Genomic DNA, 72,089 nt, shown 5'->3' with positions numbered 1-72,089 from the left:
GTAACAGATTCAAAGATAATAGGAACTGCAGATGCTGGAGAAGCCAAGATAACAAGGTGTGGAGCTGGATGAATGCAGCAGGCCAAGCAGCATCAGAGGAGCAAGAAAGCTGACGTTTCGGACCATTTTCTGATGAAGGGTCCAGGCCCGCAACGTCAGCTTCCCTGCTCCTAAGATGCTGCTGGGCCTGCTGTGTTCATCTAGCTCTATACTTTGTTATCACAGATTCAAGGATAATGGGAAAAGGCTGGAAAGTGGAGTTGAGGATTATCGGATCAGCCATGATTTCATTGAATAGCCAAGACATGGAGGTGATGGTGTTGTACTGGGGTGGACAAAGTCAGAAGTCACATGACACCAGGTTATTGTTCAACAGGTTTATTTGAAATCACAAGCTTTCGGGACACTGCTCCTTCATCAGCTGAAGTGGAGGGAAGCACATGGATGCAATATATATATAGATGGATAGATAATGGCAAAATAATCCCAGGTAATTTAGAGTGTCAACACTTAAGTACAAATAGCGTGAGTAGAGTGTTGACAGGCTGAATAACTACACTTTGCTGGTGATCAAAAGTATCAAACAATGTGAGTAAAGTGTCAACAGTTGAATAGCGTGGGATGGCATATGAACCGATTTATTAAGGCAGAGTCACAACTCTGATGGTCTGGCCCATAACACTACTAACGATCGATTTCACATGTTTTACTTTGGGAAAGTGAAGTTCTTCAGTGAAGAGAGTAACTAACAATGGGGTAGCTCTCCTTAGAAAGAGAGGTGAATGGGAGAATTAATTGAGATGTTCAAAATTCTGAGGGGTTTTGGTGGAGGTAATGAGGAGAAGCTGTTTCCACTGGGAAAAGAGTCAGTAACCAGTGTCAGATTTCAGATAACTGACCAAAGAACCAGAGGGGTGGTGAGCTAAGGATAATTTTTTGAATGTAGCAAGTTGTTATATTCCAGAACGCACACCCTGAAAAGGTACTGGAGACAGATTTGTCAAAAGACTTCCATATGAATTAAAATCAGGAGTAGGCTAAGCTTGCTCGCCATTGAGCAAAATCAGGCTAAACTGACCGCTTGCCTGTCTGCCATAATCTTTGACTCCATGGTCAATCAAACTGGAACTGGCAAAGGAACAGATGTATCAGGGCCATAGGGTAGGAGCAAGGAAATTGACCTTCTTTCAAACAGCATAGAAATGACAGGTCAAATGGCTGACCTCTTTAGTATATAATTCTACGAACCATCAACCTTGTTAATCAACATCCAAAACCAAAGGGGTTGTGGCACTCCTTTCCAAGACACTCTGTAACCATGGAAAGCAAACTTCATACAACTTGCAAAGAATTCAATTTGAGTTTCTAAATCAAAAAGTGAAGCAATTTTAAACTCACCGATTACATTCCTTCAATGTGTTCTATAATACCCACGAAATCGTACGGATGCCTTTGTGAATACAGAAGAGTCCCTTAATGAGATGTTTCATGATAAGAGGGTTCATTTTGAATTGACATAGCTCCAGGCAATAAATTATTACATTCTTCAACTGTTTATACAAGAATCAAACTATACTCTGTATAGAACAGAGTTGGTTTGTATTAGGGTGATGTTCTGTGAGAAATAATAAGGTTTGATTAACTTCTGTTTTATGAATCAAGAAACATGCTTTAGTTGAAAATAATACTTTCAGTTCTTCACAAAACTTTGCACTCGCAATATAACTTTCTATGCCCCGAGGTCTCAACATGAGTCTCTCAGAATCATTCTGATGTGGCTGTCAGCGGAAATCTCCAAGGAAGGAACAAACAGCTGGCTTTCTTGACCAGTGGCAGGGTGCTAACCACCTGGAGACTGGAGAGAGTGGCAAAGCCCTTGGGTAGTTGACATGGCAGGAAGGGGGTAGGGTGGCAAGTTTGGCAAGAGGAATGCCAAGAGAAGAGGAAATAACCATCTGCAAAGGGAAATGGATAGGTTAATTGAGTGGGCAAACATTGGCATCTTTTGTAAATAGTTTAAATCTGATTTTGTGATCCTCTGTCCACCCCCCTCATGATTTTGAAAACTGCAACAGATCTCTCTGGCCTTCTTCTCTTCAAGGAGATCAGTCCCAACTTTTTCAATCTATCCTCATAACTGAACGTTTCTCATCGCTGGAACAAGACTTGCAAGTCACTTTTGCACTGTCTCCAATGCGTTCACATCCTTCCTGTGATGTGCCACCTGCAACCGCACGTAACTTCAATTGAGGTCTAACAAATGTCTTACACAAGTCCAGCCTTACTTCTTTGCTGTTGTACTCTATACCTCTATGAATAGAGGCCAAGTTGTTGTAGGTCCATTAACTGCTGTCCAATAGTCAGAAACCAGGGCAGGGGTGTATATCTTACCCACTATCCCTCATGCCCAGGTCCAGTCCTTCAATTTTGAATTGACTCCCACCCCCGCAACCTAAACTGACACAGGCTGGAGCAGAAATTACTGCAGCCCAGGCAGGGTGAGGCTTAGCTTTAAATGGACATTAATTGACCACTTAAAGGCTTCATCTGGTGATGGGCAGGGACATTGAACCTGGGCCTTTGAGTCCACACGTAATCCAGGTGGAGTGTGAAGCTGGTGGGGTTCTGGCCCAAACCCATCCTGTCTAATTCAAATCCTTCTCCATGTTCAGGCCCACCAAATCCAGGCACCGGTCCTTTCAAATAGACACTGTTTCTACCATGCCTTCTATAACCCCAGGGTGAGTTGAAGTGAAGTTTGCTTTTACAATGTAATTATTGTTTGTAATGTAGGAAATGCCACATTGCATACAGCAAGCTCTGGACAACAGCACTGAGAAAATGACAAGACTTTTTTTATCATCAGAATTAGAATTAAGTTTATTTTGTCACATGTACTCAAGTATAGGAGTACAGTGAAAAATATACAAAGTTGCATTCCTGGTGCTATCTTAGGTACAAAATAGAAAAATAAAGAAATAGGTTAAAAGCTCAACATTGCAGTTCTTAAGAAATAAGTTAAAACTTTAATATTCAAGTCCTTCCATAGCTGTGTGCCTGCCAGTCACTCCACACTGGGTTTTCCCCACGATGGTGCGCTCTTCCCCGCGCTGGGCTGTGTCCCTCACTGCCCACTGCCGTCCAGACTCACCAACCACCCCACTGCCTACTGTCAAAGTTCCACCGGCCCATACTTGCCATGCTTCAGTCTCCAATGCCATTGTCACTTCCATGACTTAGCTCCCTCCAGAAGGTAAATTTTAGAAAAACTTCAAAAAGACAGAGATGAGCAAAAAATAACAAAAGAAAAGCCGACAGAATGGACGAGCCCTGGACTCAGGAGCCTGGATGTTGCCTGCTCCAACACTACCATCTGCAATTGGAATGAGGAGCATAAACTAAGGCAGTTACCAAGGTCCTCTTCTTTGGGGAGGTGATGGCCTATTGGTATATTCGCTGGACTATAGACCCAGAGACCCAGATAGTGTTCTAGGGACCCTGGATTCAAATCCCACCATGGCTGATGGTGGAATTTGAATTCAATAAAATAATTGGAATTAAGAATCTAATGATGACCATGAATCCATTGTCAATTGTTGCTGAGTAAGGTGAGGGCCCATGGTGTTCAAGGTGAGCTACTGGCATGGATTGAGGATTAGCTGTCTGACAGAAGGCAGAGAGTTGGGATAAAAGGCTCTTTTTCGGAATGGCAACCGGTGACAAGTGGTGTCCACAGGGTTCAGTGTTGGGGCTGCAGCTGTTCACTTTATATATTATATCTGGATGAAGGGACTGGGGCATTCTGGTGAAGTTTGCCGATGAAACGAAGTTAAGTGGACAGGCAGGTAATACTGAGGAGGTGGGGAGGCTGCAGAAAGATTTGGACAGTTTAGGAGAGTGACCCAGGAAATGGCTGATGAAATTCAATGTGAGTAAATACGAGGTCTTGCATTTTGGAAAAAAGAATACAGGCATGGACTATTTTCTAAATGGTGAGAAAATTCATAAAGCTGAAGTACAAAGGGATCTGGGAATGTTGGTCCAGGATTCTCTAAAGATTAACTTGCACGTTGAGTCCGTGATTAAGAAAGCAAATGTAATGTTGCCGTTTATCTCAAGAGGGTTGGAATATAAAAGCAGTGATGTGCTTCTGAGACTTTATAAAGCTCTAGTTACGTCCCATTTAGAATACTGTGTCCAATTTTGGGCCCCACACCTCAGGAAGGACATACTGGCACTGGAGCGTGTCCAGCGGAGATTCACACGGATGATCCCTGGAATGCCAGGCCTAGCATATGATGAACGGCTGAGGATCCTGGGATTGTATTCATTAGAGTTTAGAAGGTTAAGGGGAGATCTAATAGAAACTTACAAGATAATGCATGGCTTAGAAAGGGTGGACACTGGGAAGTTGTTTTCATTAGGTAGGTAGACTAGGACCCGTGGGCACAGCCTTAGAATTAGAGGGGGACAATTTAGAACAGAAAATGAGAGAGTGGTGGGCCTGTGGAATTCATTGCCATGGAGTGCAGTGGAGGCCGGGACGTTAAATGTGTTCAAGGCAGAGATTGATAATTTCTTGATCTTGCAAGGAATTAAGGGTTACAGGGAGAGTGCGGGTAAGTGGAGTTGAAATGCCCATCAGCCATGAATAAATGGCGGAGTGGACATGATGGACCGAATGGCCTTATTTCCACTCCAATGTCTTATGGTCTTAAATGCCCATCTGGCTGACTAATGTCCTTTACGGAAAGAAACTGCCATCCTTACCTGGTCTGACCTGCATGTGACTCCAGACCCACAGCAATGTGGTTGATTCTGCCCCCTGGGGCAGGGGGTAGCCAGTGACACCCTCATCCCGTGAACGAATAAAAAATAAATTATAGATTCCATTTTTACATCCATTGAAGATGGCAAACAGGATTTCATCTGAAACACAGACTGTCCAACAGGGCAGCACTCCCTCAGTGGTACACTGGCCTGGATTTTCTGCTCCTGTCTCTGACGTGGAGATTGAACCTGGTGCCTCTCAGACTCAGGCACACAATTGTCACCCAGTGAGCCACATCTGTCACTTCATTCGCAAACGTAGAAAGCCACTCAGCTTGTGAATGCACTAAACCATTCCTCCCTTTTTAGAATTCTGTTCCATGCTGGATAGGCAGGCTCTGTGGGTGAATAATGAAGCATTATGCTGTGCGAAGGCATCGATAGTATCAGTTATCCCAGGCCCATGCTCAGTAACAGTTGCCAATAGTTGGGGAAGAGAGTGAACTATTCAAACTGGAGATGCACAGAAAATCCAGATTCCACGGAGTTTATTCCTTGTCTTATTGATGATACAGGTTGATCACTGACAGTACAATTATCATTTGTCCAGTGAGTGCTCAGCATATTTTCATTTCAATGTCAATGGTAGAAAGAAGATCCTGTGTATTAATCAGGATCAAACAAACTGACTAATTTACCACAGAATGTGAGGGCCTCTTTTAAAATGACAAAGTAGATTATCATTTATTTTGGCTGTGAGGTTTCCCTAGGAACAATTATGGGCACATATTTTTTCTGAAACTTGCTAAGCGTGTGACAGATAGCACCAATCATTCATATTTGGTCCAATGGCCAAAACCTGAACAGAATGTATTCAAAGTAGTATCCCATTGATCAACTTTGCTCAGTGAGACCGTGCTCTCTGTAAGATACTGTATAACAAATAGAAACAAGCTCTCCACATTAACCTGCTCCAGCAAGATGATGGCAGAGCAGGACACTCCACCCGGCGCTCCTCTGCTCTGCCTGCTCTTCTTCTTTCTGTTTGTTTTTCTCTCTTTTTAGCAGTCCTGGAGCAGCGCGAGGGGAAATGAGTACCAGAGTAGTGTGCAGGGAAGCAGTCCCTGAGCAGTGCAAGAGCAAATGAGTCCTGAAGCAGCATAAAGGATAAAAAGTCCTTGAGCAGCGTGAGGGGAAATGAGCCTCTGAACAGCGCAAGAGGAAGTGAGTCCTGGAGCAGTGTGAGGGGAAGCGAGTCCCAGTGTAACACGAAGGAAAATGAGTCCTGGAGCAGCGTAAGGGGAACCAAGTCCCAGAGCTGTGCAACTTTCCATGTTGTAGCTGTGTGCCGGTGTGGAGCAGACTGGAGGCTTGGAGCAGAGTGAGACAGTTGTTGAACTGGAGTCTGGCACGAGCGGTCAGACCATGTGCTTAAGCTGCTGCTATTTAATATTCTTTACAAGTCTGCAATATCAATCCTTTAACTATGTTATAACGATCTTATTTCTAACCTATTTTGTAGACACATTTTTAAATAATGCTACTACTTTTCCTTTTATTCCTCTTTTATATCCAAAGATTTCTACCTGGGATGGCGCCACTAGAAGGCAACCACTGTTAAAACTTTTCATTGTACACCTGTACTTCTATACTGGAGTACATGTGACAATAAAGGATATTCTATTCTATTCCTTAAGGATCTTATATGTTTATAAGGTCCCCTCTCATTCTTCTAAACTCCAGTGAATACAGGCCTAATCTACTCAACCTCTCCTCATAAGACCATCCCTCCTAGTAAAGTCTAGGGAATTGTAATACTCAGGAGGCCTGACTGGAAAGGGACATCATTTGTTGTTGAACACTAAAAGAGAGCTGCAACTCATGGCATATATAGGCTAGTCCCAGCCTTTCTCTGGGTGACAACACTATGTGATGCTGGAGAAACACAGCAGGCGATATCACAGGAGCAGGAGAGTTTATATTTTGGGTCGGGACCCTTCATCAGGACTTGGAGTGGGAAGGGATCTGGGAAATAAATAGCAGAAGGAGGGGTGGGGCTGGGGGAAAGTAGATGGGATGGCAACAAGTGTATGCAGGTAGGGGTAGTGTGGATTGGTCAGTGGGAAGGGTGGGGCAGATAGGTAAGAAGATAGACAGGTTGTGTCAGGTCAAGGAGGTGGGGATGAGAGGGAAGGTTGTACATGACACGAGGCCAGGGATGGGGAGATTTTAAAACTGGTAAATTCCATGTTCAGGCCATTGGGCTGTAGGCTCCCAAGGCAGAATATGAGGTGTTGTTCCTCCAGTTTGCGTGTGGCATCATTGTGACCCTGGAGGAGGCCCAGGATGAACATGTCACCCAGGAAATGGGACGGGCTGTTAAAATGGTTAGCGACCAGAAAGTGCTGTTGATTTTAGCACAGAGAGTGCAGATGTTCCATGAATCAGTCCTTGAGTCTGTGCTTGGTCTCACCGATGTACATGAGGCCACATCGGGAGAAATGGATACAGTAGACCAGGTTGGAGGATGTACAGGTGAACCCCTGTCAGATTTGGAAAGTTTGCTTTGGGCCTCAGATGGAAGTGAGGGGGGAGATATATGGCCAGGTGCAGCACTTCCTGCAGTTGCAGGGAACGGTACCGGGGATGGTGGGGTTAGTGGGGGATATGGACTGGATGAGGGAGTTGCAGAGTGAGTGGTCCCTACGAAAGACAAATAGGGGTGGGGAGGGAAACATACCTTTGGTTGTGGGTTTGGACTGTAGGTGATGGAAGTTACAGAGAATGATATGCTGGGTTTGGAGGTTGGTGGAGTGGTATGTGAGGAGCAGGGGGAATCTGTCTTTATTTTTGTTGGCGAGAAGGGGTTTTGAGGGCAGAGATGCAGGAAATGCAAGAGATGAGGTTGAGGGCATTTTTGATCAATGGATGGGGGAAGCTACAGTCCTTGAGATAGGAGAACATCTGGGATGTGTGGAAGTAGAATGCTCCATCATGTATGCAGATGCAGTGGAGGTGGAGGAATTGGGAGTAGGGGATTGCATTCTTGCAGGAAAGTGAGTAAGAGGAGGTCTAGTCCAGGTAGCTGTGGCAGTCGGTGGGTTTGAACTAGATATCAGTGCTGAGCTGGTTACTGGATATGGAGACGCAGAGGCCCAGAAAGGGACGGAGGATCGGAGATGGTCTAGCTGAATATGAGGTTGGGGTGAAAGGTGTTAGTAAAATTGATGTGGTAACAAGGTGTAGAACTGGATGAACACAGCAGGCCAGGGAGCATCAAAGGAGCAGGAAAGCCGACGTTTTGGGTCTGGACCCTTCTTCAGGAAATATCTCTGAGTAAAGCTGATGAACTGTTCAATCTCCTCATGGGAGCATGAGGCAGTGCCAATATAGTAATCAGTGCAATGGAGGAAGAGGTGAGTGATTGTGCCGGTGTAACAGTGGAAAAGGGACTATTCCACGTATCCTACAAAGAGGCGGATATAGCTCAGAAGCATGCCGGTGCCCTTAGCCACCCCTTTAGTTTGTAGGAAGTGGGAGGAGTTAAAGGAAAAGTTGTTGAGGATAAGGAGAAGTTCTGTTAAGCTGATGAGGGTGTCAGTCGAGGAGGACTGGTTGGGCCTGCGGGAGAGGAAGAAGCGGAGGGCTTTTAGGCCATCTGCGATGGGGGGGATGTGTGTACAGGGACTGGATGTCTATGGTGAAGATGAGGTTTTGGGGGCCAGGGAATTTTAAGTCTTGGAGGAGGTGGAGAGCATAGGTAGTGTCCCGAAAATAGGTGGAGAGTTCCTGGACCGGAGGGGAAAGGACAGATTCAAAGTAAGTGGAGATGAGTTTGGTGGGGCAGGAGCAGCAGAGATAATGGGTCTCCCCATCCCCGACCCCATCCCATGACCAACCCTCCTTCTCATCCCGCCTCCTTAACCTGACACTACTTGTCCATCTTCTTCCCCACCTATCTGCCCCACCCTTCCCACTGACCAATCCCCTCTACCCCTACCTGCGTCCAGCTGTCACCATCCCATCTTTCTTCCCCCAGCCGCACCTGTCCTCCCTCTATTTATTTCCCAGCTCCCTACCCCACCTCCAGACCTGATGAAGGGTCCAGGCCTGAAACGTCGACTCTCCTGCTCCTCTGATGCTGCCTGGCCTGCTGTGTTCCTCCAGCTCCACACTGTGTTGACTCTGACTCCAGCATCTGAAGTTCTTGCTATCTCCAACATCTCTGGGTATGCTTTTTATTTATAAAGGTAAGTATTTTCTTTCTCTGCTAACAATGCACAGGGTATATTTACAATTCACCAAAAAGTCATTTGAAATATTCTACCAAGTGATCATTTGTGAGAGTTCAAAGGAAGAATTTGTGGGACTGGAAATGTTAATGTTTCTCTTTCCCCAGCACTGGCACTATTTAGCTTTAACTCCGGGACAGTTCACTGGCGTCAAATCACTGGCAGGTGGGTCTAACTTTTTGCTGTTGGTTTAACAATAAAACAACAAAATGGAATAATGACCCAAACCCCTTAAACAAAGACAATGTCAGCAATAATAGAAATACTAGAAAGTGAAGGACAGCCCCATCTGGATCTAAGTTTTTTTTAAGTCCAGAAGTGTTATCACACACATCTAAATATTTATTTTCCCCATCAACAAATCACCATCTTTTTATTTTGTCTATTGCCCATCACCAGTAAATTACCCATGGTTCCAATTGAATAACTTATATACGAACCATCAAAGTTAAGGATGAGGTCAAAAGAGTGTGAGGGGCCTGCATCTGCTTTGTTCCTATTTTTAAATCAACCTGTTCAGAGATGTCATCCCATCCAGAGAACCAGCAGGACTTGAACTCAGGCATCCTAGCTCAGAGGTAGTGACACTACTACTGCACCACCTGAACCCCACTGGGTCTGCTTTATTTGTCTTTCATTTCTATCCATAAGTGCTATCACACAACTGAAATTATTTTCCCCCAGCACAATGGATTCCTATCCTAACTAACCATCTCTAGTAAATCATCTGTGCAGCCAGTTGTGTATTTACATACAAAGCCTATAATGGGCAATGAGGGAGAGAAAGGGAGAATGGGAAGGGGCAGGGTCTGCTTCATTTTTTTTAATAGATGGAAGTGTCATCACATACAACTGAATATTTTTCCTCCATCACCAAATCACCAGGACATTTTTTTAATTTTAAGTACTAACCACCTCTAGTAAATTATCTGTGTAGCCAATTTTAAATTTACAAACAAAGTCCAATACCAGTAATGTAAACTATCAAAAGCTGGTTGGGAGGGATGGACTAGGTAGAGGATGAAAGAATGGCTCTAAATAAAACTGGAGTTGCAGGAGGAAATAAATATCCCCATGGTGGCCATCTCTCTCTACGGGCGTTGAGAACAGTGATGCACACTGATGCTTCCTCTCCAAAGACACCCAGGCTTGAATGTGAGCACAGAAGATAGGCAGATATTCAGCCAATACGATGGTCTGCTTCATAAAGGATTCAGGTGATAAGTTCAACTGGGACATTCCCATTTAGGTCTGTGTTTTTCTTTTTTTTAATTCCACAGATGTTATCACACATAACTGAATGTTTTTTTTAATATTGTATCTAGAAGTGTTAGTACTTCTGAGTGCAACTCGGACAGCCGTTACCTGTTACCAAAGGATCTCTTACCTGATGACACCCACAGTGAGATTCACCATGAGCCTTAAAGTGAGAACCATATGAACTTTCCCTGGACTGCCTCCAATACCAGTATATCTTAAACAAAAGGCCCAAAACTACTCCCAGTATTCTACCTGTGGTTTGATGAGTTTCTTGTACAGTTTTAGCAAGATCTCCCTATCTTATACACCACCATACTTCATCAGAGGCTGCACTGAGGATGTTACCCAGCACGGTAACGAAACATCTGCGGAACAACAAACCAGCTCGGCGAGCCAACCAACCTCAACACCCAAAACCCTGGCTACAGATCTACGCCAAAACCTTATACAAAATCCCCTTTGAAATAAAAACTAATGGTCCATTTCCCCTCCCTATTACGTGATGAATTTGGATGTTAGTTTTTTTGTGATCTATGCATGCGGTCACCCAAATCCCTCTGTGCCACAGCTTTCTGCAATCTTTGCCCATGTAAATAATATTCCATCTTCTGTTCATCCTGGGGTCTGTTCCAGTTCAGCCACATGGGAATGCACCATGGAAACAAGGCTACCTGAGCTGAGCAAATAGCACCAATCACATTCACCACCTTATTCCCACATCCCTCCATCCTCTTTAGCCAATGTTTATATGCTTTAATAAGCCTTCATTTACAGTGCTATACTCTACAAGCATTGACCCACAAACTATACTTCATCAAAAATTCCATTTGTAGAGAGTTAGTGGGGCTCTGGCGAGCTGTAACTGCTGTTATCCCGGGGCTAATACAGGTAACCTGGTCATTGTTCTATTCCTGTTTATGTGATCTCACTGTCAGCAACATAGCTCCCTGGGTTCTACTCTACAACAGTAACTACACGTAATTGATTCTAGCATTTGCCCAAAGTTGTTTCTTAGATTAAATTGCCTGTAATTTCTTGCTTTATGCTAAATCCTTTCCAGAATTTTGGAGGGTTGATGTCTCTGCAGCCATTTACTTTAAGGATGCGGGCTATCAGGTCCCAGGGAAATGTCAGCTTTTAATCTTATTAACTTTCCTGGTGCTTTTTCTTCAGTAATCATGACTGTTTTAAATTATTTCCTCTCTTGATTTTCTACTATTCCCAGGATGCTTTCTGGGTCTTCCACTGTGAGGATAAGTACAAAATATTTGTCCAAAATTTGTATCATCCTGCTGTGTTTCTCCCTGTCTCTTTCAATGGAAAGTACCATCAGACAGATTGTAAAACCAGTCACTGAGTTGATCCTTTCCATCTTAATGAATGGACTTTCTTGAAATATCTGTTCTCTTTCTCTCTGTCTTTCTTTGTTTCTGCCACCCTCCCACTCTGTATCCATTCTCAACATCACGCTGATTGTGATTTAAGTTTGAGCTCCTCGCACGTCTCACACATTCACTAAAAACTGGTCTCACCGTTCCACTCCATCAAGGCCAAATTTTGCCATGAGTCAGCTCCACAATTGCCAATTAGAGAGGATCAGACAATTTCAGGAGGAGGGAGCAATTATGTTCTTGGCCCCATTCCTGTGTTAATACAGCTCCAGGTAGATTACATAATAACAGACTGTGTAAGAGGTCAGAAAAATACACAGCAGTAGTCAGTATGGAGATAAATCCATAGGCAATAATTCGGCAGGTACAGTATATGTGAATATACTGCAGAAAGTGAACGCAGAGAACAGTGAACATTGGTAAGAAGAACCAGAAAAGACAATATAAAGAATGTAATTCTAAAGTGGATGCAGGCAGAGGAGCCTGAGCATAATTTTCCATAAATCATTGCAGGTGTAAAGGCAGATTAGTATTTGAAGATGGGATTCTGAGTCTTTCTCCCTCTCAGTCTCACTCTCTCTCTTCCTCGGTCTCACACTGTCTCAGTCTCATTCTTTTTCTCTCTCAGTCTCACTTCCCATCTCCCTCAGTCTCTCACACTCTCTCTCCCTCTCAGTCTCAGTCTCACTCTCCCTCTCTGTCTCTTATGGGGAGATGTTGGCCTACTGGTGTTATCAGTGGACTGTTAACCCAGCTTTAAATATTACCTCGGCAGATGGTGGAATTTGAATTCAGTCAAAGTGTCTAATGCTGACCATGGATCCATTGTCAACTGGGAAGGAAGCTGCTGTCCTTACCTGGTCTGGCCTACGTGTGACTCCAGACCCACAGCAATGCGGTTGACTATTAACAGCTGTCTAGGCAATTAGGGATGGTCACTAAATGGTCTACCTAGCCTGTGATGTCCTCATCCTGTGAATGTATTTTTAAAAATTTTCTCACATTTTCTCATTCTCTCACATTCAGTCTCACTCTCTCAGTCTGCCTAGGTGTCTCTCTCCCTCTCATTCACACTTTCCTCCTTGCCTGCACACACTGTTATTGGTTCCATCACTGTCTCAGTTTCCCTCTTCCCTGCCTTGCTCAGTCTCTTTATTATCTCCTGTTTCTCTTTCTCTTGTTCTCTTTCCCTCTGTCTCAATTACCCTCTTCTTGTCTCACTCCCTTCCTCACCTCCTTTGTTTAGAATCTCTTTTCCTTTGCTTCTCACTCTGCTTTTGTTACTTTCCATCAAACTCCTGACTCCTGCCTTGTAGATGGTGGGCAGGCTTTGAGGAGTCAACAGCAAGTGTTGATGGTTAGATTCTCTAATGTGAAAAACAGTCATTGCCTGGCATGGATGTTACTTGCAAATTCTCAGCTCAAGCCTGGATATTGTCCAGATCTTGCTCGCTCCCTCTATCTGTTTTTTGTCTATCTTTCCGTCTCTTCCCCTCTCTCCTCTGTCCAGATCTTGCTGCATTTGGACATGAGCTGTTTCTCTCAATCCCTTGCCTCTGTCTCACTCATTCTATTCCTTTCTCCTGGTCATATGCTCTTTCCCCTCTTACTCTCGCCTTCCCCAGTCTCTCTGACTCCTTATTTCCCACTCTGTCTCCTTTCTTTCTCTCTCTGTCTCCCATTCTCTCTCCCCCTTCTCTCTCTCTAACCCTCTCTTTTCCAGACTGTCCCTCTTTCCCTGTCTCTTTCTTTCTTTCTAACCTTCACTCTCTGTATCTTTCTATCTTCCCTGTCCCTCTCCCTACTCCTCCAGTCTCTCTTTCTCTTCCTTATTCTCCACTCTTGCTGTCTCACGCTATACCTCTGTCTCTCTCCATCTCATTCTCCCTCTGTCGGCTGTCTCATCCACTCTATCTCCCAGATTGTCTCTCTCACTCTCTCCCTGATTCTCTTCCTCTCCCATTCTCTCTCCTCATCTCCCAGTCTCTCTTTCCAAATGTCTCTCTCTCCCCCTGTCTTAGACTCTCTCTCGCCCTCTCCCTCTTTCCCATCCTTTGATTTGGTACAAGTCTGGCTACTTTGCTAACCTAGGTTTTGCTCTTTGTACAATTCTGAACCTCTCAGCTCCCCAGTTCGTCTTACAACTTGTGGCTCCTTGTTCAAGGGGTCAGTAGGGTGGTGGTGGTTGGGAAGGGTGGTTGGTTGGGGTGGGGAGGACAAATGGAGTGGAGATCCCAAACCCAAAGGGGTAGTAAAAGTGAAAGGGCTGAACTCAAACGGTGTTTCATGTTGATGGGATTTTCCATGAGGAGTGAAGGTCTGAGTGAGGGAGGAGTGAAGGAAGGAGGGTCTGAGTGAGGGAGGAGAGTGGAGAGAAGTGAGGGTCTGAAACTTAGTGGCTCCCACTGAACATAGTTTGAGAAATGCAAACAGAAATGGAGAGAAACAAAGGAGACAATATTAGAGAGAAATAAAAACAGAGAAATAGGGAGAAAGCGCTAGACGTAGACGCTCAAATTAGAGAGAGAGAAAGAGACAGCGGCAGAATAGAGAGAGATAGACACATGAAGATAGAGGAGGCAATACAGATAACAGAGGGAAGGGCAGAAAAAGAGACAGAGAGGTGAAGAGCAAATTATTACAGAGGGGGACGGCGGGAGCAAGAAATCGTGAGGCTGTGGAAGAAGGTAAGGAGAGAGAGAATGTGAGGAGGGAGTGGCAGAAAGTGCAGTCTGAAATCAGACACAGCGAGGGAAGCAGGGAAAGAGGGAGGAGAGACAGAGAGGAAGAGAAAGAAAGATAGAGGAAAAAAGATAGATTTAGGGAGGGACGGAGGAAAGAGAGAAAGAGCAAGGGATGAAAAAGACAAATAGAGGGAGGAGAGAGAGAGATAGAGGGAGCGGGGGGAAGCAGAGATACAGGGAAGGTGTGAGTGTGTGAGAGAGAGAGGGCGGGTGTGTGAGCGGACATTCTTGAGCGGGGTTGCCGGCTGCCCGCCGGGAGGCTGGGTGTATATAACGCGGGAGGGCAGGCTGCTCAGGGAGATGTAGGAGCTGGGGGATACCAAGTGTTGTCCTGGAACAGGGAGCCAGCTCTCGGGACGGGCTCCCGGGGCTGTCGGCAGAGCCTGAGCGAAGGACGGAGATGAGCTTGTGGCTGGCCGCCGGGGTGCTCCTGGCCCTGGGCTGGCGGCCCCAGGCAGCCGGTACGTACCGGGAGCAGGAGGGAGGGCTGGCCGGGCTGGAGAGCGGGCACGGCTCAGTACGCAGCGCCCTCACTCCAACCCTGGCTCCTGCACTCTCACTCAGCTATCCGCACTCTCCCATCTCTTTACCACCCCCACCCCGCCTTTCCAACTTCTCCCCACCACTCTCCCTCTCTCCTCCAATACTCCTCCCCACTCTCATCCCCACCACTCTCCCTCTCTCCCCAAATACTCCTCCCCCCTCTCATCCCCCAACTCTCCCTCTCTCCCCCAATACTCCTCCCCCCATCCCCCAACTCTCCCTCTCTGCCCCCCCGACTCCCCCCTCTCTTCCCTGTCCCCCCGACTCCCCCCTCTCTTCCCTGCCCCCCCCACTCCCCCCTCTCTTCCCTGCCCCCCCCCCACTCCCCCCTCTCTTCCCTGCCCCCCCCACTCCCCCCTCTCTTCCCTGCCCCCCCCCACTCCCCCCTCTCTTCCCTGCCCCCCCCCACTCCCCCCTCTCTTCCCTGCCCCCTCCCCCCTCTCTTCCCTGCCCCCCCCCTCTCTTCCCTGCCCCCCCCCACTCCCCCCTCTCTTTTCTTCCCCCCACCCCCTCATTCTCCCAATGTGCTGCTCTCTCAAGTTACCCCGACTGGGCGAACAATTTATTTCCACCGATGTGAGTCCACAACTAGGGAACATTCATCCTGAGAGATCCCAGCCATAGTTCAATCAGTGAAGCAGATGTGACTGCCCAGTGTGAGCATGGAGACTCGGAACTCACCAAAGCAGGGAAAGAGTGACCCCAGGCTGACCAGTGTCATGGACAGAGTGACCCCCAACTGGCCTAGGCCATGGAGAGAGTCACCACACCAGGGGATCAAACTCTCCCATCTCCAGCAGGGATACAGGAATCTGGTTGGGAGTGATGTCCGATTGCAGAGTGACCCTGGAGTTGTGAAGTTATTGACAGCTGTGGATAGCACTGCTGTGTCTACCTCAGTGTACAAAATCTAACCTGCAGATTACTCCATTTGTAAATAACTAAATGTGAATTTCACAGTCTGAGTAACGTAAGGATTGTGTCTTTAGATGAAGGGGTTTTGTCTTTTTTTTATATCAAGTGTAGTGAAGCGGGATTGAATTTTGTCATTGGAATTGTTTGCTGTCATACTGTGGGGCAGTGTTAAGCATGCTGCTGACAGTAATTTTAGATTCCTGTCCCTGTCTGTTTCAGGGTTGGCGGATGTGCCGGGGGTGAGGAGGCACTGTGAGTCTGGTGCCTGTAACCCTCACCTGGGAAACCTGGCAGCAGCCAGACAGCTCCAAACCAGCACGACCTGTGGATTAAACGGCACTCAGTTCTTCTGCTCGCATTCGGGAAGGGGCTGCATGGAGGCACCAATGTGTGGGAAATGCGGTGGGTTCCATGGCCGGCATTCCCACCCAGCAATGGCGATGACCGATTCCTCCTTCCACCTCCCACAAACCTGGTGGCAATCCAGCCCAGGGAGCTACAGAGAGACCATCCAGCTGGATCTGGACACCTCCTTCTACTTCACCCACCTCATCATGATCTTTAAAACTCCCAGGCCTGCTGCCATGGTTCTGGAACGTTCCCAAGACTTTGGCACCACCTGGAAACCCTACAAGTATTTTGCCACGAACTGCAGTGAGATGTTCGGGCTGCCCGATGACCTGAACCACATTGGGGCAATCTGTACATCCAGATATTCGAATCCATTCCCTTGTAGCCGAGGAGAGGTAACTATCTTTACTTGTGTTGACTGGAATGGTGCTCTCGTGGGCTGTGAATGGCTAGGGGCCTAACTCCTTGTATGAGACGTCCATATTTGAGATAGAAACAGCTTGCATTTGCATAGGACATTCACAGCCTGGGGCCATCCCAAACTGTTTGTCTCTGTCCATTAGGTAATTTCAGGGTATAGTTACAATTCAGGTGGGCAGAGATGTTGGGCCTTATTTATTCAGTACCTGTCACCACAAACAGCAGTGAAGGAAGTGACCTGTTTCTTTTTTCACCTGTTCGTTGTTGCAGTTGTTGTTCTTGTTATTTTCTTGAGACATTAGAAATTGGCCAGAACCCCCCCCACCAAATCTCCACCAAAGCTTCTACACCAGAAATTGTGTCTCACTAACTTGACTGAGACTTTTGAAGAAGTAACAAGGAGGACTGAGGGCAGAGGAACTATGAATCTACAAACCTTGAAAGTGGAGTTGCAGGTAAACAAAACAGTGAAGAAGGCATTTGGCATGCTTGCCTTTATTGGTCAGTGCACTGAGCATAGAGGGTGGGAGGTCATGTTGCGGCTCTACAGGACATTGGTTAGGCCACTTTTGGAATGCTGCATTAATTTCTGGTCTCCCTGCTATAGGAAGGATGTAGTTAAACTTGAAAGGACTCAGAAAAATATACAAGGATGAAGACTTTGAGCTATGTGGTGAGGCTGAATAGGCTGGAGCTGTTTTTTCTAGAGCGTGGAGGCTTAGGGGTGGTCACCTCACAGCGGTTTATAAAATCATGAGGGGCATGGATAGGGTGAATAGAAAAGGTCTTTTCCCCAGGCTGGGGGAGCCCAAACTTTAGAGGACGTATGCTTAAGGTCAGAGGAGAAAGATTTAAAAGGATCTTGAGGGGCAGCCTTTTGACACAGAGGGCGGTGCGTGTATGGAATGAGGAGGTGGTGGAGGCTGGTACGTTTAAAAGGCATCTGGATGGGTATATGAATAGGAAGGGTTTAGAGAGATATGGGCCAAATGCTGGCAAAAAGGATCAGATTAATTAAAGATATCAGGCTGTCATGGACAGGTTGGACCGAAGAGCTGTACAGCATGGAAAGCGATCCTATGACTGTATGATAATAAAGTGTGAAGCTGGATGAACACAGCAGGCCAAGCAGCATCTCAGGAGCACAAAAGCTGATGTTTCGGGCCTAGACCCTTCATCAGAGAGGGGGATGGGGAGAGGGAACTGGAATAAATAGGGAGAGAGGGGGAGGCGGACCGAAGATGGAGAGAAAAGAAGATAGGTGGAAAGGAGAGTATAGGTGGGGAGGTAGGGGGGGGATAGGTCAGTCCAGGGAAGACGGACAGGTCAAGGAGGTGGGATGAGGTTAGTAGGTAGGAGATGGAGGTGCGGCTTGGGGTGGGAGGAAGGGATGGGTGAGAGGAAGAACAGGTTAGGGAGGCAGAGACAGGCTGGACTGGTTTTGGGATGCAGTGGGTGGAGGGGACGAACTGGGCTGGTTTTGGAATGTGGTGGGGGAAGAGGAGACTTTGAAGCTGGTGAAGTCCACATTGATACCATTGGGCTGCAGGGTTCCCAAGTGGAATATGAGTTGCTGTTCCTGCAATCTTTGGGTGGCATCATTGTGGCACTGCAGGAGGCCCATGATGGACATGTCATCTAAGGAATGGGAGGGGGAGTGGAAATGGTTTGCGACTGGGAGGTGCAGTTGTTTGTTGCGAACCGAGCGGAGGTGTTCTACAAAGCGGTCCCCAAGCCTCTGCTTGGTTTCCCCAATGTAGAGGAAGCCACACCGAGTACAATGGATGCAGTACACCACATTGGCAGATGTGCAGGTGAACCTCTGCTTAATATGGAAAGTCATCTTGGGGCCTGGGATAGGGGTGAGGGAGGAGGTGTGGGAGCAAGTGTAGCATTTCCTGCGGTTGCAGGGGAAGGTGCCGGGTGTGGTGGGGTTGGAGGGCAGTGTTGAGCGAACAAGGGAGTCACGGAGAGAGTGGCCTCTCCGGAAAGCAGACAGGGGTGGGGATGGAAAAATGTCTTGGGTGGTGGGGTCGGATTGTAGATGGTGGAAGTGTCGGAGGATGATGTGTTGTATCCGGAGGTTGGTGGGGTGGTGTGTGAGAACGAGGGGGATCCTATTTGGGTGGTTGTGGCGGGGGCGGGGTGTGAGGGATGTGTTGCAAACAGAGACATGCCAGGGAATTCCTGTTAGCCTGGCATTCCAACTGGAACTCCATAAACAAACCTACTGAACTGGAACCGATGTACAAACTGCCGAGAAACAGAACCGGAAGTGATGCCGATCATCGTAGCAAACTGAGGCATATGAACAACAAGCCGGACAGAACACCAACGCTTCACTGGAGCCACGCTGACGGTGTTACCTAACAGGGTGATGAAACGTCTGCAATCAAACACATCCGCTCAGCGAGCAAGTCTGCAACCTCATCCACATCCCGAGCTACAAATCTTCACAACTTAGAGATAAACATACTGGAAGAAAATAAATGGGGTTTAGCATCTTAGTAAGTGGATAAATTACCAGCTGCAGGCAAAATGTATCTCAGGCTGTTAAGAGAAGCAAGGGAAGGAATAGCAAAGGCTGTGATCATCAATCTCTGACCCTCTGTGGCTCCTGGCTCAGTGTTGGACAATCGACGAATAGTTGGGGGAGTGTCTTATTGTTCCAAATGGGACAAACAGTGACACTCATCATTTAGAAGTGGGTGATTAGTAATTAGGTTTTATTGTCATGTGTACTTGAGTGCAGGGATACATGAATGCAGTAAAAAATGTAGAAAGTTGCCATTCCTGGCACTATCTCAACTACAAGGTACTTAGGTACAAGTAGAAAAGTAAAGGAATAAGTTAATGTACAACATTACAGTTCTTCTTCAATTTATAACATGCAAATACTGAAACCAGTCTGGGGCCACCAGGGAGAGAAAGTGCCTTTCACGGTCTGCTAGTGTTTAGATTTTTAGAAGTTGCGGTCAAAATGTTATATTTAGATTTCCTCTTTGGTCTTGCCTTCCATAAGACCAAAGGATGGATGGGAAAGGACTCCCCCTTCCAACACTGGAAATCCCATCCTCATTGCTCACCGCTGCATGATCTCCAATTTGAAATAGAGCTTTCCCACATAACATAAATTCTATCCTTGTTGGAAACTGGGACCGTGGCAATTAGTGATAATAGGAACTGCAGATGCTGGAGAATCCGAGATAACAAGGTGTAGAGCTGGATGAACACAGCAGGCCAAGCAGCATTCTGATGAGGGGTCTAGGCCCGAAACGTCAGCCTTGCTGCTCCTATGATGCTGCTTAGCCTGCTGTGTTCATCCAGCTGTACACCTTGCTACCATAGCAATTAGTCCCTAGAACGTGCCAGCTAAAATGTTTTAATGGGTTAATTGAGGACAGTCAGTTTTGTAATGGGATTCCACAAAGATCAGTACTGGGTCCCTTGCTCATTGTAGTATGTACCAATGATTTAGACTCAAATGCAGAAATGTAAGAAGTTTGTAGGTGACCCAAAAAATTGGCAGGAAGCTACAGACTGCAGGAAGATATCAATGGACAGACCAGTCAGTTAGAAAAATACAAATGCAATCCATTCTGGAGAGCTGTGAAGCAAGGTGTAGGAATTCACAATAAATGAGAAGGTGTTAAAAGGTGTGAAGGAACTATTTCAATGTTAGTATGCAAGTTCACAGATCCCTGAGGGCAGCGAGACAGGTCAATAAGGTGATTAAGAAGAATGCTTTCTTATGCCAGCCAAAGAAGTGAGGTTGTGCTGCAACTATGTAGAACATGGGTTAGCCCACAGCTAGAATACAGTGCACACTATAGAGGTCTGGTCCCCACATTGCATGAGGGGTATGATTGCACTAGAGAGTGGGGATGGCTGAGGATGTTGCCAGGAATAGGAATTATACGCAACGGAGAAAGAATGGATAGGTTGAACTTAATTTCTGTGAAACAGAGGATCTGAGGGGAGATTTAATTGAGGTGTCCAGCTAAAGTGGATAGAACTGAGCTATTTCCCTGAGCCAAAAAATTGATAACCTGCCCCCATCAAATCTCCAGACAGCACATTCCAAACCCTAACCACTCACCGTGTGGGAAAGCTTTTATTCCCTCCCATTACCCTTGCTCCATTTACACAGCAACAGCATTATTGAATTTTTTTGAGGAATTAGTATAGATTCGACAAGAGTGATGCAGCAGATGTAATTGTTCTGGATTTTCAAAAGACCTTTGTTCCATAATAGACAAGTAAGGTCAGAGATTGTGAAGTCAGGGGACAGTGTGACACCGAGTTTAGTTCGGGATTATGGTCGGCATGAAGTGTCTGTTTCTGTGCATTATGGCTGTGTGGCAGGATGGATATTAGGGAATGGGCTAAAGGGGTTTACTTAGAGTGGCAGAAGATAGGAAGTGGCAATACACAGAGGCCACTGCTGGGATTTCACTTTTCAGAGTCAAGAACAAAATTCCTAAATTTTCAGGTGACAAAATAATATTCCTGGCTCTAATCTGGATTGGTCCCTAGAATCGGAGGATTTTCCTGCCTGGAGTGGCTGAAGGAATTGTTCCAATATTCCCTGCAGTTGAATGAGAACATGCCAGCTAGGTGACCAAGTCAACAACCTTACCTACAACCTGAGCAGTAGATCTTTGCCAAAACTTTGATTCCCTGCAGTTTACCGGAATGAGAGGGCACAGAGTAGATGTTGGGCATTGATTCCCACCTGGTGGGGCATTCTAGGTTTGGGGCAGATGGGGCACAGTTTTGGGAGAAGTTTGATAATCCCGTATGCTTCGTCCACCTATCCTACCATTGAAAATAATTACACAGTCACCATCGGCACAGTCTGCTCTTGCTCCTGCAATTAGAGTTGTTCTGAATGAGGGGTGAAAAGTATCTGTGTGAATCAGGGTTACCTGTGTGTGGGAGGTATCTCTGCAATGGTAGTTTTTGTTCTTTGCGATTCATTAATGTGACATAGGCATTGTTGGCTCGGCAATTTATTGCCTGTCCCTAGTTGCCCTTGAGAAGGTACTGACGAGCTGCCTTCTTGAACTGCTACAGTCCATGTGCTGTAAGTAGACCCATGATACCCTGAAGGAGGGAATTCCAGGATTTTGACCCAGTGACAGTGAATGTACGATGATGAATTTCCAACGCAGGATGGTGAGCAGTTTGGAAGGGAACATGCCGCTGGTGGTGTTCCCAAGTATCTGCTGCTCCTGTCCTTCGAGATGGAAGTAGTTGTGGGTTTGGAAGTCTAAGGAGCTTGGGTGAATTTCTCAATGCATCTTATAGATGATCTTATAGATGGTACAGTTGCTACTGAGTGTTGGTGGTGGAGGGAATGGATGTTTGTGGATGTACGGACTGCTTTGTCTTGGGTTGTGTCAAGCTTCTTGAATGTTGCTGGAGCTGCACCCATCCAGGCAAGTGGGGAGTATTCCATCACACTTCTAACTTGTGCCCTGTAGTTGGCAGGAAGACAGCCTGCGGGTTAGAAGGTGAGTTACTCACTGCAGTATTCCTAGCTTCTGACCTGCTCTTGTGGCCACTATTTATGTGGTGAGTCCAGTTGAGTTTCTGGTCAATGGTAACTCCCATAATGTTGACAGTTGGGGAGTTCAGTGATTGAATATCAAGGGGTAGTTAGATTGTCTCTCATTGGTGATGGCCATTGCCTCATATTTGTGTGGTGTGAATGTCACTTGCCACTTGTCAGCGCAAGCCTGGATATTGTTCAGATCTTGTTGGACGTGGACTGTGTCAGTACCTGAGGAGTCACAACTGGTTCTGAACATGGTGCAGTCATCAGCGAACATCCCCACTTCTGCCCTTTTGGTGGAGAGAAGGTCATTGATGAAGCAGCTGAAGATGGTTTGGCCTAGGACACTACCCTGAGGAGCTCCTGCAGAGATGTCCTGGAGTTGAGACCACTGGCGTTCAACAAGCACATCTAACTACATGCAGCAGTTATGACTCCAACCAGCTGAGAGTTTGCTCCCTGATACCCATTGATTCCAGTTTTACTAGGGCTCCTTGATGCTACTGTTGGCCAAGTGCAGCCTTAATATCAAGGGCTGTCACTCTGATTTCACCTCTAGAATGCACTTATGTTCATGTTTGAACCAAGGCTGTAATGAGGTCAGGAGCTGAGTGGCCCTGGCAGAACCCAAACTGGGCGTCACCGAGCAGGTTATTTCTGAGTAGGTGCTGCTTGATAGCTCTGTTACTGACACCTTCCATCACTTTACTGATGACCGAGAAGAGACTGATAGGGCGGTAATTGGTCGAGTTGGATTTGTTCTGCTTTTTGTGCATAGGACATAGCTGGGTAATTATCCACATTGTCAGGTGTCAGTGTTGTAACCATTTTGGAACAGCTTGTCTAGGGGAGCGACAAGTTCTGGAGCACAAGTCTTCGGTACTACTGCCAGAATGTTGTCAGGGCCCATAGCCTTTTCAGCATCCGGTGTCTTCAAACTTTTCTTGATATCACGTGGAGTGAATTGAATTGGCTGAAGACTGGTATCTGTGATGCTGCTGACCACTGGAGGAGATGGGGATAGGTCATCCAACCACACCTTTGGCTGAAGATTGCTGTGAATGCTTCAGCCTTATCTTTTGCTCTGATGTGCTGGGCTCTTCCATCATTGAGGATGGGGATATTTATGGAGCCTCCTCCCCCATGAGTTGTTTAATTGCCACCACTATTCATGAACTCCAAGCTTCGATCTGATCAGTTGGCTGTGAAATCACTTATCTCTGTCTATCACTTACTGCTTATGCTACTTGGCATGCAGGTATTCCTGTTTGATAGCTTCACCACGTTTGGGAAACTTGGTCTGCACGGATGAGTTGGACTGAAGAGCCTGTTTTCAAGCTGTATGACTCTATGACACCTTATTTTTAGATATGCCTGGTTGTCCATGTTTAACCTGAAGCCGTGAGACTTCATGGGGACTGGAGTCAATGTTGAGGACTCCCAGGTCAGCTCCATCCCAAACATATGTCTGTGAATGGGCGTACGGATCAATGGGTGGGCAGGTATCTATTATCCATAAATCAAGATAATTTACTATGCCAAAAAAATCTGCCTTGGAACATCAGGTATGTGTGCCGTGTCCAATGTTCTCTCTGTCCATGCTGTAATGTTAGCTTGTTCCATGCAGTAACCCTGACTTCCTGAAAACTTATCAATCTCAAGCTTTTAGCACATAGCATGGAGGGTTCTGAAGCTAGCTGATATGACTGGTCATTAGTCTGCACACATGCCTGAAACAACACACGTGTGTGTGATTCAAGTTAAAAGATCAAGTGCAAATTCCCAAGCACATCAAAGAATGAAACTGCTCCAGGGTGTGGGTCAGAAATGGGGAGTGAAGAATTTGAAAAGAATTTTATACATGTTATTTCATGCACTGTGCACTGTGGTGATTACACACTCTCTATACATTGGGACTGTTCTTGACAGCATTGACAAATACTGAGCGTTTATCACACTCAGTGACTCACTCCCACATTGCTCTGGAGACAGGGCTTCCTGAGTTGTTCAGTTTCAAATCTAATCCTGAGTTGTGGATACCAGAGAGAAGGCATCTGATCGTCCCAGCCCAGCCCTGATTCTCCAGCATCTGCAGTTCCTATTATCTTTGGTACAATTTTAACCTCACTGCAAAGCCCCTTCTAAGGATGCCTAACCTGAAGAAGTTACCCTCCTCCCTCCTGACAAACCTCAGGGGATCTCTCTCCCACTGCAACTCTCCAGTAATCTCTTCGGCCTTGAAACTGCTATCCATCTTCAATCCGCCTCCTCCTCTCTCCCTAGTTATTTCAGAATCCTCTTCCCCTCCCTCCTTTCTGATGAAGGGTCTAGGCCCGAAACGTCAGCTTTCCTGCTCCTAAGATGCTGCTTGGCCCGATGTGTTCATCCAGCTCCACACTTTGTTATGTCGGATTCTCCAGCATCTGCAGTTCCCATAATCTCCCTAATTTAAGTCTTGTTCGCCCAAGTAGCTACTAATTCTATCCCAAATAATTACGTTATGGAACTTCCCCACCACCGAAGGTAAACTAACTGTTCTGTTTCTGTTGAGCTTATACTTGCAATCTTTCTTGAACAAAATGTACTGTTTGCAATTTTCCAGTCTTCTGGCACCTCCCCTGAGTGTAGGAAAGACTGAAAGATTGTGGTCAGTGTCCCTATGATTCCACTTTCTCTTCTTTCAAAGTATTTGGGTGCAGCTCATCCAGTCCAGCTGTCTTGTCAACTTTAAGCAGTTTATCAGGCACCTCCAACTCTTCAATTTTAAACGCTTCCAGTGACTGAGTTCTCTCCTCTGTTATCGTGCATGGGCAGTATTTCCTTCTACAGACAACTGCTTAAAGGAGGTAGAAAAGAGGACGAGTGCCTACTTAAGACTCTATTTTCACTACATAACTGTATGCAGTCTGACTTTAACAAGAAGTAGAATAGACAGGGCTTTGGTCCGTGAAATTACAGCCCAGTGACCCTTTATCATGGCTTTTACCACTGGTCACACGATGCCCCCAACTTACATAGGAATGTTCAATCTACTCCCTGCTTTGACAGCATCTTTCTGCTTCTGGTTAGAGTCTACAGCACTGTATGTTCCAGAGACAGACAGGCTGGAGCAGAGAGAGGGAGGCTTGGCTATGAGTGTGTGTGACTGTGTGGTTATTCCATGCCCTGTACTAACCCATTACCTTTTTGGAGTCACTTGTAAAGTCCCAAGGTAACAATCCAAAACTTGCCAACAAGGTGGGCTTTTAAGGAATTGTGTGGTCAGAGAGGCAGAGGGAGAGGGATTTAGAATGAGGCCAGTGCTTTTGACAGCATAGTTGAGTTGGTGAGAATACAAGAAAAGAAATGGTTTGGAGAAGGATGTAGGTCTAGAGGATATTATGGAAGAACCCCATTTAATCACAACATGAGAATTTAAAAATTTGACGTATTGGAGAAGCAGGAGTTGATGTAGTTCAACAGTTGAAAGTGCAGTCTTTAAAGTGATTAGGATGTGAACACAGGAGGTATGGTTAGTAAGTTTACAGGTGACTCCAAAATTGGAGATGTCGTGGACAGTGAAGAAGGTTACCTCAGTACAACGCGATCTTGATCAGATGGGCCAATGGGCCAAGGAGTGGCAGATGAAGTCTAATTTAGATAAATGTGACGTGCTGTATTTTCATAAGGCAAATCAGGGTGAACTTTTATACTTAATGGCAAGGTCCTGGGGAATGATACTAAATGAAGAGATCTTGGAGTGCAGGTTCATAGCTCCTTGAAAGTAGTGTGCCGGGTGGACAGGATAGTAAAGAAGGTGTTTGATACGCTTGCCTTTATTGGTAATTGCATTGAGTATAGGAGCTGGGAAGTCGTGTTGTGGCTGTACAGGACATTGGTTCAGCCACTTTTGTAATCCGGTGTGCAGTTCTGGTCACCCTGCTATAGGAAGGATGTTGTGAAACTTGCAAGGGTTCAGCAAAGGTTTACAAGGATGTTACCAGGGTTTAGCGGGTTTGAGCTATGGGGAGAGGCTGAATAGGCTGGGGCTATTTTCCCTGGAGCATCGAAGGCTGAGGGGGTGACCTTCTAGAAGTTTATAAAATCACGAGGGGCGTGGATGGGGTAGATAGACAAGGTCTATTTCCTGGGTTGGGGGAGCCAAAAGCTGGAGGGCATAGGTTTAAGGTGAGGGAGAAAAGATTTAAAAGGGGCCTGAGGGGTGTGTGTATGGAATGAGCTACCAGAGGATGTGGTGGAGGCTCGTACAATTACAACATTTAAAAGGCATCTGGATGGGTACATGACTAGGAAGGGTTTAGAGGGATACGGGTCAAATGGTGGCAAATAAGACTAGATTAATTTAGGATATGTGGTCGGAATGGCAGGTTGGACCGAAGGGTCTGTTTCTGTGCTGTACAGCTCTATGACTCTTTAAAGAAAGTTGCAAAGTATTCATTTAACATGAATGCTCCCTTAGCATTCCTGCCTGTAGGTGTAAATCCCCTTTTTGATCTCTCATCAGTCTGACTCTCTGTTTTTACTGTTTCTGGGCATGGAGAAGACTTTGGAATTCCCTTTATCCTCACCGCCTGTCTCTTTTCATTACGCCTCTCTGCTCCCCTAATTTGCTTTTTTTACTTCCTTTGTTAACCTGGCTCTTCATTATATTTTCTACCTGGGACTTGTCAGAAGCACACTTTTTTTCTTCTTCTTTGTTTTAATTTCTATCTCTGTTTTTTATTCAGGGAGCTCTCAATTTGTTTGCCCTACCTTCACTTTTTGCAGAACTTTTACTGTGCCCGAACCATTTCTTCATTGAAAGTAATCACTGATCAGCCATTTTCCCTAACGACCTTTGAATCCAGACTAACCAGCCCAGGGCCATTGAAGTCAGCTGTCCCCAGTTAATTATTAGTATTTTGGGTTATCCACTGTCCTCATCGTTGTCCTAACTTTGTGATACAATGATCACTGTTCCTTAAATGTTTCCCAGCTGATGCTTGATATACTCTACCAACCTCATTCCCAAGAGAGCAAGACCTCCTTTCTCATTAGACTGGACACAATCTAGGAACATGTGCCCCATTCTGCCCTTAACACTACCACTAACTGAGTCTATTTCCAGGTAATTAAAGTTCCCCCATCCTTAAAGCTACTCCATAATGTTTGCATTTTTCTGTTTTAATTTTACATCTTTCCCACTAGTAGGCAGCGTGTAGAACACTCTGAGCAATGGAATGAACCTTTCTTGTTCCCAAACTTCTGCCAAATCGATTCAGTCCTTTTGATCTTAGTAAGATAATAGGTCAGTGCAGCATCATGTGCCGAAGGGCCTGTACTGTTCTGTGTTCTATGTTCGGTTGGAACCCTCCTGAGATGTGGGCATGGGGAGTATGTCCACGTTTCCACTCCCCTTTGTACAAAGCAGTGTTTTCTGCTTTGCAGCCAGGTCATTCCGAGCTGAATGTCAAGGTCATGGTCCCCATTGTTCAGGACTGCCCAACCAGGGGCACTCATTTTCTTCCATCTAGCATGTAATCATTTATTACAGCTCTTAATCACTGCTTGATGTTGTACCTTCAAGCCGTTGGGAGGTTATACAATCCTACTCCATGATTTAACCTTTTCTTTACTTCATTAATGGGATGTGCACAGGGACATCATTTACTGTCCATCCCTAACTGTCCAAGTCAATAACATTGCAGTGGTTCTAGAGTCACATGTAGGCCAAACTGGGCAAGGGCAACAAATTTCCACCACTAAAAGGGGATTCATGAGCCAGATAGGTTTTTACAACAACTGACATAATCTGCTATCTCTGCAACAATTTTAAACCCACTGTGCCAACTATCTCCTTGACGTCATCCCAGTTGGGCTATCTTTTAATCCCAGATTACATTGAATTCAAATTATACTAGCTGCTATGGTGGGGTTTGAACCCACATCCCCAGACTATCAGCCTGGCTTCTGGATTACTAGTCCAGTGAAATTATCACTAGACCACCATCACCCCACTCTCTTTCTGGTGAATTTGTCTCCAAAGTCTGTACGTCCATCTCGGTGTGGTGCCCAGAGATAAGCACAGATACTCCTGGGAAGACCTGTCCAGGGCTGTCACGACAGAAATATGGCGGTCAGAAAGCTGTGTTTGTATAACAACTTTCATGACTAATTCAGTACCTGTGCAGCATTAGCAACGCTGTTTCCAACAGTGACAATGTGTGCATGTGATTAGCACAGTGCAAGCCATTTTAGGTGTGAGGTGTAAAATTTGACCAGCTCACTGGGGAGTAGCTCTGTACCATCCCTTCCCCCAATTCTTCGTCAGATATCTTACACCCCCAATAGCATCTACTCTTCAGACTCAAATTTCATGTGTAAGGCATGTACGGAGGGATGTAAATGGCACCACTGTGCCATGGCTGTCTACTGCAGTGTCGCTTTAAGCCAGGTTTTGGAGGGATTCTGTTCTTGGAAGCAGCTTCACAAGTAAACCACTTTGACAAACACAATAAACAGAAAAACCTTTCAGTCACAAAAATTTCACTCCTATCTGCACATCTTTCCTTTTTTTCCAGCAATATTTCTATCAGGTTATAGAATCGCACAGCTCAGGGGAGGCTGTTCGGCCCATTATTTCAATGGCTACTAATCAAAGGAGCTGATCTGACCCTTTCACCGACTCTCACCCTGTGGTTCTGTGTATTTCCTGCCCCCGTTCAAATATTTACCCGATTCCCTGAAGAGAGTTACTGTCAAACCTGCGTCAGGCACTGCATTCCAGATTCTAACTCATTTCCTGTTTGGTCTGGTAGCAATTATCTTCAATCAGTATCCTCTTGTTTTGACTCTTCCCCTGGTTTCTTGTGTACACTTGGACTAAAATCCTTCGTAAATTTGAACATTCCTCCTCTTCTGTCCTGCAACAGCTTCCCCAGTCTCTGCACATAACCGGTGGCTGCAGAGTCTTCCAAATCCTTAAATATTTTTAAGTTAGAGGTAGATTCTCGATGACCGGGGGTTAGAAGCTTATTAGGGATATGCAGGAATGTATAGAGTTAAGGTTAAAATCAGACCAGCCATAATCTTATTAAATGGTGGTGCAGGCTCGAAGGACATATTCATTCCTTATTTGTACGTTCATATGGAGACGTCCCCCCGCTCCTTCTAGTAAATCTCTTCTCAAAGCTCTTGCTTCCTTGCCAAGTTGTGCAGCCTCAAACTCTGTCTTTTAAGAAAAATGCCAATTGGTCTGAACAGTGCTGGACACAAACTGATGCTGCGACGACTGGGGGAGGGCTGTACGGGCCTCGATTGCACTGCGCCCATTGGTAAACAGAATGGACAATCCAAAAACCGGCTGATTTCCCCCAGGCCACCCGATCAGTTGTACTGATGCATCTACTATTGGCAAGACCCACTGTGGTCACTAGGGAAACACAGTAGGGGTTTCAGAGGGCAAGATCATTTGACCTGTTAAACCCCTGTTTAATGTCAGGCTGTATCTTAGTTTTACATTTCTGTTATAAATCCCTGTAGCCACACTGATAAGGATACTGGCTATGTGAATGTGTGGCACTGTAACTACATGGCCCTCCCCGTAGTGAGCCCTGCCACAGAGCAGTAGCAGCCCCAATACAGTGGATCAATGAGGCTGTTGCGAGACAGACAATGGTGATGTGCTGTGATATCAGATCTCCCATCATAAATAGCCATAAGCAGGACAGGCCAGGACAGGCACTAGTGTACATTCTGAAAGGAGATCCAGAAATTTGTAATGGTGTGTTGACAGAAACCGTGTGTAGAAAGTTTCAAATGCATTATTGAAATGACACATGCTGTTCCAATCTGTATAATAATCTAGTACCTGTCACTTGAGGCAATACCTAATGTTTAATTTTAAACCTTCTGTTGCTTTCATTCCTTCAGCAGCAAATTAACAGCTTGAGTAAATTTTATATTTAAAAGAATGGATAAACATGGGAATGTGCAAGCCTGTGATCTAACTGAAGGATTCGTCTCATAATCAAGTCTCGATGCAAAGTTACCATTATGCATATTCATTAATTGTCATAAAGTCATTATGATAGAGGAATGGGAAGCCATTGAATCCATGCTGGCTCTCTGTAGAGAAATGGTTTCTGCACTAACTGTGTAGCCCTGCATGTTTATTTTCCAAAATTATTTCCTGAAACATCAGCTTTCCTGCCCCTCTGATGCTGCTTGGTCTGCTGTGTTCACCCAGCTCTACACCTAGTTATCCCTAGGCTCGTTTTCATTTGAAACTGTTGATCCTGTCCACCTCCACCATGCTCATGGACCAACAGATCCAGATCACAATATAAATTACATCTTCCACACAGTGTCACCCCATAGCTCTCACCCAAAACCACAATCTCAGTCCTTGTACCAGTCAATAAATGAGAATGAGCTTTTCTTTCTCTACCGCATAAACATTGAATTATTGCTGTAACCTTCTCTTAAATGTCAGTTCAAACTGTCACACGTCATTTTCTCTTTTCTTCTCTCAATATTCTTCTCCCTTCTCACTCTCAATCCTGCAGGTTCTGTGCCAACAGGGTTATTGATTCCTGTCTGATTGAAAATTCACCTTGTGTGACCTTAAGACTTTGGAACTCTCTTGCTCAAAAGGCAGTGGAACCAGACACTTTGTTTTTTAAAAGTAGAAGGGCGTAGATTCTTGGTGAGCAAGGAGGTGAAAGATCATGAAAGGTAGACCAGAAAATGGAGTAAACAGATATAGCATAAACTTACTGAATGGTGGAGCAGATTTGATGGGCCGAGTGGCCTACTCCAGCTTGTAGGTTTAGAAGTGAGCCTGACTTCGGCCCCATTGTCTGATTATTCTTGTATTTCTCGTCCTCAACCAGGTTATATTCCGTGTTCTCACCCCTCCGCACTCTGTGGAAGACCCGTACAGCGTTCAAGCTCAGGAACTGTTGAAAGTCACCAACATTCGAGTGCGCCTTCTCAAGCGACAGTCGTGCCCTTGCCTGAGCCCGGCAGCCAACCTCAAACCCCAGTGGTTTGCACACTACGCAATCTACGACTTCATCGCGATGGGGAGCTGCTTCTGTAATGGCCATGCTGAGGAGTGTGGGCCCACCGAGGGTTTCAGGCCAGTGAGGGGCAACTTTCCGACTGTGGTACGTGTACTCACTATTTCCCTGCAGGAGAGAAGCTGTGCCGTGCGGAATACTACCATTTCTTGCGTGCTTTGATCTGTCTCTCGCCCATCCCCTTCAATCAGCACGCTGCTGCAGGTTGAAAAAAAAATTTATGTTTACCATAACTTGGTCCATGCTCATGGGACATTTTGAAGCACTTTACAAGAAACCTGTTGCTTTGATGTGGAAATATTTACAGCACAGTTCCAGCTGCTCTCACTGTTTCTACTCCACACGAACTTTGTCCCACCCCACTTTCTCTGAGTCCATTAACATAACCGTCTGTTTCTTTCTCCCTCGTATCTTCAACGTATTACTAATTAAAAATCAGTCCATCTCTTCCTCAAATGTATTCCGTGTCCTAGTTTCCCTCACAACTGTGGAGAAGTGAGTTCCAATGATTCATGACTGTTTGAGAAGTCTTTCCACCTCATCTCTGTTTTAAATCTGCCCACCCCTTAACCTAAAACTGACTCCAATGGGAGCCTCTTCTCTATGTCTGTGATTTAAACTGTTAAAGATGCTGATGTGGGGGTGGTGTCCCTTCCTCTGGGTTTGAAGTTCCAGGCTGAAGTTCCGCACATAGACAATTGAACCCCATCCTGAACAATGAGCCTATAATTAGCCTGGGAATCTTGGCTTAATGTCTTTAAAATGAATCTTGACCCCCATCTCCTAAAGAAAAAAAGTTCTCGTTTTCATCAGCCTTGCTGTGCAAGACCTCTTGATAGCATTTTAATCAAGATGGAGAGTGAGGTAGTTGATTCCGAGACTAGAGCACTGAATCTTAATAATTGAAACTACGATGATATGAGGCATGAGCTGACCTTGGTAGGTTGGTGAGAGTTAGTTAAAGGGATAACAGTAGACAGGCAATGGTAGATGCTTAAGAAACGCATGGGGAGCTGCAATGACTGTTTATGCCTGTCGGGCACAAAAACGAAATGGGTAACAGGGTCAATCCATGGTTTACACAGGAAATTAGAGATAATATCTGATCCAAAGAAGAAGCATACAGATTGGCCAAACCAAATAATATGTCTGAGGATTGGGAGCAGTTTAGAATTCAGCAAAGTGGGACCAAGGGATTGATTAAGATGAAGAAAGTAAGCTTGCAGGCAACATACAGACTGACTCTTAAGAGTTTTTATAGGTACGTGAAGAGAAGTAAACTGGCGAAGACAAATGTAGGTCCCCTACACGGGCAGAAACAGAGGAACAAGTAGTAGGGGACAAAGAAATGACTGAGCAACTCATTACATACTTTGCTTCTCTCCTCACAAAAGAGGACACAAGTCAGATACCAGAAATGTTGGAGAATGCAAGATTCAGTGAGAGGGAAGAGTTGAGGGTGGTCAGTATTAGTAGAGAAAAGATGCTGGGAAAATTGATGGGTTTAAAGGTGGATAAGTCCCCAGGGCCCGATAATCTACATCCCAGAGTACTTAGGGAAGTGGCACTAGAAATAGTGGATGCACTGGTGGTCGTCTTTCAGGATTCTATAGACTGTCCCTGCAGATTGGAGAGTAGCTAATGTCACTCCAATATTCAAAAAGGGAGATAGAGAGAAAACGGGGAATTATAGACCAGTAAGCCTAACATTGGTAGCAGGGAAGATTCTTGAATCTAATATCAAGGATTTTATAGCAGAGCATTTAGAAAGCAGTGGCAGAATCAGACAGAGTCAGAATGGATTTATGAAGGGGAAATTATGCTTGACAAATCTGTTGGAATTCTATGAAGATGTAATGAGTAGAGTTGACAAGGGGGGAGCCTGTCGATGTGTTTATTTGAAGTTTCTGAAAACGTTTGACATAGTCCTGTATTAAAGACTGTTGTGCAAGATTAAAGCACATGGGATTGGGGGAGGTGTATTGAAATGGATAGAAAACAGGTTGGCAGAAAGGAAACATAAAATAGGAATTAATGGATCCTTTTCAAATTGGCAGGCAGTAACTAGTGGGGTGCCATAGGGATCGGTGCTGGGACCCCAGCTATTTACAATGTGTATCAATGATTTGGATTGAGGGAATAAAATGTAACATCTCAAAGTTTGTGCATGTCACCAAGGGAGTGTGAACTGTGATGAGAATGCAGAGATCCTTCAGCATGATCTGGTCAGGTTGGGTGAGTGGGTAAATCAACGGCAGATGAAGTATGATTTGGATAAATGTGAGGTTATTCACTCTGGAAGCAAAAAACAAGAAGGCAGATTACTACCTGAATTGGCTGTAAGTTGGGAGAGGGGAGTGTGCAGCAGGACCTGGGTGTCCTTGTGCACCAGTCGCTGAAGGTAAGCATGCAGGTGCAGCAGGTGGTAAAGAAGGCACATGGTATGTTGGCCTTCATTGCAAGAGGTTTTGAGTACAGGAGCAGGGATGTGTTATCGCAGTTACATACAGCCTTGCTGAGACCACACCTGAAATATTGCATGCAGTTTTGGTCTCCTTTTCAGAGGAAGGATGCTCTTAATCTCGAGGGAGCGCAGCGAAGGTTTACCAGGCTGATTTTAGGGACAGCGGGTCTGACATATGAGGAGAGATTGACTAGGTTAGGATTGTTTTTGCTGGAGTTCAGACAAATGAGGGGGCTCTCATAAAGACTTACAACATTTCAAACAGGACTGGACAGGGTAGATGCAGGGAGGATGTTCCCGATGGTGGGTGTGTCCAGATCCAGGGGTCACGGTATGAGGATTCAGGGTAGATCATTTAGGATGGAGATGAGGAGACATTTCTTCACCCAAAGAGGGGTGATCCAGTGGAATTCGTTACCGCAGAGATAGTTGATGCCAAAACATTGAATGTATTCAAGAAGTGGCCAGATACAGCGCTTGGGGCAAACAGGATCAAAGGTTATGGGGAGAAAGCAGGATTAGGCTATTGAGTTCGACAATCAGCCTTGATCATGATGAATGGCAAAGCAGGGTTGAAGGGCTGAATGGCCTCCTTCTGCTATTTTCTGTGTTTCTACGTTTATAATCATTCAGTTCTGGCTTCACCCCTGCCAAACTCCTTGGGTGGGCAGGCAGATTGCACATAGCACTGATCCCAAACTGAGGAAGTCAGTGATCAGCTTGGAGCCGTTAGATGACTGAGGAATGTTCACAGAACTGTAGGATCCCTACAGTGCAGATAGAAGCCATACAGCCCTTTTGAGTCTGCACCAACACCTGCCTGCTTTCTGTAACACTGCACTTTTTTTTACCATGACTAGCTTGCACATCCCTGAACACTACGGGCAATATAGTATGGCCAATCCACCTAACCTGCACATCTTTAGCCTGTGGGAGGAAAGTGGAGCACCCGGAGGAAACCCAAGCAGACACGGGGAGAATATTTAAACACCACACGGTCACCTGAGGCTGGAATTGAACCCAGGACCCTGGTGCTGTGAGGCTGCAGTGCTAACCACTGTGCAATGCTGTTGGTCAGTACTCTGTATGTCAAGAGATGGTCCTGATAGTAACTCTTAGACAGGACCTTCATCAGATTCAATTTAGCTCTCTCTGTGAAGTTTGACATATTTAACAACACATTCCTCCCTCAGCACTGGGAATCGCACTGTGTATTAGAGTCGGAACCATTCTGTCCCCACAGGTTGACATCTGCATGCAGTTATAACTAAATACCTGTACTGAGAAAAGCCAGGCTGCCTTCACTGCTTATTATTTCCCAAAGGCTTCCAATTAAAAATGTCCACTTGCAGAAATGAATCATTCAAGTCTCACATTTCAACCATGGAGTTTTTGGTACTTTACTACTTTTCTGAAATCACGCCCAATCATACCCTCAGTCTCCCACCACCTGGGAAGACTCCCTTGTCACATCAGAACTCTCCTCCATAACCTGATCCTGGCTCAGCCAAGAAATGGGCCAGCACATGTCCTCCTTCCTAACGGAGAGGGATGGAGTGAGGACTCAGCAGGTAGCTCTACACTTGATAGTTTAACATGAGATTTAAAAATACAGATGGCCTAAAGATCATGAAACAGGGATTGTTTATTCCACTGACATCAGGGCAATACCAGCATGAAGGGAAATTGAGGTTAAGCAAGGAGGACACAGTAATTACATGGAAGTTTGCCTCTGGTTTAGAAATTCCTTTGACTGTCTGATCTTTCTCCCCATAAGACCCCCTTCCCCCAAAGACACCTTTCTCCAGTGAGGGCCCATTCGCCTGCTTCTGCTACTCTGTTCAGTGCCCTCCCACACCATTGTCACCTGCTGCTGAAGATCCCAGTGCATCTGCTTAAATTGCCCTGTTCAGTGCCCTCCCAACACAGCTGCTGGAGTTACCCCACTCGGTGTCCTCCATCACATCACTGCCTGCTCCTGGAGATTCTGTGACAATAGCAAAGAGGCCTCTCTCTGCCTGGAAGGATGGAACTGGGGCTTTGCAGTGGTAGGAGACTCCAAAATAATAAAATAAACTGCTATATTTGTTTTTCCACAAACTGCATAATGCTGAAAAGACAATGAAAATAGATCATCCAGTATCTTGTGACTGTCAAAAAAAAGGTAACATGTAGAGGTCATTATATACACAGCAAGATTCCACAAACAATGACAAGATAATCCTTGCCAGTTCCTGGGGTGTAGGTATGAGGGATTTTAACCAAACAACAGTGAAGGGGTGACAAAATATTTCCAAGTCAGGATGATGTGTACTTGGAGGTGAATTTGCAGGTGGTGAAAGATGTAGGTTTGGAAGGGGCTGTCTAAGGATTTTTGAATTTCTGCAGTGCATCTTGTAGACAGTAGTAGTGGTGTGCACTGAGCATCGGTGGTGGAGGGAGTGGATGACACCGCATTCACAAACAATCAAGTGGGTAGCTTTGTCCTGGACGGTGTCAAGCTTCTTGAGTGTTGTTGGGGCCGCACTCATCCAGGCAAGTGGGGAGTATTGCATCACATTCCTGACTTGTACCTTGCAGATGGTGGAGAGGCTTTGGGGAGTCAACAGGTGAGATACTCTATTACACAGTATTCCTAACCTCTGACCTGCTGTTGTAGCCACTGCATTTATATGGCTGGTCCAGGTCAATATTTGGTCAACGGTAACCCCCAGGATGTTGATATTGGGGAATTCAGTGATGGTAACACCATTGACTATCAAGTGATGGTGGTTAGATTGACCACCTCCAACAAGAGACATTTTCTGTAGCATAGACTTTTCCTGCCACCTATCAGGGCCAGCCTGAATGTTGTCCAATACCTCAGTTTGAATTTACTGAACATGCAGCTCTCCTTGCTAATGCCACCATTGGCATCATCATTTATTGTACCACCCTGGCAGTGAGAGCTAATGAACAAATCCATCCTGCCCTTGGTCATTATTGTAACCATTGTGACCAGGTCCTTTTAAACTGTGTAAGGTGATTCAGGATATCTTGCCTTTCAGCCAATGGGGTGCTTTTATTGGAGAAAATGAGACAGCCGGTTTGCATACAGCAAGATCCCATGCTAGCAATGCAGCCATGAGCAGATAATCTGATCTCAGTGATGAAGACTACTGGATAAATAGGGCTCTGGAGAGAATGCTCCTGCTCATCCTGTACTGAAGCTGGTCTCTGCAGGAATAGACTGATTGTGACTATAAAACAGTTTTTCAAATTGACTGAGTAATTGTGGAAAGCGTGGTGATATGGGAAAGTTGGGAGACAGCAGGAAGCATATATTATTCCCTCAAATAACATTTTGAGTTAAGTGGATACACTTTCGCTGTAAAGTATAATATCCCTAATCAGCTTATTGGATTAACCTCACTTCTCCAACATGTAAGGGATCAGATGTTATGTTTGTGACAAGGTTTGTTATTTAGCTGTTGCTTGAAAGAGGCTGGGAGCTGTTTAGGATAAACTCAATTATTGTTTAGAAAGTGCGGGGAAGATAATAATGACACTGCGTTGGTGAGATTAACTCTTTACTGCCTGTAGCTAAGAAGTCAAAAATCAAAGGGGTTTTAATCTGAAGAAAGGGGAAGCGGGCAGGCAGTGGTAATGACCGTTTATAAGGTTTGCAATATCCTGCCCACACCATGTGCAAAAGGACTTGTGAACTGCCCCTTTCCACTAGAGCTGGATCATGCTTTTGTACACTGTAGGTGAAAGGTACTTGTGGGAAGCCATGAGCAGAGACTGGCAGAGTATGGGACCCAACCCTGGCTGCATTCACCACCAACCCCGCCTCACCGAAAACCAGTAGTTGCTTAGCAACATCGGCGATGATCTAAGAGCAGAAGACAGGGAAAGTTCTTTTGTTCCTTATGAATGAACAAACAATTGTGACTGGGAATACTGTCAACAGGAATGAGATTGTGGGTAGAATATTGAGCAAACCTACGAGTCTGTGATTGTAAACCTAATGAGAGAAAAGGATTAAAACTAGGGCTCAATCAAAATAACAACAAACTACTCCATAATCACCAGGCTGAGTTTTCAGCTGAATCCTCAATCTTTGATATCACAGACAGTTGATGGGAACCACAGTTAAACTGATGGCAGTGTGAACGTGGAAGTACGGTCTGACAGATACATAGCAACTCCAGGTTATTGAAGGAGCCAATTACACTCACTCTGCAAAACACAAGGGAGGTGGCATATTTGCCTAGTAGTGAGGGTCTGCTGCAGATATGACACTTGGTGGGAGCGGAGGGCAGGGGGGGTTACTGTTCAAGGGCGTAGTCTCTTTGGTCATGCTACCTTCCAATGCTGGGCATAGCGTCGATGACAAACAGCTAGCTGGGCTCCTCGTAGCTGTCATCAATGTCCCATTTGCTTATACTACAAGAACCTCCTCCATCATCAAGCCAACAGTTTTCCAATGGGAACTACTCCCCTATCCAGACCTGCCAAGCAAGAGATTGGTATGTCCCTTGTCTGGAAATCCAGATGCCCACATGAATGCTCTAGAGATTCGGCTTCACATCCCAGCCTGACAGCTGGTGAAATTTAAATTCACTTAATAAACCTGGAAAAGAAAAGTCATTTTGGTGGATGTGTCTCTGAGAGCCATCATTATTTGTCACAGAAACCCATCTAGTTCCCAAACGTCCTTTAGGGAGGGACACTGTCATCCTTACTGACATGCGACTGCAGACCCACAGCAATGTGAGTGACTCTTAACTGCCCTCTGAAATGGCCTAGAAAGCCACTTGGTTCAAGGGCTCTTAGGGATGGGCAACAAATGTTGGACATCCAATTGGAAAAAAAAATCAATTAAATTGTATCTGATGAAGGGTCTAGGCCCGAAACGTCAGCTTTTGTGCTCCTGAGATGCTGCTTGGCCTGCTGTGTTCATCCAGCCTCACATTTTATTATTTTGGAATTCTCCAGCATCTGCAGCTCCCATTATCTCTCAATTAAATTGTACATCTGCCAAGTCCCATTTGGAGGTTGGTGACTTTGTGTCCAGAGCTACATCATTCCAAGGAACTGAGCATAAAGATGCATCAGTCGAATCGCTGCAGATTTGCTTGACACAGTTGCTAATTGTTGACTGAAATTTGTCATCATAGTAAGCAGATTAACCCATACAGAGTGCTGCAGAACTGCAGTTTCTGACATGATACATTTTCTCAACAAATTGCAAAAGGCAGCCAGGGCAGAATGTGGCAAAATTGAACTTCAAAGGTGTTCATATAGAAAAGATATGTGAATGGTGATTCCTCTAGTTGGAGTAATGTGAGCTCAGAGGTTCAGGTCCTGTCTGGACATGCCTGACAATATTTCACTACTGCTGCATCAACATTTTGGAATGCCACATCTGACAGGATTGTGGGAGTGCCTCCTTTCCCTTTCACACTTTAAAAAAAAATCTCTATTTTTATTCGTAGGGTGTGGACATCATTGGGCTGGGCCAGCATTTACTGTACTGGGGGCTGGTGAGCTGCCGCCTTAAACTGCTGTGGTCCATGGGGTATAGGGACACCTGCAATGATGTTAGGAGTTCCTGGGTTTTGACCCAGTGACCGTCATGGAGCAGTGAAATGGAGGGCTGTGTTGTATGTGCCATTGTCATTTCTAGTCCCTTGGTTGATGCTTTCTGGTTTAGTTACCTTTAACAGACATTGGAACAGTTTGACACAACTGAGTGACTTGCTAAGCTGTTTGAGGGACTTTGAGTCAGCCATGTTACTGTGGGTCTGGAGTTACATGTAGTCCAGATCAGGTGAAGATGACAGATTTCCTTCCCTGAAGTACTTCAGTGAACCACCTGTGTTTTAACACCAATGGTTTTGTAGTCAATACAAAGCTAGCTTTTAGTTTCAAATACATCAATTGAATCAAAATCTCACCATCTGCTGCAGAGGAATTCCCCAGAATGTACTGGATCAGTGATTGACTGAAAGTTTCCTTCATGCCGGAGCACCCCAGGCCACTGTCTCGTTAGAAAGAGGTGACTGGTGGTGAGATGAACCCAGGGGTTACCTTGCCTTAGGCAGAGCCTCCATGGTGACTTGAGCTAGTACAGGAATTGAATCCCTGCTGTTGGTGTCACTCTGCATCGATTCACAAACCAGACTCTGAGCTCTGGACTCCTGGTGCAGTAAATGCCACTCCACCACCAGGTCCACCCTCCACTCTGACTCTCTATAAAGTATAGAGTCACGAAGGGAATGCCTGTCGATGATGTGTGTCAATGATGCCAATGTCACTTGACTATGTAGAGTGACCTGGAAGGAGGCAAAAACTGTCCAACGTCGAAGAGAATGTGTGTATCTATGTTACTGTCGAATAGATTTATAGAAAATAGGTGGCACTCAAGAAGTGGTACTTGGGAGATAAAGCTGCCAAACCCCATACACACAATAAAGCAAGTTGATGCTCTACTGCCTTCTCAAGGTTGGGTGGACAATGGATGCCAGCGATGTTGAGATTTTTTGTTTGAATGCTTGTGTTTTTTTAGAAAAAGCAATCTTGTACACTGGATAATTCAATCGGTTTTTAAAAGTAAACCCAATGTTTATCATTAGGCTGATGTGTTGATATAAGCAGCAATAAAATCTGCTCCACAAATAGCAGGCCACAGGTGCATCACCCACCATCTTGAAGGCAGTTAGGGATGTAGAGTAGTATATTGAGTCCATTCATCCCATTATGTCTGTGCCAGCTCTTCATAGAATTCAGTCAGCCCCACTCCCCCACATTAACCCCAAAGTATTTTGATGCAAAAGGAGGCCATTTGGCCCATCATGTCTATATGACCATCATGATTTAATCCATTTCCTACCCTTCCTGCATAATCCTGTAAGTTCATTTCCTTCAAGTGTCCATTGAATTTTCTGTTCCGTAATTTTAACGGCCAATATCTTTTTATGTCTTCCTTTTGCTTCCACATATTCCTTCTTTTAGTTAACCCTACAATTTCTACACTTTGTAAAGCTACAGATACTTTTCGCATCTGTCATAAATTTTATTTTCTCACCTCTTATGTCTGGGCCAGGTTTCTATTCTGGATGAACAATAAATGAGATCTTCTGAGAGACGTTCATAACCTGACAATCAATTATGAAACAAAGGAAGTTTTGAAGTGATAGTTTCTGGAAGAAGGTTAGGGAAAGGTGATACATGTTAAATGTAGAGAATAAAAATAGGTTGGAAATGCATTAATTAAAGGTCATAAAGGAACAGAATCATTTGCTTCTGAGCTGGAGACATGGTTAATTGGAGAAGGGAAGTATGTTTGAACACAGAAAGACCATGCTAACATGGGCAGGAGCATTGTGTACTGTTTGGGCCTCATTTCTGGAAGATATGAGAGCACTCGTAAAAGTGTGACTAGAGATGAGGCATTGCAGTTCTTGAGGTTTATTAACCAGAGTCAAAAAGGTAAAGGATAGCTGACAGTTTATGAAGGATAATGATAAACTAGGTAAGGAGATGGTAACAAAAGTGACAAATTGATCAACACAAATAGAATGGGGAGAGAAATTTTAAAATTATTCCACAAAATGACAAGTTCCCCGCCCAAACCATTTGAGTTGAACCTTAGAATAAGCATTTTTGGGAAGAGTTAGTTGCTTGATAAAACAGAGTATTAAAGGGTGACTTAATGTGGGTGGCACCATTTGAAAATTTGCAGACCACCCAAAAATTATAGTTGACAGTGAAGATGATGGCTACCAACTGCAGGATGATATCAATGGTTTGGTTGAATGGGCAGAAAGGTGGAAGATGGCATTCATTCTGGAAAAATGGGAGGTAATACTTTTGCGACGGCAAACATATTCCCTTGCTTCATAATAAACAGGAGGATATTGCGAGGGGTAGATGAGACAGGAGAATGTTCATTGGTCCCTGGCAGTGGCAGGAGAGGTAAATAAGATAAAGAAGGCATAAGGGATACTCTCCTCTGGATGTGGTACAAAAGCTGGGAGGAAATGCTGAAGCTAAATAAGGCACTGGTTTGGCCACAGCTCAAAGTTTGGGTACCGTTCTGGTCACCACATTACAGGAAGGACATAACTGCTTTGGAGAAGAAATCTACAAGAATGTTGCCAGAGGTTGAACATTGTAGCTCTGGGGAGAGATTATATAGATTACGGCTGGTTTCCTTAGAACAGAGCAGACTGGGAGATGAGTTAATTGAACTGTATGAATCAATGAGGAGTTTGGGTTGTGTGGACGGGGAAGAGATGTCTCCCCTCGTGAACCAGTCAGTTACCAGGCAGCACTGTATTAAAGTGATTGGTAGAAAGATGAGAGGGGATACAGAAGAGAGTTTTGACCCAGAGAATGGTCAGTGTCTGAAATTCCTTGCCCAGGTTTGGAGGCTGAGGTGGAAACCCTCAACTCACTTAAAAAGAATCTGGGTTTGTCACCGAAACATTGTAATTCCCAAGGCTGCAGATCAGAGGTTGGAAAGTTGATAAAGAATAGGCTGCTAGTTTGTTCAAGCAGTGCAGATTTGATGGGCAGAGTGGCCTATTTCTGTGCTGTAGTTTTTCTATGGTTCTGTGTTATCTGGGGAGGGATTAGACAGACTGGAGTATTATCGTCTGGGGGAGGAAACAATGGTTTAGCTTGTGACGCCAAGGATTATGGGGTGTGGGTGAGTGAGTGAATATAGAATAGTCTGGAATATAATAGAATAGAATAAAATCTAGAATATATAATCCAGAATATCCTCTGGATATTATTGATTATATCGGGCTTGAGGAGAGTGCGAGGTTAAAGGGGAGCAAAAGGAGTAGGATTGGGCACAGAAGTATATTTTAGCCTGTGTCTGCATCATTTCTGTGGAAGCATGAAGATTTAAACAGTTGAGGACCTTACCCAGGCCAATGCACCAGTGAATGCTCAAAGAGGCACAGCATTCTGTCTGCCTTTCCAGTCGATGCTCGGCCCTCATGAAACGGATTCTTTGCTGGTTTGTTTTATTGCTGAATTGGGGGAGCTGAATGCATGTGATCGGCTGCCGTGTTTCGTACATAATGCAAGTGACTACACTTCATAAAGGTTACTTCTTCCAGTCTGTCACTGCGTGATGACTAGCTCCTTCTCCAGTTCCTGAAGTCCTCTATGCTTTTCTCTGACAGGTCCATGGGAAGTGTATCTGTCAACACAACACTATGGGGGAGCACTGTGAACAGTGCAGGCTTTTATACAATGACCAACTGTGGAGACCAGCAGATGGCAAGAAGGGAACTGCGAATCCATGTCAGAGTAAGTAACAAGAAGGCTTTCCTCATGCTTGTCTTCATCACTCAGAGCACTGAGTACAAGAGTTGGGATGCCTTGTTGCAGCTATACAAGACGTTGGTGAGGATACATTTGGAGAACTGTGTGCAGATCTGGTCACCTTGTTATAGAAAGGATATTATCAAAATATAAATGATGCAGAAAACATTTACTAGGGTGCTACCTGGACTGGAAGGTTTGAATAATGAGGTGAGGTGGGATAGCCTGGGACTTTTTTTTTAGAGCGTAGGAGACTCAGGATTGACCTTATGGAGATCTATAAAATCATGAGAGTCATAGATAAGGTAGATACCCAACAGCCTTACCCCGTAGTAGGGGAGTCTAAAACAAGAGGGCATAGATTTAAAGGAGAGGGGAAGATACAAAAGGGTCCAAAGGGGCATTTTTTTCACACAAAGCGTGCTAAGTGTCTGGAATGAACTGCTACAGATATTGGTGGAAGCGAATACAATTTTGTCATTTAAGAAACATTTTTTCAGTACATGGATAGGATAGGTATTGAGGGATATGGACCAAACAGAGGTACGTGCGACCAGTTTGATTGTGAAAACTGGGTGGCATGGACATGTTGGGCTGAAGGACCTGTTTCCATGCTGTAGACCTCTGACTGCAGATCTCTTTGGCGCGGCACACATTTACCAGAACAGTCTCTGGGAAGAGAGGATGCAGAGAGACTGGAGAAGCTAGGATTGGTTTCTGGGGTCAGAGGAGATTCAGGAGCACTTTGCTGGATGTTCAAGACCACAAAGGGCTTGAGAGAGAAAATGGAGAGAAACTGTTCCCACTAGGAGGAGGGAGAATATCCAGAGAATAGAAATTGAAGGTCGTTGGCAAAAAGGAGATGAGGAATTGGTTTATCCAGCCAGCACAACTCCAGGGACCTCTTTCTGTGCTGTAATATTTCCGTGTCTCTCTGTGATCTGGAGAGGGGTTAGACAGGCTGGAACATTACTGTCTACAGGGGAAGAAGCTATAGTTTAGGATGTGATACTGAGGAATAGGGGAATTGAGTGAGAAAGTGAAATTCTGTTCCTCAGGATATTCTAGGGGACAGAAGAGAGTAGGAATATCGGGAATTGGATATTAAAAGGATATGGGACAGGTTGTTATGACAGTGTGAAAGATTGGTGGGAGCCAACTCCACGTAATATCCAAAATAAAATGGGGTAAATATTTGGAAAGGAGGAATTTGGAGGGCTGTGGGGAAAAAGCACAGGGATTCAGGGGAGTGGGATTAATTGAAAAACTTTTTCAAAATGGAGGTGCAGGAATGATGGGGCGAGTGGTCTGCTCCTCCTATCCTGTGTGACTATCAATCTAACAAGCCGAGCATACACAGCTGAAGAGTGTTGCGTCTCGGGATTGATTCCAGACATGAGTGGAATAAATTGATGAACACTGCGTCAGGGTCGCTATTAGCTCGGCGGGGTGATTGGTCACTGCAGCACTGACCACATCGGTGAGCAGAGGGGAAGATCCTGGCTAGTGCCATACCCCCGACGCTGTCTCCCCAACGCCCCTGACTCACTCATCGCCTCAATGCCTCTGATGCAGCCCTCATCCCCTGAAACTCTCCCCACCTCCCGACTACGTTTCCCTAGCACCACCTCAACTCTCTGTGCCCACAGCCCAGTAGGTATACAGTGTGGACAGCAATGTGTTATTTTGCTGAGCCCTGAGGAGCATTTCTCTTTGTGCAGGCTCCGAGGGTGTTGCTGGTGAGTTAGGGTGCGGTCCTCGGCTCTGTTCCAGTGCTGGCCAAAGCCCCCTGTGGCCTGGCCTCACCCCCCCGCCCCTCCGTAAAGGATTCACTAGTCCAAAAGCCTGGGGTACAGGCCCTGGTGGATAGGCCACACTTGCTAACTTGCTGTGTGATCCACTGCCTTCTCCTAGATCTTTTGTGAAATGTGCTCCATTGTAATCTTAATGGGCCTCTGGCTGAGTGGGTGAACGCTCTCTCTACCCTAGCAACACACCCCTCCCCCACCCCCACCCCCCATCCCCCCACAACCCCAGCTCACCGCTGCCCTCTCACCTGGTGCTGGAGATTTAAAATCAGGAATTGAGTTCACCTTCCATTTTTAAAAAGTGGCAAAGGGAGATTGAAATATTAAGTACAGTTTGTGTAGAGGATAAAGACGGTCAAAGTCTGGCTGGCCGAAATGGCCTATTTCTAGATTGGAAAGTCATTCAGGAGAATCTTTAATGCGGTCAAATTAATTATTTAGCATTTCTGAATAAGTTTTAGTCCTGTCGCACTCATTTGAAGGGATTATTATCTATTATTTTTCCCCTTGTAACAGAATGCACATGCAATGACCATGCAAACAGCTGCCATTTTGACCTCACGGTGTGGTTGGCATCAGGTAATCACAGTGGTGGAGTGTGTGACAACTGTAGGCACAACACAGAGGGGCAGCACTGCCAACTGTGCCAGACAGGCTTCTACAGGAACACCAGGGTCCCTTTCTCTGCTCCAGATACCTGCCTGGGTAAGAGCACTACTGCTTGAATCATTGCTGAATTTGGATAAACAAACCTCTGAATTACCCGTGAACTGCCTCCTAGTCTCTCCCAACTGAGTCTATAGTCTTTGCGAGTCCAGCTACAAAGTGGTTGCATTAGATTGCATTAACATGGCTCTTAGCCCAGCTAATTCTGTTGCTATGATTAGCCACAAAGTAATACTTCAAGCAGATGGAATCTGATTGCGGGAGAATATTTTAATAATTGTCATTTTCGTTATGAGCAATGAAATAAGACCTCACCGTAGGTTTTAAGAAGTAATTATGTTCTTGGCGACAAATGGGATTTGGATTGTAAAAATCAGTGTTGGGAATACTGTGGACTAGATGGGCCAAATGGCCTGGGTGAAATTGAATTTTGCCAGGAGCCTGGAAAGGGGGAGGCTGGTCAATTCCATCCATCAGCTTTGGACTCCGCGGTTCAAGTTACACTAACGTGGGGGCCGTCTAGTGTGTGATACTGTTAACATGGGATCACTTCTACTTGCAGTGCTCACAGACCCAGGAGGGAGATAGATACGACTGGATTAGAGGAGAAATGTAACCACCTCCATTTCTTCAGTTCTGTGCCTGAAAGGCAGGTGCAGCCCAGTGCCATGATCTTTACCACGGGGCAAAGCCAAATCCACCAGCCCAGGCAGGACAGGAAAAGTTGGCACCAATCTGACCCAGAGCGGCCAGCAGCAAACTGACACTACCCTTGCACTCCCACCCCCTCCGGCCCTGCTAATCCCATCATATATTAAGCCAGCACTTTGATCAGACCAGACACGAAGCGAGGAAAACCCAACACTGGAGATCTCTGGGAGCTATTGTTTCAAAAAAGATCACATCCTCCTCCCCAATATATTACTCATCAACGTAAATTTATATAACACCCTTGATGTAACAAAACATCCCAATGTATTTCACGGAGAAATTATGAAACGATAAATGACACTGAGCTGTTTAAGGAGTTATTTGGTTCACATGACCAGCAGCTTGCTCAAACATGGAGATTTGAAGGAGTGAGTGAGGTAGAAGGGTCGGTGAGATTTAGGGAGGGATAATAAAGGCAATGGCTCATAATCTCAGATAACTCACTCACTGCATCTCCAATTTTCTGCATTGTGAAAAACAATGAAAAGTTACATTTATTTAGCACCTATTTCTGGGTGATAAATCTTCCCCAAAGATAAACTCCATGTCCAACGTTCCCAGATAGTTGCGAATGGAAATAATTTTCTCTCCATTGAGTTTTGATGTTGACTGGAGAGATTATGATAACTGCAGCAAAAAACATCATCATTCCTGACTCCACCTCTGCAAGATTATTTCGAACAATTTCATTCTACACACTGAACTTTATTTACTTTATTTTTCTAACACTTTTTCCCTCAGAATTCGTATTTGGGTACCTTGGTACCTAAGATGCCAACATACGCAGCAGCTTGTAAACTTTTCACTGTGCTATTTGAGTAAATGTGACAATAAAGCTAATTCCGCTTATGCTGATAGACCAAGCCTGCAGACTGATCTCTTAAACCAATTGCAGAATTCCAGTCATATTCCATTAGTGAAGGATGAAAGAGGGAGAAAGTCTGAAGCTGTGCTGGAAAGTGCAGGAAGCATTTCTTTTGCCTCTAGGTGCTGAGTAGTGAAGGGTTTGTGACACCCCCTAGTCAGCAAGATCCTGATTGCATTCTGCTGTCTTCATGAAAATAAAGCCCTAATTATAAACGGTGAAAGCTGTTGAACTTTTAGCAAATACCAGCAAAAAGGGAGTGCTCACTATGTGTGTTCTCCTGGTATTGTCTGCAGAAGGTGCAAGAAACATGAACTGGTCTGCCATGTCTATTTCGTCTTTTGTTTATGAAAATAGTTCCTTTACTGGCAGGGTCTACCTTGAAATAGCTGTTGTGTGCCAGACTGTTTGTGAGCCAAACTGCTGCTGTGCCCACTGAAGTCAAGAAGGTATTGTCCATCCCGGGTTGCCCTTGAGAAGGTGGTGGTGGGTGGACTTCTTGAACCGCTGCAGTCCATGTGCAGTGGGTTGACCTACAGTACCCTTATGGAGAGAGTTCCAGGATTTTGACCCGAGAACAGTGAAGGAATGGCATTATATTTCCAAATCATGATGGGGAACTTGCAGGGGTGTTTATACCCATGTATTTGCTGCCCTTGCCCATTTAGATGGAAGTGTTTGTGGGTCTGGAAGGTGCTGTCTTGTAGACAGTGCACACTGCTGCTGCTGAGCATTAGTGTTGGAGAGTGTGGATGAATGTGGATGTGGTGCCAATCAAGCGGGCTGCTTCGTCCTGGACGGTGTCAAGATTCTTGAGTGTTGTTGGAGCGCACTTGAGTTGGGCAAGTGGAGAGTCTCCCGTCACACTGCTGACTTGTGCCTTGTAGATGGTGGTCAGGCTTTGGGGAGTCACCGTGGTATTCGTAGCTTCTGGTCTGCCCTTGTCACCATCTGTATTCGTGGCGAGGCCTGTTGAGTTTCTGATCAGTAGTGACCCCAGGATGTTGTTGGATGATCTGAAGATCTTTTCTTTGTGTTTGTCTCTAGCCTGCTCATGCCATCCTGTTGGCTCTGCCATGTTACCTTCACAGCCCCGTGCCCCCTGCGACCCTGTGACCGGCAACTGTTTGTGTAAACCTGGTGTGGCTGGGCCCCGCTGTGACAGGTGCATGCTGGGATACTGGGGCCTCGGAGAATATGGCTGCCGACCATGTGACTGCCCCGAAAGCTGTGACCCTTACACAGGGGACTGTACCAGCAGGTAGGCTCGGGGCTCCAATGAGAGGGGGCAAACCAGCAGAGCCCTATGGAAACCGAGCTGGAATTAGCGCCCTTTAGCCTAACTGCGGTGCGGATGTTGTACCAGCAACTCTGAGGCTGAGAGTTCAAAGCCCAGCCTCACAGAAGTGGAATGATTTAATCATTTTGTACCCTACACCAGGGAAAAATTATTACCATCGAAAACTATTTGGTTGTTGTGAACTTTCAGCTGCTTCTCTGGTACCCCTCGGGAAGAGAAACTACTGACTTTCTTGAGCCATAGCCTGCTCATTCCCCCACTCCACAGTGCGTCCTTCATGCCTTCAGAAGGAACCCAGCTGTGAGGCACCGTGTCCCACTAAGTTGGGTCACAGTCACACATAAATAGGAGAGACCATTCAGCCCCATAAATAAGCCTGTTCATCCATTCAATTTGATCGTGACTGATAAATTTAATTAGTCTGCCTTTAGCCCCTATCCCTGTGTCCTCACCAAACAAAAAGCTGTCAACATTGGTCTTGAAAAAGTGCATTTACACCCAACATTTTGGAGTCAAAAATTCTAGAATGTCTCAAAAATTACTTCCTTGTAATTTTAAAGTTCCAGCCCCTATTTTGGACTCAGCCACCACCACCCGACAAAAGAGGAAGTAACTTCTATCTGTTTGTCATATCAAACCCTTTAATTTGCGCTTCAAAACTCAAAGCAGAGTTTTATGCAAACTGTCTTCAACGTTAAATCATTAAACATCATTGATATGTAAATTTTGAAGGATTGTTTTATTGAGAACCTCAGCCTGGTGTGTGAGTTGGGAGCTGTGCCTTGGAGTGGAATAGCGCCTCCTGATCCTGTCAAAGCCATCTCCTACCTCAAGACTGGCTAATATCCTGAGAGACTTTATCCCAGAAATGACCCAGAATGGGTGGGAAGCAGGTCACCATCACCACTCATGAGGTATTGAGGAGAAAACGGATTCAGATGGGATCTTCTTTCATGCCACTGACATGTCTTCCTTGAATCTGACAGCACTGTCGATGAAAACTGGTACCAGCAGCCTGCAGACGCAGCTCCGAAGCATGGCCTCTTGCCCTCTCTCACTGGGAGAGATCTCAGCTGGGGCTGGGGAGATGAGCAAGGATTTTCTGCTCTTAGACACTCAGGTGAGGAGCCCTCATTCTTCACACTTCAAATCAAAACCTTTGCAAGGAATTCCTGCTTCCCGGTCCCTGCCAGCTTGTGTACCTTGTGGATTGCCACCTGGTTGTACATCTCTCCCCATTGAACTATTTTCATTGCAAGTGTCAAAAAAAGGGATGAGTTTGCAGCTGCAGCACTATTTAGGCACAGTGTGGACTTCTCCCTGCTTTTCTGTGGCCCATTCATTCAGGACAGGATCTTCCTCCTAACATTCCTATGTTTAACAAGCACAAAGTTGCTGGAAAAGGCCAGCAGGTCCGGCGAAGGAAGAAACAGACTTAACATTTCGAGTCCGGTGACCCTTCCTCGGAACGTTGACTCGTAACATTGACTCTCTTTTTCCTTTAGCAGATGCTGCCGGACCTGCTGGGCTTTTCCAGGAACTTTGTTTCTGTTCCTAATTTACAGCATCCGCAGTTCTTTTGGTTTTCTGTTCCTATGTTTAATATTCATTCATCCAGTGTCTGCTGTGTTCAGAGCTTTATATTAATACTGAGGAGTTTAGGAAAGGGTCATGGAGGTTAAAGGAAAAAATCAGCCATTCAAACTCACCCCTCTTAGAATTTCCGAAAACTATCAATCGAGCACACGCTCTCCTTTCCAGTTCTCACGAATCCATCGAAATAAATCACTGTTCAGAGCCTTTACAAAACATTTAAGTTATTTAAACTATTCCCATCAGCTTTACATGAGAATCAGATTGTGAGCCAGCATATTTCTCACTCCAGGAACCAGTAACATGATTCACTCAGCATCGTGAGAGGGAAAAGCAACACAGTATTTTCAGTCATAGCAGGAGCTGCAGATGCTGGAGAATCTGAGATAACAAGGTGTAGAGCTGGATGAACACAGCAAGCCGAGCAGCAGAGGAGCAGGAAAGCTGACGTTTTGGGCCTAGACCCTTCTTCAGAATTGGGTCTAGGCCCAAAATGTCAGCCTTCCTGTTCCTCTGATGCTGCTTGGCCTGCTGTGTTCATTCAGCTCTACACCTTGTTATCTCACAATATTTCAGTCGGTACACTTTACTGTACTTCCTAGATTTATCAAGCCTCCGTACAGTCATACCTTAATTTTTTTGCAGGGAGGTGTGAGTGCAGGAAGCAGATTCTAAGAAATCCTAAGGTGTTCTGCAACATGAAGTATACGTTTGGTGAGTTATGGAGACACTTGGCTCATTATTTCCCATCTCGAACATTAGATGGCAAAGCCAATTCCAGCAGGATGCCCAGGGTGGCAGGGGGGAGCCACAGATAGATACTCTACTTCCACCGTGTTCCATGTCAAAGGCAGTGTGCGTGTGTGTGCAGGTGCTTGTGTGTATGAATCATAGAGTCACTATAGTATGGAAACAGGCCATTTGGCCCAACGAGTCAACACCAACCCTCTGAAGGGCATCCCACCCAGGCTCCCCCCTTACCCAGCCCTGTAACCTTGTATTTCCCATGGCTAATCCACCCAGCCTAAGCATCCCTGGACACTGCGGGCAATTTAGCATGGCCAGGCCACCCAACATGCACATCTTTGGACTGTGGGAGGAAACCAAAGCACCCAGAGGTGTGTTTGTGTGTTCTGCGGGGCAGCACAGTGGCTCAGTGGTTAGCACTGCTCCCTCACAGCGCCGGGGACCCAGGTTTGACTCCAGCCTTGGCTATGTGGACTTTGCGCATTCTCCCCGTGTCTGTGTGGGTTTCCGCTGGATGCTCTGGTTTTCTCGCAGTTCAAAGATGTGCAGGTTAGGTGGACTGCAAATGCTAAATTGCCCGTAGTGTTCAGAGATGTACAGGCCAAGTGGATTTGCCATGGTAAAATTCAGGATTGCAGGGATAGGACTGGGTCAGGGTGGGAGCTCTTCAGAGGCTCAGTGCAGACTGTTTTTATTCATTCAAAGGGATGAGGGTGTCACTGGCTAGGCAGCATTTATTGCCCATCCCAGAGGGCAGTTACGTGTCAATGGCATTGCAGTGTCTGGAGTCACATATAGGCTAGACTGGGTAAGGATAGCAGCTTCCTTCCCTAAAGGGCATTAGTGAACTGACTCAAGGAGCCAAATGGCCTATTCCAACATTGTAGAGAATTAATAAGTTCCATAAATTGTGCTAGCTGAAAATCCGTAAGGCACCTCTACTTTGAGAGCAGATAAAGATTGAACGTGAACCTCCTGGATACTTTCCTAAGACAGCAGTCTGGTTTGCTTTCTAAACCAATGATAATTGCTGGGGCAGGAGTAAGTACCTCGAGGGGTCCTGGATCATTAGCTGGTGCCACTGAACCTCTGCCAGGCCAGCATGATAGTGCCAAAGATCCTACTCCTGCTGTTTGAATGTGACATGTCACGTCAACTCCACTTAAGGCTTCCGCCACCAACTCCACCCCCTGATATACACACACGCACACGCTCTCTCTCACACTCACCCACTGTGCATGTGTCACCATTTGCAGAGTGAATGTTGTCCCTATCCCGTCTATAAAGCACAATCAGCAAATACACAGGAACATTACCACCTGCAAGTCTCCATCCAAGCCACTCATCATCCAGCCTTGGAAATACATCGCTGTTCCTTCATTGTCACTGGGTCAAATTTCTGGAATTTCCTCCCCAGGAGCATTGTGGGTCAACCCACAGCACATGGACTGCAGCAGTTCAAGAAGGCAGCTCACCCCCACCTTCTCAGGGGGCAACTAGGGACAGGCAGCAAATGCTGGCCTAGCCAGTGATACCATATTCCATGGGCGAATGAACAGAAATCACATTCAGGCAGTGACTCAGTTGTATTGTTGTCAGCTCTGAGGCAGATCATCCCAAAGGTAGGAGCACAAAATCCAGGCAGATATTTGCAGTGCAGCACTGAAGGGGTGCTGCCCTGTAAGCGATGCCATTTTTTTAACATGCAATGTTCAGCTGAGGCACTGTCTGCACTGTCCATTAGATTTACAAAGTCCCACAGCCCTGTTCAAAGAGCAGGAAATTCACACCAGGACCGATGGTTATCTCCGAGATCTGTTTGGGTAGGTTGTGGGATCTTGCAGTGTATGGATTGGCTACCCCTTTTGCCTACATTAGAACAATGATGACCCTTCAAAAGTATCTTATTGGCTGCAGTGCACTTTGTGATGTCCCTGTGGTTGTGCTACACACCGTATAAATACAAGACAAGCTCATCAATAAAATAATTCTCCTTCCTTACTGCCAAATTACAGGAATTAAACCAGAATTACCCAGAAGTAATTAGGATGAATAATCTAATTGAATAGCTCCATAAATCATTGTTCAAACCTTGTGCTGAAGTGTCAGCCCTGAAGTTATTGCTGTGCATTAATATTCTGAATAACACATTGACTGTGGAGAAATTGTTACTCTGATACTTCCTGGATTTTGTCCTGTCTTGTGAGTGTAATTTGGTTTAATGCAACAAACATGGAGAAATACTGGAGAAACTCAACAGGTCCAACAGCATCTCTGGAGAGAAAGCAGTGTTAGCATTTAGAATCCATTGATCCTTCTTCAGAACTCAGAGTTAATGTTTCAATCTGCTATGACTTGCCTTCAGAACTCAAACCAGACTTGAAACATTAAGTCTGAATCTCTCTTCAGAAGCTGCCGGACCTGCTGAGATTTCCAGCATCTGCAGTGTTATGCCGTTATTTAGAATTTGATTTTGATGATTGTCTGTCCATTTCCTGTCATTGCCACAGTCCTGAAAGTAAAAGTTCTCTCAGCTCATGACAAAGGGTCACACGCAGAGGTCATTGTGAAGGTCAAGAAGGTGTTGAAACTGACAAAGTTGAAGGCTCACCGGGGCAAACGAGTTCTGTACCTAGAATCGTGGACAAACCGAGGCTGCACTTGCCCGGTTCTGAATCCTGGTAAGAGACATGTTAACATCAGACCACCCAGCATAAAGCTGTCACCATCATGATGAATATTCATTACCCAACATACAAATGAACGTGTTTACCCTGAAATGCCACACTGGGAGGAAAGGCTGCAAAAGCATCACTGAATTGTGCTCAGCAGGTTTCTTATGGAATAAATGACTAGTCAGAATAAAGGAATCTCTTCACACAACACCAGCAGCAATTGGTGTTATTCTCTCAATGACAAGCGATGAGGTGCTGGAACTAAAGGAATCAGGTACCCGCACACACAAATCACCAGCAGGGGAATGGGCCATGCAGTGTTGTCACTGGGGACATAGGCTCAGACCCCACTGTAGCAGATGAGAAATTCCAATTCCATGAAAATCTGGATTAGGAATCCCTACACTTTGTAAGTAGGCCATTTGGCCCATCAAGTCCACACCAAACCTCTGAGGAGCATGCTGTCCAGACCATGCCCCCCCCACCCTATCCTGGTAGTCAAGCTTTCCCATGCCTAATCCACCCATTCCAGAACGTTTAGGCAATTTAGCATAGCCAATTCAACCAAACTAAATATGTGGACGGAAACTGGAGCACCCGGAGGAAACCTGAGCAGAACGTGCAAACTCCACACAGATAGTCGCCCGAGGGTGGAATTGAACCTGGGTCCCTGGCACTGTGAGCCAGCAGCGTTAACCACTGAGCCATGGTGACATCCCACAGAGTTTGCCTAATGGTGACTGTGTAATCACTGTTGATTGTTGTAAAAATCCATCTGGTTCATTATTGCCTCTTTAAGGAAGGAAATTCATAGAGGAGTTTAAAACTTGAAGGCATAGTTTTCAAGATCGAAAGACTTAAAGGGTCCTGAGGGACCACCTTTTCTCAGAGAGGGTGGTTTGTATGCAGAATGAACTACCAAAGGGAGTGGTAGATGCAGATATAGTGACAACCTGTTTAAAAGACGTTTGGATGAGTTCATAAATAGGAAAGGTTTAGATGGATATGGGCCAAACGCAGGCAAATGGGACCAGTTCAGTTTAGGCTGCCTGGTCAGCATGGACAAATTGAACCGAAGTTTCTGTTTCCGCGCTGTATGACTCTGAGCCTGTAGCTTTCCCTGGTCTGGCCTATATATAGCTGCAGACCCACAACAATGTGAATGACCACGAGCTGCCAGCAGTGCTGCATGCCCATCATTCAGCAAGACACATTCAGGCCTGAAATCAGGAAGCACCTTTTCCATTCTACAGCAAGTGGGAATCTAGAACTCTCTGGCCTCATAAGACCCTGAGACGACTTTTGAGCTCAGAAGGCTGAGGCTGATGTGATTTTTTTTTGAGGTCACGGTATCGGGGGTGGCACAGAAGAGGGTAAATGGAGGTGGGTGTGATCTAATGAAAGTTAGATTAATGACTGAATGGCCTCCTGCTGCCCTGATGTCTCCAGCGGAAGTAGGTGAAAAGGTGAGGACTAGGGTGAGACCATACATCTGAAAGAAATAAGAACAGGAGCAGGCCTTTCGGCCCGTCCAGCCTGCTCCACCATTCAATATGATCATGGCTGATTTGACATTCCTCACATCTACTTTCCTACCTGTTCCCATAATTCCTCTACTGATCAAGAATCTATCTAGCTCAGTCTTAAATATACATGAGGTGAGCAGATGCAATTCAATTTTTGGTCATACCTCCTGAACTTAGTTTCAGATTCCCAAATCCACATTTCCAATGCGATCGTCCTATGTAAACATGTCATGTTGTTATTACATCCTCCCACCAGGGGTGCCTCTGCATGAGAGTTTAATTACAATGTGACAAGGTTATGTCAGCAGAATAGCCCATATAGATGTGAAAGTAGATTAATAATGGCAAGCACTGATCAAAAAAAAAGATAAAGAGATTCTGTTTAGACTAGGGAAAAGTGATTTTAAGCCTTTTTGTATTTAATAGTTGCCCTGTTTTCAAAGAGCTTTGAGCAGATGATGAGTTTTGCATCTGATGATTCATTAGTTGCTGTATGCCTTGAGTTATCTGCATCATGAATTAGAACCTGTGTTGCAGACTGAGATGGACAGATGGCAGGGGAATTTTGGGGTTAGTGTGGTGCCAGGAACAAAATCTGAGCACTTCCCAAATTTTAATTGCGTGTAACTACACTATAAAAATCAGAGGCCGGGGCATGAGGAGAAAGTCCCAACTCCCAAGGATTGAAGAATGTTTAACACTCTTTTGAATCGAACAGTTGTTTCCTTGTGGTCACTGAAGGCACAAAGCTCCTTGGAGGTGTTAATGAGAGGCATCGTACCCAAATTGGATCCAGTATGCCAACCTGAGCCTGCTTCATGACATGGTCGCTACTGAAATGTTGAATGGATAAAGGTTAACCATGCGATGAGGCCTGGAGCCAAGCACAATTATCCCCTCTCAGCTTCCCCCTCCCCCTTCCTCGGAGCTCTGAGGGCCTGTAGGCTGAAACAGATCCCTCGGAAATGAGTGAACAGCCTCTGGCTTAGAGACACAACCAGTTCATCGAAATGGGGCTAAAGCTGCTGTTTGGGAGAGTCTAGGGTCTCCCAGGTCAGGAAGCCATTTGGTTAGACCCCTAAGATGGAGGGGCCTTGACCAATCATCTACTCCTTGAGGAATTGCCCTAAAATCAGGTCAGACATGGTCTAACTGAACTGTGCTAAACAGCCCCTCTTGGCTCTACCCTCAATCTTCAGGACTTCTCTTGCACTATGCTAGAAGACATAGGAATAAGTGATAGAAGTTGGAGAAGGTCATTTGGCCTCAAAAGCCCTCAAGAAGATCTGTGCTGAAATGGTTGGCACCTCAATGCCACATGTTGATCGAACTCAGTCCTGACTATTTTCAATTACCCAGTTTCTACTGCTGTCTGAGGAGAGAGTTTCAAGCACTAATGACCTGAGAGAAACTATTTTATCTCTTCTTGGTTGCAAAAGGGAAATCCTTCATTATTAAACTGTGCCCCTGAGTTCCAGGTACCCACATGAGGGGTCACATGCTCTCGACATCCACCCTGTTATTCCCCTCCTCCCTCAAGTCTCGTGTCTGATAATAGGATAACCTCTCATTCTTCTGAACTTCACCGAGTATAGGTCCAACCTGCTCAACATGACCTCATAAAGCAAACTCAATCTCAGGAGTCCGTCTCTGAGCTGCATCCAATATAAAGATCATCTGTTATTCTTCCTGAGTTCTCTGACTGAAGCCATATGCCTGGTGATTATTTGCTGGACTGTGGTTTACCACAGATAGGGTGTGAGGCAAGTCTTATGTTTACCTGTGCTGGGACTAATATTAAACCCTGTGCTGGTGGTGTTAATTTGATCCATGGACTAGCTCATTACTTCAACCCCTCCCAACACAAGTATATCTCTCCTCATGCAAGGAAACCAAACTGCATATAATATTGGTATGCTCTCACCAATGCCTTCTATAGTTATCATAAGATTTCCTCACTATTGTGTTCTATCCTTCCCTTGTAATAAAAGCCAACGTTGCAATTGTCGTAATTGTATGTTCCCAATTTCAGATTGTCATTCAGGCTTGCAAACTTACACATGCTGAAAGCTGTCTGTATTAATATTCAGGCCCAGTTCCTTGCAAAAAGTATGTGTACACGCATTGCATCTGTTCCAACTCAACAAAACAGGCAACAGCTATTCTCTCACCTCATTTCTCAGCAATGCCTTAACCAATCAGAGGTAACTGCCTTACTTGAAATTTACACAAAGCTCGACAGTTAACTGTCAGCCATCATTAACTGGTGTATTCTCCATGGCAGTGCCTGTTCCAATCAAAGTCTGGTTGTGAACCAATCGACACTACCCACTCCTACAGTATTTCCAGATGAGGGCAAAATGAAAACTTTGACAAAATGTCTTTCATCTAACCTTGTGTTTTATACCTCCGAACAAATATGGCTGTCCCTTCAACATATTTGAATGGAATCTATTATTGAAAATGGTGAAGAAATTATTCCTCCTTTTCTCTACAGAGAGATTCTCCAAAATTGACCTGCGTTTGCCGACTTCACCACTTCTTCTGCACTAATTCCACACGTTTTCTACATTTGATAGGGTTCCACATGGTAGGCAGCGCTGCAAGGTTCGATCACATGGAATCCAGGGAGAGCTGGCAGATTGGATACACAATTGACTTGATGGTAGGAAGCAGAGGGTAATAGTGGAAGGATGCTTGTCAGACTTGGAGGCCTGTAAGTGATGGCTTGCCTCAGGTGTTAGTGCTGGGCCCATTGCTTTTTGTTATCTATATCAATGACTTGGATGAGAATGTACAAGGCATGATTAGTAAATTTGTGGATGACACAAAAGTGGACAGTATTGTGGACAGTAAGGAAGGTTATCAGAAATTGCAGCAGGATCTTGATCGGCCGGGGAGGTGGGCCAAGGAATGGCAAATGGAGTTTAATATAGATAAGTGTGAGGTGTTGCATTTTGAAAAGTCAAATCCAGGTAGGAAATTCATGGTGAATGGTAGGGTTGTACGGGGTGTAGTGGAAGAGAGGGACCTTAGAGTTCAGGTGCACAGTTCTCTGAAAGTGGAATCACAGGTAGACAGGGCAGTGAAGAAGGCTTTTGGCAAACTGGCCTTCATCAGTCAGGTCGTTGAGTACAGAAGTTGGGAAGTTGTGTTGCAGTTGTTCAGAATGTTAGTGAGGCTGCACTTGGAGTATTGTTTTCAGTTTCAGTCACCTTGCTACAGGAAGGATGTTATTAAACTAGAAAGAGTGCAGAAGAAATATACAAGGATATTGCCAGACTCAAGGTACTGAGTTATAGGGAGAGGTTAGACAAGCTAGGACTTGTTTCTTCAGAATGTAGGAGACTGAGGGGGGAATCTTATAGAAGTGTATAAGATCATGAGTGGTATGGATAGGGTGAATGCACTCAGTCTTTTTCTCAGGGTTTGGGAATCGAGGACTAGAGGGTGTCAGTTTAAGGTAAGAGGGGAAAGAATACACAGGAACCTGAGGGGTAACTTTTTTACACAGAGGGTGGTAAGCATATGGAATGAGCTGCCAGCGGAATTGGTTGATTTGGGTGCCTTAACACTTAAAAGCTATTTGGGCCAATACATGGATGAGAAATGTTTAGAAGAATATGGGCCAAGTGCAGGGAAGTGTGGATGGACATTTTCATTGGCATGGACCAGTTTGGGCCAAAGGGCCTGTCTCTATGCTGTAGGACTCTGTAAATCATGGACCATATTTTCTGATAGTTATTTCCACAAGTGGTCAGGCTGTAACTGGCATATAGTCAGCTATAAAGTGGATGCTGTCTGGTAAGAATCGGCAGGAACCGTCATAACATGCCACTTCAAAAAGAAAGACTTGCATTTATGTAGGACCTGCCATGGCTTTAGGATGTCGAAGAGTATTGCAGCCTGTGAAAGCAGTACACCAATTTTGTTCTCAGAAATGACCATTGGTGCTATTTCTTCATTTCCAGCATTAATCCTCCTCCTGGTGCTGAGCACTGCATTAACCTGAATCTTTCACTGTTCACAGGTACAGAGTATCTAGTTGCTGGGCATGAGGACATTCAGAGCGGCCATCTGATAGTCAACCTGAAGAGCTTTGTCCAGGCTTGGAAACCTGATCTCGGCCGAAGGATAGCTCACATCTTGAGAGCAAAGTGCTAGAAATGCCCTGTGTTTGAAAGCAGTGTGATGTTTCCCGATTGTATTGAGCAGGTCTCTGTCCTAAGGGAATCTGTCAGCCAGTGATCATTATGTTAAAGCCCTCAAACACAGTGGTTTCAGATCTAAACTGGCCTTGGATTCCTTTCTTTCTTCAAAAAAATTCTTTTGCTTATTTTGTATGTAATAACGCACTTTATTAGCTGACGGGTCATGATGGGGAGAGATTATTAGATATGCAACTCGAAAGTTTAATGCATTAAGGTGACAGGACAGTTAATAGCTATACTCCAGCTGTGAAACCCTCGCCACTTCTCCCCACCCTCCCCCATACACGCATACGCTCACACACCCACATACATAGACTTAAAAACAAAGACATACGCACAGACATAGACAAACCCACACACACATACACACACACACACAACACACACTGTCACATAGACATGCACATGCACACAGGTATACACACACACATACACACACACACACACACACACGGCTCTGTAACACTGACATGGATTTTGAATCAGAGGGACATTGCTTTGGCGGAGTTTTGGTGGTTGCAACATTGTGTCCTGGTAGTTGGCATCTTTCATATTGGTATCAAGGACAGATCCCACACACCGAGCATGAAGCTGGACCCTTCAGACAGTTCAACGGGCTACAGGCCCCCAGCTGTAGTAGACGGTTAGCTTTATAGTAATAAGTAGCGTCCTTAAACAGAGTTTTGTTGTTCTGATTTGGAGTCTCCCTTTACCACTGGACTTTGTGTCTGACATTAAAGGTTTTCTGCAGAAGAATGATAATTTTATGTAAATGTAAACCTTATGCACTGGACTTAAAAGGGAAAATTGCAGTGTTACATGTTGATGTGTAGACTTTGAACGATAAAGTATAGAAATGTGTATGCACTTAGCAGTCCAATGGATTTGCAAAATATTTTGCCTTTTTTGACTTCTTAATTTACGCAATAAAATTGGCTGAACTGTACATTCAGTGTATCTTTTCTCCTTCACTGAATAACAAGCTGTAGGGCCTGAAACTGCGTTCTTGCCCTCGGTGTATCCTGAGTGTAATTCTAGGTGGGAGAGGGAGCCATGAATTATGACTGATCCAGTCCTATGATCAGAAGGCCATGTTTTCTGATGTGGTTAGATTTCTGACCAGCATCTCCTTGTCCATGACATGAGGGACCATTGGTCCAGGACATTCCCAAGCTCCTTGCAAGCTGACGGGGCCAATAAAACCTCCCATTTGTGAGGCAAATGTTTTTATTCATTCATAGGACATGGGCATTGATGGCTGGGTCATCACTTATTATCCATCACTAATTAGAGAATAGGAAAGGTAGAAAAAATGTGCTGAAACACTTTCAGCCTGATCCACCACTCAATCATATCATGGCTGATCTCCAACTCTGTCCCGGGTTCCAGTTTTCTCTCCCATAACCTTTGATCCTTAGTTTCCCTTGAGAAGGTGAGCTGCTGCCTTGAACCGCTGCAGTCTGTATGCTGTAGGTAGATCCACATTGCCTTTAGGAAGAGAATTTTGTCATTTTGGCCCAGTAACACTGAAGGATGTGTTTCCAAGTCAGGCTGGTGAGTGCCTTGGAGGGGACCTTGCAGGTGGTGGAGTTCCCCTAGATGGTAGTGTCATGGTTTGGAAGTTGGTGTCTAAGAACCTTTGGTGAATTCTGTAGTGCATCTCAGTGGCACAGTGGTTAGCTCTGCTGCGTGACAGCGCCAGGGACCTGAGTTTGATTCCAGTCTTGGGTGACTGTCTGTCTGTGTGGAGTTTGTATTTTCTCCCCGTGTCTGCGTGGGTTTCCTTCAGGTGCTCCGGTTTCCTCCCACAGTGCAAAGATATGCAGGTTAGACGGATTAACCGCGGTAAATGTGGGGTTATGGGAATAGGGCAGACGAGTGGGCTTGGCTGGGATGCTGTTTGGGGGGGTCTATGCAGACTTATTGGGCTGAATGGCCTCTATCTGCGCTATATGGATTCTGTGATTTTGTAGATAGTACACGCTGCTGCTACTGAGCATCAGGGGTGGAGGGAGTGGATGCTTCTGGATATGGTACCGATCAAGTGGCTGCTTTGTCTTTGATGGTGGCAAGCTTCTTGAGCATTAAATGAGGAGTATTCCATCATACTCCTGACTTGTGCCTTTGTAGATGATGGACAAGCTTTGGGGAGTCGGGAGATAAGTTACTCACTGCAGGATTTTTAGCCTCTGACCTGCACTTCATAGCCACTGTGTTTACATTAAGAGCCCAGTGTAATTTTTGGTCAATGGAACCCCAGATGATTGACTGTGGGGAATGGCAGTGATGGTCAAGGGGTAATGTTTAGATTCTCTAGAGTATCCAGTCCCTGGGAATCATTCCAGCCCTCCGCCTCTAGGCTGGCCAAGGTGTGATGTGTTCATTACAAAGGAGCAAATGGACCACACACTGCAGTTTGGCTCCTGCTGAAGCACCACCATCGATACCCCCACCCCCACCACCAACAGACCACGTCTCTCCCCATACATCAGTCCCACCATCCCAGGAATCAGTTTGGTAGACATTTGTGCTGTCCCTCAACTGCCAGAACGTCGTTCCTGAGATAAGGAGACCAAAACTGCACATGGTACTCCAGGTGCGATCTCACCAAGGCCTTGTACAATTACAGCATGATATCCATGTTCCTACATCGGAATCCTCTCACTATGAAAGCCAATGCACTATTTGTTGTCTTCACTCCCTGCTGTACCTGCAAAACTTATCTTCAGCAACCGGGGGTATGAGAACACCTAGATCTTGTTTCACCTACTCCCTTCCCAATCTATTGTCATTCAGCTAATAATCTACCTTCCTGTTTTCAACCAAAGTAGATAACGTCACATTTACCCACATTATACTTCATCTGCCATGTATTTTGCCATTCACTCAGCCTGTCAAAATCACACTGAAATATCTGTGCATCCTCCTCACAGCTCACCCTCCCACCCAGCTTTGCGTCTGTCCACAAAGCTGCAGATACTACAATTAGTTCCCTCATTTAAATCATTACCATACATTGTAAATAGTTGTGGTACCCCACTGGTCATGGACTGCCACTCAGAAAAATACCAATTTATTCCTAAATTTTAATTCCTGCCTGCTAACCAGTTCTCTCTCCTTGTCAGTACAGTAACCCCAATCCCATGCGCTTTAATTTTACATGGTAATCTCCAGTGGGATCTAATTAGAAGTTTCCTGAAAGACCAAGTTACCCCACCCACTGAATTCCTTCCCCCCTCCCACCCTGCCCATCAACTCTATGAGCTAAATCTGCTGGAATGTTTTGGTGATATTCCTTTTATAAATCCCTGGTGACTCTGACCAATCCAGTCACTGTTTCCAGATGCTGTGCTACTAAATCGTTTATATTGGGCTCTAGCAGTTTCCCCACTGTTGATATCAGGCTCAAAAACAAAGTTGCTGGAAAAGCTCAGCAGGTCTGGCAGCTTCTGTGAAGGAGCAAACAGGGTTAATGTTTCGGGTCCGGTGACTCTCAGAACTGTTCTGAGGAAGGGTCATCGGACCCGAAACATTAACTCTTTTCTCCTTCACTGATGCTGCCAGACCTGCTGAGCTTTTCCAGCAACTTTGTTTTTGAGCCTGATTTACAGCATCCGCAGTTCTTTTGGTTAATAATTGACTAACTGGTTAATAATTCACTGTTTTCTCCCGACTCCATTGTCAATCGGTAGGGTTATATTAGTTATTCTCCAATCCATAGGATATGTTCCAGAGTCTGTAGAGTCTTGAAAACAAACCACAAAAGCACCCACTATCTCTAGGGCCACTTCCATAAGTACCTTGGTATATAGATTATTGAGCCCTGGGGATTTGTCAGCCTTTAGCACAGATTTTCTTCAGTCCCCTCCGTTTCACCAGACCTTGTACGCTCCAATATTTTTGGGACTTGATTTGTAAAGACAGAACCAAATATGTATTTAATTGTTGTAACTTCAATGACACAGATGCTGGTGGGTTCCTACATCAATTTCACTGCCAACATCCATTTCAAACCCACTGACTACCTCGACTACACCTCCTCTCACCCATCTTTCTGTAAAAATGGTATCCGATATTCCCAATTCCTTTGCCTCCACTGCATCTGCTCCCAGGATGAATCATTCTACTCCAGGACATCCCAGCTATCCTCCTACTTTAGGTCCTGGGAATTTTCCTCCTCTGTAATTATAAATGCGCTCAACCGATAATGATGACCATGAATCCATTGTCGATTGTCGGAAAAACCCATCTAGTTCATTAGTGTCCTTTAGAGAAGGAAACTGCCATCATTACCTGGTCTGGCCTACATGTGACTCTAGATCCACAGCAATGTAGATGACTCTGAACTGCCCTCTGGGCAATTAGGATGGGTAATAAATGCTGCATGGCCAACGATGCCCACACCCCGTTAATGACTAAAATAAAAGCCACATCTCCTCCATTTCCCACACCTCTGACCTCAAGCTCCCCCACCAACAACAATAAGGACAGAATCCCCTCAGTCCTTACATACCACACCATCAACCTCCAAATCCAATGCATCATCCTCCAACATTTCCGCTACCATCAGACTCCACCACCAGAAAGATGTTCCTTCCCTGTCCCTGTCCACTTTCCGCAGGAACAGTTCATTCCGTAACTCCCTCGTTAGATCTACAATCCCTACCAACCCCTCTTGCACACCCAGTACCTTTCCTTGCAACTGCAAGAGTGCAACACCTGCCCTTACACCTCCCCTCTCACCTCTGTCCAAGGCCCAAACAATCCTTCCAGATCCAGCAGAAATTCATGGCCCTCCATCCAACCTGATCTATTGTATCTGTTGCTCCTGATGTGATCCCTTCTAAATCGGGGAGACCAAACACAGACTCGGAGACCAGTGCGCAGAGCATCTGTGCTCTGCACACACCGACCAACCCAACCTTCTGGCTGCCATCCATTTTACTTGTCCCTCCCACTCCCCTGGTGACACGTCCATCCTTGGCCACCGCCACTGTCAGAGTGAGGCCAAAAGTAAGCTGGAGGAACAACACCTGATATTTTATAACTCACAGCCCTATGGCCGCAATATTGGCCTCACCAGCGTCAAAATCCCTCCCCCCCCAGCCTTCCCATGTCCTGCCTTTCCCCTTCCTCCTCACCTTCCTGACCTGATCTAACCTGTCCATCTTCCTACTATTTGCTCCAACCTTCCTATTGACAATCACTATAAACCTCCTTACCTGCATCCACCCATCACCATCCCACCTGCCCTTTCCCCAGTCCCCATTTATTTCTGGGCTCCCCCCACCCCAAGTCCTTACAAACAGTTTCAGCCCGAAATGTTGACTTTCCTGCTCCTCTGATGCTGTCTGACCTATTGCGCTTTTCCAGCCTCACACCTATAGACGCTGTTTTTGTTATTGGTCAGCCGTTTCTTTCTCCCTCGCTGTAACTTCCCCTGATTCTGACTTTAAGAAATCTACATTTGTCATTCATCTTTTTCTCTCCGCATCCCTACAGAACCTTTTACAATCAGTTTTTGTGCTTTTCTGTTAATGTTAATGGAAGCAGGATCTCAATATTGTGGGTGATAAGGTCAGTCTTTCTGGTGCTGGCTGTTAGCCCAAATCCTTGTAGGCCTGAGAGAACCAAGCTACAAACTGCTGTGGGTCACCTTCGGCATCTCAAACCCACGAGATGTTGCCTGTAAGCAGCAACTCACAAAGCCAAATGCAGAGAAACCATTCCCTCAGGATCACAGAACAAGATGGGGAAGGCTCCAAACCAAGGGCTGGGCCACTCAGGGACAAAACTAAAAAGAAAACCATCAGTTTATATCTGACCCGAAACATTAACTCTGATTTTCTTCTTCACCCGCTGAGCTTTTGCAGCGACTTCTGGTTTTGTTGTTGTTTTTGGAAACAGTAGGAGCAGATTTATAAAAGCCTTGGAAATGGGAACAATCTTTAACAGGAGCTTGTTGCTGACTTCAATCTAAGGATGAAGCACTTTGACCCATGGACACATTTAATGAGAGAAAGTGCTCAAGACTCAATATTGAATAGAATAGAATATCCTTTTATTCTATAGGGTTCAAGGGCTCAATACTTTGCAGAGATTCGAGCTAAGTAAGTGAAGGAAGGACGTCACCAGAGAAATATCTGTGAATTTAACTTCCCAAATTGGAAACTATGGAAAGACTAAAAAAACCCTTGTACTTGCGACTGTGTCAGCAGATAATTCCTAAAAATAGATTGGTATTTGTTCTGTTTATAATCCACTGTGAAACATTTTTATACTGTCACAAGATATCATTTCCCATTTTGTACCTGACTTTCTATCAAAGACGATGAGGGGAAAAGTGCTTTTAAAATAAATGGCAAAGTTTGATTAGATTAGACTAGATTCCCTACAGTGTGGAAACAGGCCCTTCGGCCCAACAAGCCCACACCAACCCTTGGAGCATCCCACCCAGGCCCATCCCCTTTTAACCCACACACCCCTGAACCCTACAGGCAATTTAGCATGGCCAATCCACCTAACTTGCACATCTTTGGATTGTGGGAGGAAACCGGAGCACTCGGAGGAAACCCATGCAGACACGGGGAGAAAGTGCAAACTCCACACAGGCAGTCACCCAGGGGTGGAATCGAACCTGGGTCTTTCTACACTAATTACATGACAGATGCTGAATTAACAGCAGATAAGCAAGTGCCCACTTGCACATTTAGCCATTCTGAGGCAGGGTCACTCAACTCAAAATGTTAACTCTGATTTCCCTGCACAGATGTTGTCAGTCCTGCTGAGCTTTTCCAGCAATTTCTGTTTTTGTTTCTGATTTCCAGCCTCCACAGTTATTTTGGTTTTTAAATTAGCAATAAAACTCAGAAATGTGAAGTGATACATTTCAGTTGGAAGACGAAGAGATGAAATGGAAACTAAATGCTGCCAACTTTAAAAAAATGAAGGAACCAAAAGGTCCAGAGATTTTGGATACTTAGACTTAGCAGCAGAACAAGTTAAAGAATCTGAAATGGAATCCTTGATTTTATGAATTAATACAAAAGTGAGAATGTTGCTTTAAACCTTCCTGAAGGTGCCAGTTCACCCTCAGCAGGAGAGCTGTGTTCAACTTGGAGATTCATTCTTTCAGAACAACATCAAGGATTTGGGAAATGAGTGAAAGAGATTGTTGAGAATAGTCCTGGGGATGAGGAATGTCAGTGATGTGGAGGGAATGGGGTTAAGCAAAATATTGATCAAGACTTCTAAAGCCAAGAATGGTTTGCGAACATACGAACGAGGAACAAGAGTAGGCCATTTGGCCCTTCCAGCTTGTTCTGCCACTCAGTAAGATCACAGCAGATCTAGCTTTACCCTCAACTTTATATTCCTGCACATCCCAATAATCTTTCAAGCCCTTGATCATCAAAGGTCTATCTACTTCTACCTTAAAATGTATTTACAGATTCTCCATCCATTGCTTTTTAAGGAAGGAAATTCCAAAGACTTCAACCCTCTGAGAGAAAAGAATGGTTCCTCATCTCTGTCCTAAATGGGTGACCCTATATTTTTAAATAGTGACCCCTAGTTTTATATTTTCTCATAAAAGGAAACATCCTCACGACATCCACACTGTCAAGGCTCCTCAGGATCTTATATCTTTCAATTAAGTCAACTCTGACTCCTCTAAATTCCAGATGATACACTCCCAGCCTGTCTAGCCTTTCCTCACAAGGCAATTCACTTATACTATCTTGTCTGAACTGCTTCCAACACATTAACATCCTTCCATACATAAGTACACAGCATTCCAGGGATAGTAAGATCTGTCGATGCTGGAGTCAGAGATAACACAGTGTGGAGCTGGAGGAAAACAGCAGGCCAGGCAGCATCAGAGGAGCAGGAAACTTGATGTTTTGAAGAATCTGAAGAAGGGTCCCGACCTGAAATGTCAGCTTTCCTGTTCCTCTGATGCTGCCTGGCCCGCTGTGTTCCTCCAGCTCCACAGCATTCCAAGTGTGGTTTTAGTGGAACAACTAAGAAACTGAGTTTCTAAGGAAGGGTCACTGGACCCAAAGCGTTAACTCTGATTTCTCTCCAGATGCTGCCAGACCTGCTGAGCTTTTTCAGCAAACTCTGTTTTAAGTAGAAACTGCTTTTAGTGGCTGAAGGAGAGGCAGCCAGAGGAAACAGGTAATTAGCAGATGAATGCGGGAGTAGCACAAAGGGATATGTGGAATAAACCTTACACATAAAGCAGCACTTTGGTGAAAATATCAGACTGATTTGGGACCGAGTCACTCCCTAAAGCAATAACTGCCCAAATTCAAACTGAAACCATAAAGAAAACAGGAGTAGCAGTCAGAATTTTAAACTGAGTACAGAACATAATTGTATTCACTTGGCAAAATAGTGCCTTTGTGTTAGACTTAAATGAACTTCACACATGCTCGAGTAGACAATAGATGGATATTCAACAGTGCTCACTGCTCTGTCAACCAAGCAGCAGTAAAGTGCTGAGTTACACCACAGTACAAAGAGGTTTCATGTATCTAATGACAGACATTGCTATTCTATACATTCTTTTAAAAAATGAAACATACAGATGAAACCGGACGAACCATGGAAAAGCAGTAACCTGATGTGATAGAATGCTACTTCAGGCTTTCAATCACTTCCTTAAAGCACTTCATGTCAAAACATCTAATCTTTTGAGATAACAAGGTGTGTTGCTGGATGAACACAGCAGGCCTAGCAGCATCAGGGGAGCAGGAAGGCTGACGTTTCGGGCCTGGACCCTTCTTCAGAAATGGGGGAGGGGAAGGGGGTTCTGAAATAGAAAGGGAGAAAGGGGGAGGCAGATAGAAGATGGATGGAGGAGAAGATAGGTGGAGAGGGGACAGACAGGTCAAAGAGGCGGGGATAGAGCCAGTAAAGGTGAGTGTAGGTGGGGAGGTAGGGAGGGTATAGGTCAGTCCAGGAAGGACGGACAGGTCAAGGAGGCGGATGAGGCTGGTAGGTAGCAGGTGGGTGTGGGGCTTGAGGTGGGAGGAGGCGATCGGTGGGAGAAAGGACAGGTTAGGGAGGTGGGGACAAGCTGGGCTGGTTTTGAGATGCAGTAGGGGGAAGGGGAGATTTTGAAGCTTGTGAAGTCCGTGTTGATTCCATTGGGCTGCAGGGTTCCTGAGCAGAATATAAGTTGCTGTTCCTGCAACCTTCGGGTGGCAACATTGTGGCACTGCAGGAGGCCCAGGATGGACAGGTCGTCCAAGGAGTGGGAGGGAGAGTTGAAATTCTTTATTCTTTCATGGGATGTGACCATTGCTGGCAAGACTAGCCAGTGTTGCTGTCGAACCTTGTATCTTGCTGGAGCCATTTCAGAGGACAATTAAGAACCAACCTCTCAAATAAATCAAATTACCGCAGATGCTGGAAATCTGAAACAAACACAAAGTGTTGGAGGTCTGTCAGTATCTGTGGAGGGAGAAACAGAGATAACGTTTTAAGTCTGGTATGACTCAGCTTCAGAACATTCAGACCTGCTATTTAAGTTTCTGCTAAATGTCAGCCACATCTCCTTTAAACATTCCCCCTCTCACCTTAAACCATTGTACTTTATATTTCCACCCTCAGAAAGAGACTCCAACTATCCCCACCTATCCATGTGCCTCATAATTTTATACACTTCAGTCTGGTCACCAACCCCTCCCCCCTCAGCCTCCAACGCTCTCATGAAAACAATCCAAGTTTGTCCAACCTGTCCTTACAGCTACTACACTCCCATCCAGGCAACTGGATGCCTTCTGCGCCCTCTCCCAAAGCCTCCCATAGTCTAGGGAACCAGACTGCACACGGGACTCCAAATGCGGTGTCACTAAAACCTTATACAGCTGCAACAAGACTTGCCAACTGTTCTCCTTGGACAGAAAATCCTGAGAAGAGATACGATCGAGATTTGAAGATCAAGAGTGGGCTGGGCAAAGTAGATAGAGGGAAGCTGTTCCTGTCTGCAAAAGGAACCAGAACAAGAGGGGCACAAATGGACCAATAGCGTGTCACAGCGTGGAAACACACCCTTTGGTCCAACCTGTCTGTGCCGACCAAGTTTCCCTTCAGTGCAACTTTCCTGAATTTGGCCCATATCCCTCTAAACATTTCCTGTACACGTACCTGGTCAAATGTCTTTCAAATGTTGTAAGTGTACCTACATCTATCGCCTACCCTGGCAGCTCATTCCACCCTCTGTGTGAAAATATTGCCCCTCAGGACCCTTTTAAATCATTCCCCTCTCACCTTAAACCTATGCCTTCTAGTGTTGCACTCCACTACCCTGGGGAAAAGACCTTAGCTATTCACCTTAGTTATGCCCTTCATGATTTTACAAACCTCTATAAGGTCACCCCTCAGCCTCCTATGCTGCAGGGAAGATAGCCCCAGCCTATCCAGCCTCTCATTATAACTCAAACCCTCCAGTCCTGGTAACATTGTCATAAATCTTCTCTGCACCCTTTCCAATTTATTAATATCCTTCCTGCAAGAAGAGCAAGGGGCAAGTAAGGAAACACTCCTTCACTCGAGGAGTGGTTAGGGTACATAGAACATAGAACAACACAGCGCAGAACAGGCCCTTCAGCCCTCGATGTTGCACCAGCCTGTGAACTAATCTAAGCCCATCCCCCTACACTATCCCATCATCATCCATATGCTTATCCAAGGACTGTTTAAATGCCCCTAATGTGGCAGAGTTAACTACATTGGCAGGCAGGGCGTTCCACACCCTTACCTCTCTGAGTAAAGAACCTGCTTCTAACATCTGTCTTAAATCTATCACCCATCAATTTGTAGCTATGCCCCTTTGTACAAGCCAATGTCATCATCCTTGGAAAAAGACTCTCACTGTCCACCCCATCTAATCCTCTGATCATCTTGTATGTCTCTATTAAATCCCCTCTTAGCCTTCTTCTCTCCAATGAGAACAGACCCAAGTCCCTCAGCCTTTCTTCATAAGGCCTGCGCTCCAGGCCAGGCAACATCCTGGTAAATCTCCTCTGCACCTTTTCCACTGCTTCCACATCCTTCCTGTAATGGGGCGACCAGAACTGCACGCAATATTCCAAATGAGGCCACACTAGCATTTTGTACAGTTACAGCATGACATCACGGCTCCAGAACTCAATCCTTCTACCAATAAAACCTAACACACCGTAAGCCTTCTTAACAGCACTATCAACCTGGGTGGCAACCAGGGTATGGAATATATTGCCAGTAAGTGTGATGGAGGCAGGTTCAGCAGAGTCTCTCTAAGGGAGCATTGGATAATTATTGGGATTGAAACAATGTGCAAGGGTGTGGGGAAAAAGCACAAGACTGGCACCAGGTAATGATGCTCGTTTAACAAAGTAGTGCGGGCAGGATGGGCTGAAAGGCCGTGTTCTGCACCTTAACACTTATTTGTAAGATTATGTGACATTTCTGGGAAGGAGAGAACAAGACAAGCTGTCTCTTGTATAATAAAATGTGAGGCTGGATGAACACAGCAGGCCAAGCAGCATCTCAGGAGCACAAAAGCTGACGTTTCGGGCCTAGACCCTTCATCAGAGAGGGGGATGGGGGGAGGGAACTGGAATAAATAGGGAGAGAGGGGGAGGCGGACCGAAGATGGAGAGTAAAGAAGATAGGTGGAGAGAGTGTAGGTGGGGAGGTAGGGAGGGGATAGGTCAGTCCAGGGAAGACGGACAGGTCAAGGAGGTGGGATGAGGTTAGTAGGTAGCTGGGGGTGCGGCTTGGGGTGGGAGGAAGGGATGGGTGAGAGGAAGAACCGGTTAGGGAGGCAGAGACAGGTTGGACTGGGTTTGGGATGCAGTGGGTGAGGGTGAAGAGCTGGGCTGGTTGTGTGGTGCAGTGGGGGGAGGGGACGAACTGGGCTGGTTGAGGGATGCAGTAGGGGAAGGGGAGATTTTGAAACTGGTGAAGTCCACATTGATACCATTGGTATCAATGTGGACTTCACCAGTTTCAAAATCTCCCCTTCCCCTACTGCATCCCTCAACCAGCCCAGTTCGTCCCCTCCCCCCACTGCACCACACAACCAGCCCAGCTCTTCCCCCTCACCCACTGCATCCCAAAACCAGTCCAACCTGTCTCTGCCTCCCTAACCGGTTCTTCCTCTCACCCATCCCTTCCTCCCACCCCAAGCCGCACCCCCCGCTACCTACTAACCTCATCCCACCTCCTTGACCTGTCCGTCTTCCCTGGACTGACCTATCCCCTCCCTACCTCCCCACCTACACTCTCTCCACCTATCTTCTTTACTCTCCATCTTCAGTCCGCCTCCCCCTCTCTCCCTATTTATTCCAGTTCCCTCCCCCCATCCCCCTCTCTGATGAAGGGTCTAGGCCCGAAACGTCAGCTTTTGTGCTCCTGAGATGCTGCTTGGCCTGCTGTGTTCATCCAGCCTCACATTTTATTATCTTGGAATCTCCAGCATCTGCAGTTCCCATTATCTCTGAAGCTGTCTCTTGTGCAATTTACAGCGTTCACAAAGAAAGCACTCCATTTCTATAGCACCTCTCACTGGCTTCAGAGTGTCCTTAGGCACTGGGCAAACAAAGAAATAATGGAGTCACTGCTCTTGTGAAAGGAGTAGAGCAGTGGATATATGCACAGCAGGATCCCACCTGGATCATCAAATAAATGACCTGGTTTAGAGTACATTGGGCAGGACGTGAAATCTCCCTGATCTTCCTCAAATTGTGCCACGGGGATGAGCAGGCCAGGTGGATTTGCCACAGGGCATGCAAGAGGTGAGTTATTCACTGCAGGACGCCTGAAATTCCAATAATATAATAGAATTATAGGGATAGGGTAGAAGGGCAGGTCTGGGTGAGGAGGGTTTGTGTGGATTCA

At 45.4% G+C, this 72,089-nt stretch overlaps 1 protein-coding gene across 2 annotated transcripts; it reads left to right on the top strand.

The window, feature by feature from the left end:
- The first annotated feature begins 14,417 nt into the window (after positions 1-14,417).
- Positions 14,418-60,144, top strand: ntn4 (netrin 4). Of its 2 annotated transcripts, XM_059654738.1 has the most exons (10): positions 14,418-14,918; positions 16,135-16,661; positions 31,117-31,392; positions 42,955-43,081; positions 45,421-45,609; positions 48,194-48,407; positions 49,433-49,566; positions 50,685-50,753; positions 53,297-53,467; positions 59,018-60,144. In XM_059654738.1, exons 1-10 carry the CDS (start codon positions 14,858-14,860, stop codon positions 59,149-59,151), a joined length of 1,902 nt encoding a protein of 633 aa, XP_059510721.1. In that variant the 5' UTR covers positions 14,418-14,857; the 3' UTR covers positions 59,152-60,144. The 2 variants fall into 2 exon arrangements, with proteins under 2 accessions (XP_059510721.1, XP_059510722.1); XM_059654739.1 differs by lacking the exon at positions 50,685-50,753.
- The last annotated feature ends 11,945 nt before the right edge of the window (positions 60,145-72,089 follow it).

Source organism: Stegostoma tigrinum, chromosome 25, assembly GCF_030684315.1.
Source record: "Stegostoma tigrinum isolate sSteTig4 chromosome 25, sSteTig4.hap1, whole genome shotgun sequence".
Taxonomy (NCBI): domain Eukaryota; kingdom Metazoa; phylum Chordata; class Chondrichthyes; order Orectolobiformes; family Stegostomatidae; genus Stegostoma; species Stegostoma tigrinum.
Note: the sequence above shows the minus strand (reverse complement) of the source record. Positions and strands in the feature narration are given on the sequence as shown.

Bases quoted from the DNA above. Each gene is read 5' to 3' on its own strand.
- ntn4 (XM_059654738.1), top strand. From the start codon at position 14,858: ATGAGCTTGTGGCTGGCCGCCGGGGTGCTCCTGGCCCTGGGCTGGCGG. The intron at 31,393-42,954 runs GTACGTGTACTC...TTTCTCTGACAG, and splicing joins GGGGCAACTTTCCGACTGTG to GTCCATGGGAAGTGTATCTG. The intron at 50,754-53,296 runs GTGAGTTATGGA...TCATTGCCACAG, and splicing joins CAACATGAAGTATACGTTTG to TCCTGAAAGTAAAAGTTCTC.